The 72089-nt window shown below is 36.9% G+C and overlaps 1 protein-coding gene across 2 annotated transcripts; it reads right to left on the reverse strand.

Moving 5' to 3' along the window:
• Nucleotides 1–13633: 13633 nt before the first annotated feature.
• On the reverse strand, nucleotides 13634–53561 carry LOC149533443 (mediator of RNA polymerase II transcription subunit). 2 transcript variants are annotated; one of them, XM_089804287.1, is made up of 3 exons: nucleotides 53067–53561; nucleotides 51380–51478; nucleotides 13634–14023 (listed from the first exon to the last, which is right to left on the reverse strand). In XM_089804287.1, exons 1-3 carry the CDS (start codon nucleotides 53358–53360, stop codon nucleotides 13928–13930), a joined length of 489 nt encoding a protein of 162 aa, XP_089660413.1. In that variant the 5' UTR covers nucleotides 53361–53561; the 3' UTR covers nucleotides 13634–13927. The 2 variants fall into 2 exon arrangements, with proteins under 2 accessions (XP_089660413.1, XP_089660414.1); XM_089804288.1 differs by having other exon boundaries at nucleotides 13634–14103; nucleotides 53067–53522.
• Nucleotides 53562–72089: the final 18528 nt, after the last annotated feature.

Below are 72089 nucleotides of genomic sequence, written 5' to 3' on the forward strand. Positions count from 1 at the left end.
TGTGTGTTTACTCTGCTTGATGTGTCTTTGGATGAGGGGAGGCAATTGTAGTCACTTCTTCAGGGGATCTATAGAATGTCACACTCCTCTTTCCTGGTTTGTCATTGTGTATATATATCTTGTTGGTTTGTGTGTGCAGGTACCAAACATCGTCTCCACCTAGCTACACAAGTCTGAGTGTGCCTCAAAATCCTCAAACTAGTTGTTGTTATAAAGGAGATGGAACCATGATCCATATACGCCTCCTAATATCCTTAGAAATCTAATAGGAATTCAATCACCTAGTCTGGGGATTATGTTTTTATCATTTCTTTTTATGGTTTGATTGGTGGAGTTCTAGTGTTTATAGTTATGTGTTCATGATCTGGATATTTGTATTTTCATTTATATTTTCTTTGATATTTGTCTGATGTATGTTATAAATTGTTTGTGAGTGATTTATGTGTTCATGATATGGATATTTGTATTTTCATTTATATTTTCTATGATATTTGTTTGGTATATTTATATAAGCATACATGGGTGCATACACATATACCTATATAAATATACATTGTGACATAGTTAATGTATTTAAGTATTTGTGTATGTTATAAATTGTTTGTGAGTGATTTATTTATAAACTTAGATATAAAGAAAAATTTATTAGAATATAAAAATAAAGAAATTAAAAGGGGTAAAATAAAAAGCATAAGTATTTAGAAGAGGAGTAATAACGTGCATTCAAGAGAAAAAGGTAATAGGTGTTAACCATGTGGAACAATATGAGACCAAAACATAAATACAATGATGGACATAAAAAAATGGATTATAAAGCACTAGAGAGGGTATTTACATCATTTTTGGACCATTTATTCATTATACACCCCTAAAATAGCCTTAATTACAGTTAATATGCCTAAACAACTACTAAAATGGTGTTTAATTTCATAAACTATGACAATTTCAGATTTTGGAATTATGTTTATTTTAAAGGGCGGTGTCTTTTTACCTAAAGGGGTACGAAAGTTATTCAAGAACATATATATGCGGTTTAAAACGTAAATATGAAGGGGGAGGATGGTTGAAAGTTAGAAGAGAGATTGGTTGTATTTTTTATGAATATTTTCATGGAGAAAATTTAATGATATGCGAGGAAGAGTGTGACTATAATTCTTTAAGGATTTATAAATTTCTTTCCTTCTTGGAAGAGAGATTTATATATGAGAATTTAAAGGGTTGAGAGAGGGATTTATTATTGTTTTATTGCTTTTTCTTCCATGGATATTTGTGAAAGTGGAGAGGGTTTGAACAAGTATGACATATAGCCCCAATACTCCAACAGGACATGTATGGCTCAATATCACTTATCTTTATTAATGTGTTAACCCAAACCCCCAATAACCCATTTATTTAATTAATGTTTTCACTTGATTACAAACTCACATGTACAACTAGCTTACTCAAGGCTATGGTCTCTACTACATAGGATCATCCAATGACCACTTTTTGGGTCCCAACACCTATGGTGAGCCACTCGCTTAGGGCCTCTACCCTACTAAAAAATCAAAAATTGAAATCATAGAAAATTGAAGGGCACAACATTCTCATGGTTCCATACCCCTAGTTTAAACAAAACTTAACACATTATATAAGCATCACAATGCATAAACAATAAAAAAGGTATAAAGACTATAAGCATATGTCTTTACAAGCATTTTTAATGGTAAACATAGATGGTACACATCATATAACAATTCGACATGCCTCTGGTGTCTTAAACAACAATTGGGGGATCCCATCATTTAAACATATACACTAAGCAATCAATGCAACACATGTAAATAGATTGTGATTAACTTGTAATTTGTACCCATCTAATCCCAATTTGTCTTGAAACAAACAATGCATTAGGTGAAGGACAAAACTAGACATCATTTACTTAAAACCACCACATAATAAGATCATCCAAATTTTCAGCACGAGCCTCAAAGTGGAGGGCAACTTACAATGATGACAACCCAAGTATTTAAGGTCCTTGATAGTAAAGATGGCTCGCACTATTACTGAGAGTTGCAAGAGTTAGGCTAGTGAATAACATTTGTCTCTAACAGGGTATAGGTCTAGGATGGATACGTCCATTAGGATGAAGTTTGGCCTCAAAGAAATGGCCTTCTGGGGGGGAATCATGACCCTCGGGATTAGTAAGATAGTCAAAACTAAGGATAGATTAGTTCATCGAGATATTAAGATCGTCTTGGGGTATGAATTCTCTGACCTAGCTGACCGACCCAAGCATAAATCTGAAATTGTAGCTATGTTTATCGCTACCATTTTGCATGTGGATAGGGTCAAACCAACCATTAGGGACTTCTGTAAGACCATTTTCAAAGTGTCAGTTATTAAGGAGCTAGATGTAGTTTTAGGGAACATTGACGATGACCTTTGCATTCCCAAAAGGAGTGAGTACAATATATGGGACACTTCGGTTGAAGTGTTTCCAATTATGATCATGAAAGATAAGAGGGTCTTAATGCAAAGAATAGAGTGTATTGCCCACAATTGGATGTTCCTACTAGCGGCCACAAATACACACATATGTGTTGACTGGAGGGGTATGGAATGGTACAGTCAGGTGGAAGACCTCCTGGAAGACTAAAGGCAGAATTTTAGTGTAAATTTTTGTTCCGTATGGTTTAAGCTCGATACCACATATATGGTTTTGACTTAGCTCGTAGGGTCTATTTTTCCACTTTATGGTAACTCTGGAAGGAAGGCCACCATTATAGCATAGGCCATTTTGTTTCTTTGCTATAAAGATTGGATATTAGCCAATAAGATATGTAAATTTGGGAAATATAAATATATCAGTAGAATGGTAGTCGCTCCCTCAAATAGAATGGAACATTTTTGAGATTGTATAAAATTTGGTTCTAATTATAATAATATTTGGTATTAATACTTAAATTTAAGGTCTTCATTTAAGCAATATCCTATATTCGATGTTGTTTTTTTCTTTCTTAGGTTGTTCCTTCTCCCCTTTTGGTTTCCTCCCTCCTTTATTACTTTAGCTATGTTTCATACTAGGAATTTGCAACTTAACTACATATTTGATTCCAATGGTCGTTGGCATTTTTCACACGACTCAAAGTTAGCACTAAATGTTGGGCAATCTTTAATGTATATGTCTCTGAATCTAATCTTATCTAAGTTTGGCTAACTTTTATATTTTTCTTTATTATATCAATCTAATAATGCTTCTAATAATAAGGTGAAAAAGGGGATAAGACTTTAAACAGGAGTTAGTATGACAAACTGGACCCAGGATCACTTAATATCATGCATTTGATTGACAATCAAGTAGGGTATATGAGGGTAGTTCTCTATATAATATAACATTATCACCTTAGAAGACAAATAGCTAGCAAGTAATAACATATAAAATAATTATAGAAAAGGAGGCAAAAAAGTTATTATATCTTAAAATTTCTAAGCAGACAAACAATCTTATGAGTTTGAAGTATATCCTTCAAGATTGTACCTTCTAGAGGGATGTTCATCCTTTCCGTTCTCACACTTATTTAGAGTCTGAGACATCATTTTTATCACTTCAGAAATGGAAGAAGGGAAAATTGTGTTATAGCATCCAAATTAAGCCTTGGACTAGGATATCATTACTTTTTGTAAAAATGGGGTATGCCCATTTTAATTTGTAAAACTGTATAGGATGAAAGTCCTAAGCAAGAATAGAGGTTTTCTTCTATGTTCTTTCCTACTAGTGCCCGTTTGAATAGAGAATTTGTAAAAAAATATTAATTATATAATTAAATGGCCTCGACCTTTTACCGATATTTTTTTTAAAACTGTGACAATGTATATTTATATAGGTATATATGTGTGCACCCATATATGCTTATCTAAATATACCAAAAAAATATCACAGAAAATATAAATGAAAATACAAATATCCAAATAATGAACACATAACTATAAACACTAGAATTCCACCAATCAAGCCATAAAAAGAAATGATAAAAAATAATCCCCAGACTAGGTAACTGAATTCCTATTAGATTTCTAAGGATATAAGGAGGCCTATATGGATCATGGTTACATATCCTTTTTAACAACAACTGGTTCGAGGATTTTGAGGTATACTTAGACTTGTGTAGCCAAGTGGAGTTGATGTCTGGTACCTGCACACACCAACCAACCACACCAAGTAGAGTAAACACACACAAATATATAAGACATCATGAGTTAGCTTAAGAACAACTAATAATTAGAATATTATAAACAAGGTATTGAAATCTTAAATAATAAATTTAGAAAAACATGTAAAACACGATAAAATTCAATCATATACCCAATCTCCTAATGACATTATATACAACATGATCAACTGTCTAATGCAAAAAAAACCTAACATCATAAGAAAGACATGATGTGTATGATATTGACCTAGCTAGCCGATTACCAATTTTCGAGTAGATATGTACCATTCTTTTGTGTTAAGAATATGAGAGGTTATCTTATAGTTTTACCTATCCATGAATTTGTTAAGTTATGAAATAAAGGAGTTCCAGAAGTAGTCTCATCTCCCAACCTAGTCCAAGTGTACTTATACTATCTTTAAAACCCTACTAATACTTGTTAAGATAAGAGGGGTGTTACACACAACCTTGACACCAAAGTTCCCCAAAACAATATGAATCATGGGGACCTCACCCCACTGCTTGCCCTTTTTAATTCTTACCATAGCCAAGTTATTTTTGATCAACACTTTCCAAGGTTGATCGCCATTAAAAGCTCTAACAATCCATTTATAAGCAAGGACAAGGCCTTGTTTTCTGAGGTCTCTCATGCCAAGGCCATCAAGATCCTTCGGGTAACAATACCTCTCCAATTTAACACTATGTTTTTTCTTGTTCCCAATACCATCTGACCATGGGAACTCCCTCAAGATTTTTCAAAATTTATTATGTTGATAATTAGCAAACATCCAAGTTGATGCATAATATATTGCATTAGAGGAAAGCAACTTTTGGACAACCTGTGCTCTCCCAACCAAGGAGAGCATATGAGTTTTCTATTTTATATGTTTTCTCTCAATCTTGTTATAAATCTAGTTTCACGTATCTTTAAAGAAGGATCCACAGAAAATGGAATGCTAAGATACCTCACAATCTTATTGGGTCCTAACAACTGTCAATTCTTATTCATAACCCGATTAGGAGGATTTTCAACCTAGCCAAGGATAGATGACTTCATCTGGGAAATCTTGGCTCTTGAGGCTTCACAAAAAAAAAAAAGAAGAAGTCTACAAACCATATTGTCAAAGTTGACCTCAAATAGATCAATAAACAAGGATGTGTCATTTAGCAAATTGCTCTAAAATCAACTCTTCCTTGTTAGGCAATTCAATACCCTTAAGAGGAGGGCCCAAATCCTTAGCTTTAAGTACATAAAATAGAGCATATGTTGCCAAAACAAACAAGGAAAGGGCAAGGGGGCACCCTTGTCTAATGGATCTACTGAAAAAGATTTCCTCTGAGAGTTCACAATTAACTTCTATAACAATAGAAGAGTTCTTAAAGAGAATACTTACTTGTTTGCAGAAGAAAGGAGGAAATCTCATCTAGCTTGTAAAACTCCAATCACAAATTGCCATTCAATCCTATCATATGCCTTTTCAAAGTCAAATAGAATCATGCTAGCATTTTTCCCACTATCTTTGGCCCATTTCATGGCCTCCCAGTTTGTGATCAAGTTCTCTAGGATTTAACTCCCTTTGATAAAGCCAATCTAGGTAACATAGATAATATTGTTGAGCATATTAGCAATTCTTCTAGCCAACAATTTAGCAATAATTTTGTAGGACAACTTCATCAAGGTAATTGGTCTCCAATTTTTGACTTGAGACTTATCTCCACCTTTAGGTAGCAATTTGATAACACCCCTTAATATTCTCTCTAAGGGTCCCAAGCTCAAAAGCCTCTTCATAAACCTAGAGAGGCTCTTATGAGATCCACTCCTCGTTCTTCTTATAGAATATTGTAGGTATTCCATCAATGTCGGGGGATTTCCCATTAGCTAAGGAACTAATAGTGTCTTCAATCTCTTGAATATCTATTATTTGACAAAGAGCACTGGCCTACCTTTTGGACACTATATGAGGAATGAGCTTAAGACACTTTTTAAGAGCTTCATTATTCTCCTAATCAACCTTTGAGGTAAACAACCTTTATAGTACTAATGAAAAGCACCAATCATTTCCTCATTTTCTAGATCCACACCGTTTTCTTTATCCTGCAATATATCTTCAATTTCATTGAGCCTCTTCTGATAAACATTCTCTTTAAACCTTTTATCCTTGACCCCTTTAGTCCCACAATCTGAAAATTAGTTATACAATATTCTATTAATAATAAATAACATTTTTAAATTCAACTACTAGAGATTTTTAGATTAAGTTTTGGTCTAATCTTTATAAAAGTCTTTTGTTGGACACATTGCACTAGGCGTGCTATTTTAACAAGTTGGGTGATGGGTCACGCCTTCAAATCTTAGTTGTAGACAACTAAGTATCCATTTTACATTTCTATAAAAATGAAGGTCCTACAATGTTCCATGCAACTTCTACATGTTGACGAAGTTGCCCCTCACAACTATTGGTCCCTCTCTCATACTACAAAATGCAAAAGATAACATTGATAACAATGATAAGAGAAAGGGGAAGAAGTAATATACGAAAATCCATCTTATGCTTTAAATAATAAAAAACTATGGATCAATGTCACTACTACACAATGCAAAAGATAACATTCATAAGAGTGATAAGAGGAGAAAACGTAATGTACGAAAACCTATCTTACACTTTACGACTTACAACATTATGAAGAAAGTTTGAAACTTAAGGTAATACAAAATCAACGTATGCTACTAGAGAATTTGATTTGAATTGTACTTCAAATTCCCATTTGACAATGAATTAGCAGTAAATACAATGCATGGTAGTTACTTAAGTAATCAAAGAAAGTAGAAATTTAAAAAGTTGTATACTCTTATTCAAAATGTTACAATTTGTGTTGTTGATTGAGCTTAAATTTGACTATGCAACTATATGAGAGCATGTTATGGTATTCATAAACATGTCCACCTATACATCACTATCAGCTACACCATTGCACCCCATCTAGTGCAACTACTAGCTTTTAACTATTAAAAATATTTTATACAAAGCATAGATAGATAAAAGAGTCTATTATTCATCCTAACTTACAATATTGATTCGCAAGGAAGTTGTATACCTCCATAAGGTTAAATATTTTTAACTATATTTTGGTGAACTTGATGTTCTCAATTGTAAAATTTTATATTTTTGTCAAGCAAAATACAAAATTTGAAAAATTTCCAAAAATATCTTCTTCCTCTTGTTTTATGAATGACTTATAGTACTCTTATAATATTTATATTAAAAATATGGGCAAAGGTAGAAGCTAGAATAATAAACAAGTAATATGTGCTTCTTCACTTCTCATTCAAGACAGATAACATATATATTTTATAGGGACAACCTCCCTATTTAGTTGTGATTGTTACGTGACAATACACACTTCATACCATAAGAGTTGCTGAAGCAACTCAAACCATAATATTATAATAATAATAATATTACAAACATTTATATTAGTCTAACAAGAGCTCTCGTGCCTTGTGCAAGGGTTAAAGGCATAGTAGACATGTGGATTTAAATTTGTTCAGATAATTGAATTGTAGAAATCAGATTTAATAGTTTCTTTCGATTTTTAATTTCTTAAATATGTTATTTAAATGATTACAAAAAGTCATAAAGATTGATTTTTTAAATAATTTTATCATTTGTAATATCTTTAAGTAGAAATAATTTAAAACAGTTTTTTTTTTGTCTACGTAACTAGAAATAATCTGAAGTAAAATTTCCTCAAATCTTAAATAATTTATCTCTATGTTTTAAGTTTAGATTCACAAATGTTAAAAACATTCATAAATCAAAATACATTTAGTAATTAAAAATATGTTTAAATGATGAAATTTTTTAATTAATACCGTTATATTAAAAATATTAGTTTAAATATATGTCCAACTAATGGAAAGAATTATATATGATGTCAAATTTTAAAATTAGAAATGAAAAACTAGTCAAAAAATCAAATCAAATCCTTCCAAAGGTGTGGAGAATAAGTTGTAAATAGATAATCTATCTCCCTGAATAATTTTGTTCCAGGAAACAAATATGCATAACTATAATTGAATAAAATTGATCTAATGTCATAAAATTTTGATAAAACATAATATTTTTACCAATAAATATCAAAAAGACCGCCTCAAATTTTAATTGAGAAACTCTCAAACTTTATAATGTAATTCATAATCAAATTGAATGTATTCAAAATAATATTGTAATAGAGTAAACAAAAGTATGGTGTCTCAGCCATAACCGAAATAGTTGACATGCTTTGTTTGCTTGAAAAGGATTTGATAAACGCAAGGTCTTTTCTGTTTTTATATAAGAGAGAGCTGAAAATGATTATTGCATTGCAGACTCTTTGACAATGAAGCTCCAGAATTATAAGGCAGCTCAAATGTTTCCTTTTTCCATTTTAGAATTATGTACATGAAATTTGTGTTGATACTCTTATGTGATTGGACCTTTCTTTTGGGAGATTCATGTGCAGAGAAAACTTAATTGAAAAATTAGAACTCAGCATTAGATTATTAAAAATTAAAATAAAATATTTGCATCCATAGAGCAAAGGGATGTGCCCGAAAGGGAAACATCCTTGCACCTCGCAGTGAGGCTGAAAGATGTTTTTGTGGCTAATGTATGCAAGACTGTCCAAGTGAACTTGTGCAAAATTGCATCTTGAGGAATTGGGATTTTCTGATGCCATCATTAAGCTCTCTAGCTGCTAATGACAAGCGTATCCCAGCAGTGAGAAGACTGCCAACAGTGATGGATAGAAACCCCAACCAAATACTACTGCTCTACTGACTCAAAAGGAATACACCTCTACGACAATCAGCGTGGACAAGAAACTCTTCTGGTAATGGAATACGCTGGCAAAGCAGATCTATGAAAATGGCTGGAAAGTAACACGAGTATTTGGCTCAAAAATATTTCCAGCAGTTAATTAGCACCATGGATTACTGTCACAGCAGGGGTTTTTACCGAGATCTCAGGGTGGAGAATTTGTTACTTGATGGAGACGGCAAATTTTGGGCTCTGCGCTTTGCCATCAGAGGTGGATGGAAAGCGTCTAGTGAAAATCAGGTGTTTTGGCAGGCGTCTGCAATATACTGCACCTGAACTGCTCGTTCCCAAAGATGTTTCGTTTCTAAAGAGACATAGAGACCCCTTCAACACAACTGTCTCAAACATTTGAAAGCTTCTGCTCAAATGTGACAAGGGATACAGTGTTCATAGGGCGTCAATGATGGTGCTTTTACCCATTTTTTAGTGGTTTCAAGCCGTACGCATGGGCTGATAGTCAGATGGAGATTGGCAGGGCAGACAGGGTTGTTTATCTCAGATCAATGTTGTGTTCAGTTGTTAACTTGTCAATGGTCTATATTTTTCTACCGTTCTCTGATCCTCTGGCTATTGATCTTAGATATGTGTGGAAGACATTGCAGACATTTTCATAACAACCAGTGGAAGATTGTAGAAGATTTGAGAAGTTTAGATTTTTAATATTTTTTGAGACAATTCTAAAGAACATTCTGGAGATTGATATTTTTCTCTAATTTTTGTGTAATAAAATGAAATTTTACCCTGGCAAAATCACAATTGACCAATCACAAATCATAAATTGCTGTTTGAAAATTAATCAAAAAATAAACTGATTTTAAAACTTTAGAAACTCAATAAGAACTATTGCAAAAATTAACTATCACCACCATTGAAAACATTAGTTCGATAGGCAGGGACTAACAATTTAATATCTAAATACTAATTTGAACACTAATTTCCAACATTTCCCCACTTAATGGGAACAAGGTAGAAATCACACCCTTCATTTGCAGTGTGCTCATCCCTTTGGCATGTCCAACTGACCCATGACCCTAATCTAAATTAAGGCTCTCTCCTCCCATGGCTTTAAACAAGCTCACCACAAACCTTGAAATGAACAGGAACCTCCATCATCTGTCCACCTCGTGCGGTTTTCGGGATCCTTCCACAAAACCCTTTCAAGATCCATGAACTGCATTACACGCGTGTTTTTCTTCACCACTATGCGTGTACAAAAGAAATGTCAAATCTGAAAAACCCACACTGGAAAAAGTTTCAAATTACATTCCATAAGAACACAATGTTCTTAATTGTAGTCATTATTATCAATTGTTGCCACTCAATCTCAAACAGCATAGACAACTGCCACTGGAAGCTGCCTTTGACTTTAGCCATTTTGGTGCGAAATTCCTCCTCACAATGCGAAATTCCATATATTTACACAAACAGGAATACTGAAAAGAAAATCATTCCATACTGCATAATATTATCTGGATCTTGTTGTACATGGCCATTATTGTCAGTGAACATATTCACCAGTCAGCCGTCTTCCAATGAAGTATGACACTTAGAGGATCTTTGCAGTCTCTGCTCTCAAATATAATTGTTTTTTGCAGTATCCATAAATGACACAGAGAATCTGGAAAACTAAGAACCACACCAAAAATTGAAAACACACTGCACATTCGTCACCAAATCAGTTGTGTGCCCCCGTCATTAGTGACTGATGAGAGCTCTTGGTTGTCCTCCGACCTCCAGAGCATCCATTGTCCAGGAAGTTTGCTACTTGATCAAAAAAATTGTCTTTGAAGTTCAATTATTCAATTAGAGAATATCGCCTTATTAGTGTGAAGTTGACCACATTGCTAAGTCACAAGCACTGAGGCACTGTTATGAACACTTGATGTGGTGGCATAGATCTATTTTGAGCTTGAGAGTTGGAACTTATTTCTAAAAACATTGAATCTGCATAAGCCTAATCAGCTACTGATCAAAGAGCATGAGCCAATCACTGAATATACTAGGCTATGAATACAACTTCAGCCAGCCACCAAAATGTGCTGCCAATATCCTAGCAAATGCATCTCAATGTTGGCTCAAATGTGCAATCACTATGTAGAGAAAAGCCATTCCAATGAACAAAAACATGGGCTTTGATTCAGCAAAACATGGCATGGGAAGATCACAAAATGAAGCTTGCCTCAATCTCCTCAAAGTAGCAAGATATACAATACCACTAGATAGGCACGGAATTCTGCCTAACAATACTGAATGTTCTGTAGTCAACTCCTAATTGCAGGTGCATAATGGCAACAACAATATCACTTTCATCACCAGATATTATGGATGATCAAAATCACATACCCGAGATCGCGTAGTGACCATGAGAATTGCCTGAATAATAGCGATACAAATAAATAAGTTACCCAGCCAAGATGATGTGGTCTTGACAAGAAGGCGAGGAATCTATTGGGTGATTGGTGATTACAGTTGAGATCTGCATATGCACACCCCAAAAAAGAAGTGAGGATCACCAGAAAGAAAAAGGCATGGCCAGTCTAGAGTAAGTGTTGATCATCTGCCAACAGATCAATGAAGCCACAGCCAAACCAATAAATTATTGGCTAAAGTGATAATCTGAACTCTTCTGACCTAGCATGATCACGATCTGGTTCAACATGGGTCAAGTCTCGATCAGACAAGAGAGGTTTCAGGTCACAAAGATTGGGAAGCAAGCAGAATCGCACAGATATTGAACCAACAATGAATGAAAGCTAATATAAATCATGACTCGTACCAAGTTAAAACACAGGGCCGAGTCAACAATATGGGCTTGCTAAAAAAAGGCATCTCTGAGAAAAATCCGCCTTCAATACAAAATTTTCAATCAATAAAACATTGATCTAACAGCCATACATCAATGAATTCTGCCTATTGTATACAGTGTTCAAGATAGAACTCTGTGATTGACCCAAATGGGCTTTTCAACAAACAAAATAAACCATAAACCAGTAGTAAAGGAGAGACCAAAAAATTGGAGTGTCAATGCTACAGACATAAGGAGCTATCCTAACAAAAATATAATCCCAAAGAATTCGCATCTATGTGTGCACACTTTACTACTTCCCTTATTGCCGGCTCTGATACCATATTGAAAATATGGGCAGAAGTAGAAGCTACAATAATAAACAAATAATACAAGCTTCTTCACTTTTCGTTCAAGACAGATTACATATATATAGGATTTACTAATACTATTTTATAGGAAACAACCTCTCTATTTAGTTGTGAAGGTTAATCATGTAATAATACACAATTCATACCATAAAAAGTTGTTGAAACAACTCAAAACATAATATTAGTCTAACAACTTTATATCCAAATACTAATGTGCACACTAATTTCCAACAATTTATGATTAGTGCAAAATGAGAGGCAGAGATCATAGATGTGAGGCCAAGTGACTTTTTAATGTTGTAGTCTTTATACCTCAAACTTGATCCTATTCAAGAAACAAGAACATACACAGCATTTGAGACTCGGAAGTATGTGTATTATTGTATTCATTCAGTACATCATACATATAACTCCATATATATACATTCCTTATATCTATCTTTCTACATCTTTCCTTATAAGTTCCTTTCATGTCTCCTCCAAGTCCTTATGAAGTGTGGATGGATAAGAAACCTTCAATGTCATGTTGAAAGGTATTAAAATCCAGAGAAGTGTACACAAAATGACTTCACTTAAAATATCTTCAGATTGTATATAATAAGTCTTAATTGATTACTGGCATGTTGGAGTAAGGTCTTAAAACAAATTTGGAAGGAAATCAGATAAAAAGTGTCTTGTTGATAGTTTGTACCAGTCTTAATGCTTTTCGTTTTTCATGTTTGTAGTACCGAATGCCTATTTCACTGGCAATGTAGCAGGTACTGTTGGTGATTCAGCTGAGATGCACATACAGCAAAGAGGAAAGTAAATTTAATTATTTTTCTGTGATGTTTCAGCCATAAAGTATTATTTATGGAATTACTCTGAAACCAATTATATATGAATAGTTCAGCTTTTGCTCAAGTGTAATCAAGTTATGCATATATAACATGATGAATTAATTTGCAGCATAAAAACTAGTATGGCAATATCCTATGTTCAGTTAAACATCATGGGACTCAAAACTTTGAGCAACATGTATATTAAATAGTTGGGTGAGCAAAAAAGTAGTAGAATATTCTCTGCTAATATGCTCGCACCGAAGAGAAATTGTGTCAAATGCTTCATGTTGTAATTGTCACATAAATGTATAACAAATGCAGTTTCCATGCATAAGAGAGAGATTTGTCAGATAAAATAATACTTTATCTTATGGTAGCTGGACATATTTTCACACACTATTGGAGCTAGTAACATACAACCAAAAAAGACATTCGCGTACAGGTGTGCCAAATATTTGGTTTTAAATATATGCCTGATATTGGGTGAAAATAAATCCAGAAGCAAAGAAATGGCATATTACGTATTTAAACCGAATATTTTGGTTTTAAGTATAATATGCTGATATGATATATTGGGTAAAACGCTGAAAATGAATCCAGAAGCTTAGAAACAAGATCTTAAGTATTTAATCCGAATATACTTGTGTTATTCAAAACAAAATATATATAGATTTCCGAGGATACCACATAAAACGCTTCTCTGCGTGTGATTCTACAATTATTCTTAGAAGCAATCAGATGCAAACCATATCATGTCCCAAATTTGCTGAGGAATAAATCCATCAAAAATCTCCTGGACGAGGAGAAACAGGATCACAGTGATTGGTTGAACTTGATCCCAAGTTTTCTAGCACTGTTGAGCCAGTTTTGTTCAATGAAATTCATCATTCAGACAAAATCATAAGGTCGGACTCTGCCACATGGAAATATCACTGATAAGATCTCGAAGTTGGTCTATAAGAACTTTCAAGTGATGATTCTTTTTCGTAACCTCCTGCAAAGAACCCAAATAGCATCATTCAGAAACTGTCAATGAACAAAGCACTTGAGTAATGTAGTCCTTTTTGTAACCTCCTGCAAAGAACCCAAATAGCATCATTAAGAAATTGCCAATGAAAAAAACACTTGATTAATGTAGTCCACAAATCACAAAATAACAACTCAATCCTTTTCAAGTCTAAAAGCTTTGATTTATTAAATGCAGCATTTCACCAAATAGCAACTTTCAACGTTCGGTATAAAACTAAAAGGCTGCCTATTTCTCGTGTGCAGCTGGCTCCATTACAGAATTTCGAAGTCTTTTTAGTTTCCATAGATAATTTCAATAGAACTTACGCCAAATAAAAGGACTGTGATGGTCAGCTTGTTAGGAAAAAAAATTGATATCTTAGTCTGCACAGCCTGAAAGATATAAACAGACAACTGAATGCTTTGTGTTTCAGAAGACCAATTTGCTGCTTACAGTTTGTCTCTTGAACTTTTCCTGTGAACCACTGCATAAGAAATGGAGGTATATGCACACGTCATGTATTAGATTAAAATTGAAGTGTTAAGCTTCGTTATCGGGCTTGCACCCTGGACCCTCGAACTGGGTCCAGGTGCGAACCGGATTTCGGTTCGTCATATGGTCCCTGCTGGGTCTTCGCAGGATCTGCATTTGGATCGGTGAGTCCATCCGGATCTGAACAACCACAGATCCTGCATGGATCCAGGGGTACCCAGGGCAGACCACCTGAGACCCGTGGCTCCATAGTGAAAAATGGGGCCAAAACAGTATTAAAATAATATTTTATTATTATTTTGTTTCCCTCCAAAACCTAAAATGACCCTATTAAGGAGCCTCCAAACACAATTTCACAAAGCCTAACCTATGCGGAAAAGGCCGTACAGGATGAACAAGAATTATGCTGCAAGGGTAGAAGCCGAAATTGAATGGATGTTGGAGGCAGCTATTATCTTTTGGGTGGAGACAAGTGAGTGGGTTTCACCCATTGTGATCTCCTTAAAGAAGGAAGCAAACCAGATTCGCATTTGTGTAGATTTCCAATGTCTTAATGCAGTAACTGTTAAAGACCCATTACCCATTCTGTTCATTGATAACGTCCTGAAGGAAGTAGCAGGCCATGAGATTTATTCGTTTATGGATGTATTTTCTGGATATAACCAGATATCCATTGCGAAGGAAGACAAATTGAAAACGACCTTTGTCTTGGAGGATGGTGCATATGCATACAATAGGATGCCCTTTGGCCTTTGTAATGTGTCAGCGACCTTCCAACATATCATCTTATAGATTTTTGACAAGATGTCCACGGGAAACTATAAAGCATTCTTGGACGACTGGTCCATATTTAGCAGAGAGGACAAGCATATTGTCGCCTTAGGAGAGTACATGGAACGGTGTCGGCAAGCTCGTTTGGTACTTAACCCAAAGAAGTCTCTGTTTATGGTAGCACAAGGGAAGTTGTTTGGGCACATAGTATGCCAGACAGGACTGAAAACAGATCCCGATAAAGTGCAGGTGATAGAAGAGATGGAGGCTCCTTCGGATGTGACTGTTGTCAAATCCTTCCTCAGCTACATCGGATAATACCACCAGTTCATCAAGAATTTCGCAAAAATTTCATTTCCGTTAGATAGGCTCACAAGGAATGTACGTTTGGGAGAAGGAACACGGAGAGGCCTTCGAGGAACTAAAATCAAGGTTGTTGGGTGCTCTTATTCTAGCATTCCCTAAATGGGATAAAGAATTTCATGTGCACGTGGATGCGTCAATATATTTTGCAAGTAGGTTGTTGTCAAATGCTAAGAAGAATTATAGCACCACAGAACGGGAGGCCCTTGGAATGGTCCATTTTGTATAGAAATTCAAGCACTACTTATTGGCGACATCATTCACTTTTTATGTGGACCACCAAGCCCTCATGTACCTGGTCAATAAACCCATTATTCAGGTAAGGGTGAGCCGATAGCTTCTCTTACTTCAAGAGTTCACATTCAAGATCATTGTACAACCAAGATGTAGTCATGCAATCGCCGACCAAATATCACGTATTAAGTCTAGTGAGCCACCTGTTAGAATAAATGACGACTTCCCAGACGTGCATCTATTTCATATTGCTGTAACCCCTAATTGGTATAAGTATAAGAGAGCATTTGTCTACAACCCATTTTCCCCGCGACATGGCTCAAGGGGAACGAAGAAAGTTGGTCCCCACAAGTAGGATTTTCTAGCTAATAAATGGACTGTTATATAAAATGGGTCCAAACCAAGTGCTAAGGCGATGCATGATGGAGGAAGAAGTACCAAGTGTGCTTTGAGAAGCCCACGAAGGACTGGCTAGAGGGCATATGGGTCTCAATACGACAGCAGGGAAGGTACTCTTAGCCGGCTTATGGGGCCAACATTATACAATGAAACCAGAGAATGGGTGGTAGGATGTCATACTTGTCAACAAGTAGGAAAACCTCTAAAGCGGGACTTTACGCTCCTCAATCCCTCCCATGCCTAAGAGTTATTCGAATGATGGGGGAAGACTTTGTCGGATCTCTAAAGACTAGTCGTGCTCGACAGTGTCACTATATTATAGTTGCCACTGAATACTTAACAAAATGGGTTGAAGCACGCACATTGCTAGATAACTCAAAGTTGAGCACTGCAAAATTTATTTACGAATAGATTATAATGATGTATGGCATTCCAATTCACTTGATGAGTGACAAGGGTGGTCATTTTGTCAATCATGTCATTAGGCTCCTAACCATTGCATTCAAAATTTTCCATACGTTGTCGAGTCCATATTATCCCAGGGCAACTGCCAAGCTGAAGCAACTAATAAAATCTTGGTGGAAGTTATTTATAAGTCTTGTGGAGTTGAAGGTGAAGACTGGGAATAGAAATTTCCTTCAGTGTTGTGGGCCTACTGTACTTCCTATAAGGTGACCATGGCGCAGACGCCCTTCTAGCTCATGTACGGACAAGAAGTAGTGCTCCCTGCAGAATTCATGGTTCCTAGCTTGTGAATAGCTATTGATAACAAACTTGGTACATGTAGAGTCTAAGGGAGAGACTTTATGCCCTGAACAAGATGGACGAGAAAAGGGCGATGGCTCAAAAGGCCATGGATGTGACACAACAATAGAGGAAACTCTGGCACGACAAACACCTCTGACGGATGAAGTTTACACCGAGTCAATTGGTATTGAAGTTTAATGAGCAAAATGAAATTAAGCCTAGCAAATTTAAAGTGAAACAGCTAGCTCCATTTTAAGTTCGATAAGTTGCATCTAATGGGGCCGTGAAGTTATGGACACTCGATGGCAGAGAAATCCCTAACGCAGTTAATGGCTCAAAGTTAAAAGTCTACCATCAAATGAAAGGAAGCCAAGATTGCCTAGAAATGCAGGGGTAATTTCGTTTTATAAAAATTAAAAATTAAATAAATTATTTTAAAAAATTGAGAAAAAAATAGATAAATAAATAAAAATGATACTAAATAAGTTTGGAAAAGCCATAGTGACGAGAGAAAAGAAAAGCCAAGACCATAGATAAGAACCTTGTCTCATAGGTAACAATAAATTCAACCCTGCTGAAATCAAATGGTCATGGAGGAACAAAAGACACCTACGGAAGGGTAGGATCCGCGGACATGTGCCCTTTGGAAAGCAAGGCTCATGGGTATGTGACCCTACGGACAATAGTCAACACTGCCACAAACAACACACCCACCCTACAGCAAGGAGAACAAACATATTTCAAAGCTGAGGAAAGATATAAATGTCCAATGGAGGGGACAAAGTTCCATGCAAAAGGATAACGGGCAATGGACAAAAGCACGAGCTCCGGTGGAAAATCATCAAACACGTGCAGAAATATTGTCCCCCACGAAAGACATAGAAGGTCATGGATGGTAGAGAAAACCCGTAGAGAAGAGTGGAACCTTCCCGCAGAAAAGTTAGAAGCTATGGAAACGATTGAAGCGGGTTGGCGGACAAGATTGAAGTCGCACAACATATGTCAAGCCACGCCCACGGAAAGCATTGGAATTAAACAAGGGAAACATCACACTCTTCCCCCAGACACCATTCATTCCTTCATAGATAACACAATCATTTCCTTGCAGAAAACATAGAGAAGGCCATGGAAACATCGAGCAAGCCACAGATGTAAAGTAGAAGAGACCCCAAACAAGTTAAAATCCCCACGAAAGACACGAGGACTCGCCAAAGGGAACCAAAAGCTCCCCACAGAAAACACTAACTCTCCGCAGTGAAAACAAGTTGGGACATGCAAGTGAAGGAACCCTGCGGATTGACATGATTGCAAGGTGAGAACCTGTAAAAAACATGGGTAAATAAAAGCCACCAGGAAAAGAAGCATCGAGGAAAAGACAAAGGACCTGACTTCTTGTGGAAGAAAAAGCAAACTCGCAGAGAAGCCAAGTCGCAGATAAAAGAGTTATCGGGAGAGTTGGTTGTAATGGAAAGTTGAGGAATTACAAGCATGGACAAGGAAACCTCGTGGAAATAAAGTGCAAATTCCGCCCCTTGGCGACTTTAGGTAGACATATTCAGCAACCAATTAGTAAGAAAGGAGGAATGATCAAGTCACCATCTGCCACAACATTCACATTATTGATATAGGAAGTTGTGGGGACAATTGCATCCATGTAAGGCAAGGAGATTTGGAGTAAACAATCAAGCCCTAAACGTTTTTTTTGCATAACGCTAAAACAAGAAACTGTTACAATATGCATTTGGCAGGTAAGATAAGGCATTGGAAGGATCAATTGGAAGCCGACAATTTGAGCATGGACAACAACGCAAGAGTTTTATCTTTAAGCATTCGACTTGCAAGACAAATGCAAGAAGCAACTTCCAGTAGTAAGAAGAAGAAGGTTTGACCCAAGATTTAGCAAACATCCCAAAAAGAAGAAATTACACCTCACAATTCACTTTGAAGGACATAACAGGCTTGAATATCAGCGATGGTGGCAAGAAACAGTTGACACAGACATGGTAAAACAGATTTTGTAACAGGCATAGATGCATTGGCCAATTCAGATGTTTGTATTTTCTATTGGTCTCTTTGAACATATCTTTCAAGTGATGATTGAAGCATACAATAGCCATAGCAGGAGCAGCTCATTTCAATATAGGAAGCATCCATTTTTTTGTTTCATTTTTTGCTCTTGCGTGAGCTTTAGCTGCCATGGAAAGGATAAGGGTTTGGGGGAGAAATAATGGAGGTCTGCTGGAGTTTTGCTTATATTTTCAGCTGCCTTTCTCCTCTGCATTTCATGTTTCAGACCTATTACATGCACATTTTGCAGCTACCATAAAAGAGAAAATAGTTTCGGTGAGGCCTTTTGGAGCTTTTGGTGGCCCGATTTTACTCTTGCTAGGCATTTTTTGTGTAGCTGCGCATTGTTTGGGCTCAATGGCAGATTTCTGGGCGCTTTTCTGGCCTTGATTTCACACTGGTTGCCATGAAAGGATATGGAGGGGTTTTGCTGAAGCTTTAAGCAAGGGGAAAAAAACATTTTCATGCATTTTTCTAAGTTTGAATAGCATATCTATCTCTGCGCCTTTGGGTGAAGATTATTGCACTTTCTTTTGTACTTTCATGCTTTGAGTATGAGCATTTTTACTGTCAAACTTGAAAATGCCGCCATAGAACGGAAATGAAGAGTTTCTAGGCAAATCTAGACCTCGAACTTAGCATTTTATGGGCACTTTTCGGCTCTCATTTACTGAAGATAATCATGGTATGGCACATTTACTCGTGTAAAATGTTGAAGATGTTTCACTACTTCAAGAAACAGATTATAACAAGGTATGGCATTCCAATTCACTTGACGAGTTACAAGGGTGTGGCCATTTTGTCAATCATGTCATTAGGCTCCTAAACACTAAATTCAAAATTTTCCATATGCTGTCAAGTCCATATTATCCTTAGGCCAACAGCCAGGCTGAAGCAACTAATAAAATCTTGGTGGGAATTATTTATAAGTCTTGTGGAGTTGAAGGTGAAGACTAGGAATAGAAATTGCCTTCGGCATTGTGGGCCTACCGTACTTCCTATAAGGTGACCATGGGGCAGACGCCCTTCCAGCTCGTGTACAGACAAGAAGCAGTGCTCCCTGCAAAATTCATGGTTCCTAGCTTTTGTGAATAGCTATTGATAACAAACTTGGTGACATGGAGAGTCTAAGGGAGCGACTTTATGCCCTAAACAAGTTGGATGAGGAAAGGGCAATGGCTTAGTAGGCCACGGATGTGGCGCAACAACGGAGGAGACTCTAGCATGACAAACACATTCCAACGGATGAAGTTTACACCAGGTCAGTTGGTATTGAAGTTTAATGGGCAAAATGAAATTAAGCCTAGCAAATTTAAAGTGAAACGGCTAGCTCCCTTTAAAGTTCGAGAAGTTGCATCTAATGGGGCTGTGAAGTTATGGACACTCGATGGTCGAGAAATCCTTGATGCGGTCAATGGATTGAAGTTAGTAGTCTATCATCAAACGAAAGGAAGCTAGGATTGCCTGGAAATGCAGGGATAATTTAGTTTTAAAAAATTATAAATTTATAAAATTTATAAAAAAATCAAATTGAATTGAGAAAAAAAATAGATAAATAAATAAAAAATGATAATAAGTTTGAAAAAGCCATAGAGATGAGAGAAGAGAAAAGTCAAGATCGTAGATAAGAACCTTGACTCGGAGGCAACATTAAATTCAAACCTGCTGAAATCGAATGGGCATGGAGGAACAAAAGACACATGCAGAAGGGTAGGATCCGCGGACATTTGCCCCGTGGAAAGCAAGGCTCGCAGGTATGTGACCCCACGAACAACAGTCAACACCGCCATGAACAACACACCCACCCTGCAGCAAGGAGAACTAACATATTTCAAAGCTGAGGAAAGATATAAATGTACGATGGAGGAAACAAAGTTCCATGCAAAAGGATAACGAGTAGTGGACAAAGCAGGACCTCCTGTGGAAAATCATCAACCACATGCGGATTTATTGTCCCCTGCAGAAGATGTAGAAGGTTGTGGATAATAGAGAAAGCCCATGTTGAAGAGTGGAACCTTCCCGCAGAAAAGCCATAAGCCGTGGAAACGATTGATGCAGGTTCGCAAACAAGATTGAAGTTGTGCAACATGTCACACCACGCCCGCAGAAAGCATTGACATTAGACGAAGGAAACATCACACTCTTCCCACAGACACCATTCATTCCTCCACAAACAACAATCATTTCCCTGTACAACACATAGAGAAGGCCACAGAAACATCGAGCAAGCCACAGAAGGAAAGTAGAAGAGACCCCAGACAAGTTAGACACGAGGACTCGCCAAAGGGAACCAAAAGCTCCCCACGGAAAACACAAACTCTCCACGGTGAAAACAAGTTGGGACGCATGGGTGAGGGAACCCTGCGGATTGACATGATTGCAAGGTGAGAACCCATAAAAAACATGGGTAAATAAAAGCCACCAGGAAAAGAAGCACCGAGGAAAAGATAAAGGACCGGACTTCTTGTGGAAGAAAAAGAAAACTCATAGAGTAGCCAAGTAGCGGATAAAAGAGGTATCGGGAGAGTTGGTTGTCATGGAAAGCTGAGGAACTACGGGCATGGATAAGGAAACCCCGTGCAAATAAAGTGCACATTCCGCCCCTTGGCAACTTTAGGCAGACATATTCAGCAACCAATTAGTAATAAAAGAGGAATGATCAAGTCACCATCCGCCGCAACATTCGCATTATTGATATTGGAAGTTGTGGGGACAATTGCATCCACATAAGGCAAGGAGATTTGGAGTAAACAATCAAGCCCTAAACGTTTTTTGCATAATGCCAAAACAAGAAATTGTTACAATATGCATTTAGCAGGTAAGAAAAGGCATTGGAAGGATCAATTGGAAGCCGACAGTTTGAGCATGGACAAGAACGCAAGAGTTTTATCTTTAAGCATTCGAGCTGCAGGACAAATGCAAGAAGCAACTTCCAGTAGTAAGAAGAAGAAGGTTTGTCCCAAGATTCAGCAAGCGTCCCAAAAAGAAGAAATTACACCTCATAGTTCACTTTGGAGGACTTAACAGGCTTGAATATCAGCGATGGTGGCAAGAAACACCTGACACAAACATGGTAAAACAGATTTTGTAACGGGCACAGGGGCATTGGGCAATTCAGATGTTGGTATTTTTTATTCGTCTTTTTGGACATATTTTTCGAGCAATGATTGAAGTATACAATAGCCATAGCAGAAGCAATTCATTTCAATATAGGAAGCATCCATTTTTTCATTTCATTTTTTGCTCTTGCATGAGCTTTAGCTGCCATGGAAAGGATGAGGGTTTGGAGGAGAAATAATGGAGGTCTGCTAGAGTTTTGCTTGTATTTTCAGCTGCCTTTCTCCTCTGCATTTCATGTTTCAGACCTATTACATGCACATTTTGCAGATACCATAAAAGAGAAAATGGTTTCAGTGAGGCCTTTTGGAGCTTTTGGTGGCCTGATTTTACTCTTGTTGGGCATTTTTTGTGTAGCTGGGCATTGTTTGGGCTCAATGGCAGATTTTTGGGTGCTTTTCTGGCCTTGTTTCCTCTTGTTTTCACACTGGTTGCCATGGAAGGATATGGAGGGGTTCTTGCTGAAGCTTTAAGCGGGGGGGAAAAAACCATTTTCATGCATTTTTCTAAGTTTGAATAAATATCTATCTCTGCACTTTTGGGTGAAGATTATTACACTTTCTTCTGTACTTTCATGCTTTGAGTATGAGCATTTTTACTGTCAAACTTGAACATGCCGCCATAGAATGGAAATGACGAGTTTTTGGGCAAATCTAGAGCTCGAACTTAGCATTTTCTGGGCACTTTTCGGCTCTCATTTACTGAAGATAATCATGGTATGGCACATTTACTCATGTAAAATGTTGAAGATGTTTCACTACTTAAGAAATATTACCTCCAAATTTGCTTATCTTTTTCTTGAATATTTTGATAACAGCTGCTCTCTATAGACATATAGGAACATGTTAACCATACTCAGAAATTAAGACTTTTGATCTTTTAAACACGTCTGCTTCTTGTGCACTTATATTGCTTGCATTTCATAACCATTTGAAACTCCCTGTCATACTTTCAGGAAAATAAAGAGTTTTAATGTTGCTATCACAAAAATGCTCCCAACAGTATGCATTCTTTCCATTTTTCTGTTTAAAGTGTTCCTTCAACAGTCCCTTAAAATTGGTACCTTGGTATGATGAATAACTTGATTGCGTTTTTCTGTTTTGCATGATCACCTGTATATCTACACTCGGCATGTTACTTTTATGAGAATGCTTAAAAATGTCTGAGAGCCCTGTTGTATTCTTGATTCAATGATTAGCTCATCTGATATTGCCTCTATTGTTGCGTATTGATGTGGTACATTTTGCTGATAATAGCACTTTGAAGAACCAAATAAGTTGTGCAAGTGTATTTCTCTGTTTGCTTTGATGCTTTAAAAACATGAACATGACCTTTGGAAACATGTTGCTGATGTTGATATGTTTATATATATGCTTTACTGCACCTATCCTTGTGCTCCTATCGTACTTATTTTTAAATTTGTTCCTTGTTGCTCTTATATGTCCTTTGTTCATGCACTTGATCTTTACCTTCAGTCTGACTTTTACTGTTAATCCTGCTATCTCTTTTGATTTCATGCAATGTTATCCATGTATATTGTATATCCAACATCATTGGATACTTCATTATAAAGATGAAACATATAGATGCTTGCTTGCTGATGTTGATCTCTAGTGCTTGATCATTTCAAAATGTATTTCTGTCTCTTTTAAACAAGCTAAGATATCTGTTACTGCACAAGACAAATTAGTTAGTGAGCAAATCAAGGTTTGTGTTTGGAAATGTGGAAGCATGTGTGAGGTATAATGATGAGATAGGCTCGTCATTGCTTAGATCCATCGGATCTAATTCCATCTTTTCATGTGATTGCAGGAGTTGGCACTGGAACGCGGGAAAACAGGAGCAACAAAACATCCAAAGAATGCATGGTCAAAGCAAGCAGCAACATCGCCAGTCATTCAGGCAATGACTGGCTGTGATGTCCCCAATTTTAATAAAATAATTTAAATAATTAACGGTAAGAAAATTTAAATAATATTATTTGGACTTTTAATTATTTAATAATGGAGCCCAATTTTTATTAATTATTCATAGGTGTTTGTCGTGTCGGTACTCATAAACCCTCGAGAGTTCTCTCCAGAGGTATTTACATGCAGTATGTAGGTAGTTGTTAGTATGTGATTTGGATTATTTTCTTTGTACCACTAATTCCAATTGGGATTCTCTGTTGTTTGCCATTTCGGAAGTGAAAGATCTTCCCTACTTGGTTTTCCAGTTTCGGTGGGATTCAACCCTCACCCTATTCCGTCTCTGTGATACTTTGCTCAGATCTGGCAAATAGAAGCACTATTAGATTTGCAAATTGGAGGAATAATTGAGTCTAAATTGATCATCTTTCTTTGTGTTTGAGCAGTTCAATCCTTGGCAACAATTCTTGTGTGTTTGCATTAAATCTAACTTCGGCAATATTGGCGTACTGTCTGTACGACCTACTCTACCATTCCTCTACACACTAGCTCAACCATATGCACCCAAACCAAGCAAATCACCACCATACAACCTTCCATTATGTTTTGTACGACATCTCCCCCCCAACCCGACCGTACAGCATTCCACCCTCCTTAACTATGCAACCCTTGCATCGTCACCCCGTCTACCTCCACCATGGACACCTTCATTGTACAGACAGCTTCCACCTTGCCTACTGTATAATTTGTTTAGTCTCACAACCGTACAGGGAGGCTCAACATTCTCTTGTTCAGCATCAAAGTTGCTCGATTGACTACTCTAATGATTTGGTATCTGACTGGTGTGCGGAGGTCAGGACCATTATACTGATATCAAAGCTGGTGAATCTGCCAGCCTGTTGGGAGAGTTGAGAGATTAGTCTTGTATCATATATTCTCTATCTCATGTTTCAGCTGATTGGAAGGCACATTTGTTAGTAAAGTACTGCAAGGATACTTTTGCATACCTACTGTTGGATGGTCAAGTGCAGGATGACAGATACAAGGTGGTTGGCAATATCATTTACCACGAAGATAGAATCTATTTGGTACCCGAGTCAAAGATGAAGGAATTGATTCTAGAGGAAGATACTTGCACAAATATTGTCAAACCAACACCCAATGATCATTTTGATGGAAATTTGGGTTCTATCATTGGCCCTCCGAATGAGAAGGTTCTATCAATGGTTGTTCAACTTCATGGAGATGCTATGGATGATTCCTTGCAAGAGCAACCACAGTTGGTTGAATATGGAGTTCCTTCAGTTGTGCCTAATTGTACATGATCACAATTTTTCCATATGAAGGGCTTCCTCATAAAAATAATAGGATCTACATGTGTTGTGAAGTTCCTAAGGAGATTGATGATTACATGAAGATTATGGATCTGGACATTAATGTGTTAATGATTGGCTCCCTTGGGATCTTGGTGGTTTTGGATATACCAATGTTTATATCAGAGTGGCCCAGCGTTGCTTGAATGTCGGTTTACTCATCTCAAATGAATTCAATAATGCACATGTGATCCTGAAGAAGCATGGAGTTTTCAGTGGATATAGCAATTTGCATCCACGCATGGTTTGGGATCTTGGAGTTTGCACATTGCTCGAGAATAAGCAATCTTTGGCCGGTGAAGATGTATAATGTCCCCCATTTTAATAAAATACTTTAAATAATTAACAGTCCCAAAATTGAAATAATATTCTTTGGACCTTTAATTATTTAATAATGGGGCCCAATTTTCATTAATTATCCATAGGTGTTTGTTGTATCAGCACTCTTTTGTAAACCCTTGAGAATTTTCTCCAGAGGGGTATTTATGTGCGGCATGTAAGTAGTTGTTAGTATGCGGTTTGGATTATTTTCTTTGTATTGCGAATTCCAGTTGGGATTCTCTATTGTTCACCATTTCGGAAGTGAAAGATCTTCCCTACTTGGTTTACCGGTTTCAGTGGGATTCAACTCTCACCCTATTCTGTCTCTATAATACTTTGCTCAGATCTGGCAAATCGGAGTACCATTAGATTTCAAATTGGAGGAATAACTGTGTCGAAATTGATCATCTCTCTTTGTGTTTGGGCAATTCAATCCTTGGCAACGATTCTTGTGTGTTCCCATTAAATCTAACTTTGGCAATATTGGCATACTGTCTATACGGCCTCCTCTACCATTCATCTGAACACTAGCTCAACTGTACGCACCCAAGCCAAGCAAATCACCATCATATGGCCCTCCATCATGTACCGTATGGCCTCTTTCCTTCCCCTACCGTAAGGCCTTCCACCTACCTTAACCGTACGGCCCTTGCATCGTCACCCCATCTACCTCCACCGTACGGCCAGCTTTCACCTTGCCTCGTGTACGGTCTGTTCAGATAATGTCACAACCGTACAGGGAGGCTCAACATTCTCCTGTTCAGCATCAGAGTTGCTCAATTGACCGGTCTAACACTTGGTGTATGACTGGAACATTACACTAGCCCCTATGAATCTTTATGCCCTTCTCTTTTTTTACATATGTATTCATGTTTACTTAAAAGGAGCAGATCCAGGTGCACTGTACATCTGCTAAAAAGGTTTTTTTTTTAAAGATGCCCAAGCCCTTTGTTACGATAGCCATGCACAGCATGTTTTATATGAGGTTTTTAAACTGTTCAAGGAAATTGATCTATTGGTACAGTCTCACAGAGTGATCAGTGATGGACAATGCCCAAATGTGTCTGTCAATAAAGTAGCTTAGATGAAGAACTAAAACTGATTGCTGCAAGAAACTTCGTGTGGGATATCTCTTATTTTCATTGCATTAAACTAGAGGTATTGGTCTAGGTCATTATCAGCAGCTTCTAGGTCTGCATGTCAGTCTCTGAATGATTTTTGTTGCATAAGGAGCAGCATTTCTCATCAGCTTTCTCGTGTATTTGCTGACTGGAATGGCAATTAAAGTGCAGGATGTATAGTTGCATCATATTGCTTTTTCACCATATGTTCCAATAATTCATTATTAATACTGGCTGAAGGCTGGAGGTAGCATGTCACTCCAAAGTAGAAAATTTGAAAACAAATATTCGTAAACTTCAACCTTACTATGGTAGTGCTATTAATGATAGGGCTGGCTGTTGTTTTGTTTAATATTGCAGCATCTTTCTGCATCCATAAAAGTTTATAGAACTCCAAAAAGAGTTACAAAAGGGAACTAAAACAAAATATCATGTCTTTATATAGTTAAGCTTTAAGGAAACGACTTCTACACTTGTGTGGATTTAATTTGCTGTAAAGATGACCATGCAATTAATAGAAACCAGTGATCAAGATAAATGAAAATGCAACTACTGTCATCACATTTGAAAATCACCATAGATTGCCACATCTTCAGCATTGATCAAATAGTTCTATTTCATTTCAGCCTGTTTAAACTTGGTCATGAGGATCAAAACATGTGTTGAAGGTTTATTTATAGAGATAACCCATATTTTCTTCAGTTTTAAGTAAAATTTCTGATAGACAAGTGGGAAGTATTTTCTGCAGTGTGTCAATTTATTATATTTATATCACGAATCAACTGTAAAGTTGTTCAGTCAAGCTCATTTAACCATATTTCATTAGCTATTCACACAAACATGTCTCTCATAAGAATGAATGGTCTGCTTAGCACATAATGCATCTACGTGATACTCACGTGGGTAAAGTGTCAAGATTTACTCGAAGGTCATCCATCTCAATACTTCTCCTACTCAAGCACACTTAACTTGTCATCCCATTTGCAAAAATTTCAGAAAGTGTTGTGCCTTATAAACCATTCACTGCAAAGTTCCTTTAGCTCATCCATTGACAAGAAGGATGCCTCTTTCCGCATACTCTAAATATGGACAGTGAAGAAGGTAGAATGGAAAGAACAGAACTAAGTACAGCCAGAATAAGTGTTTAAAAGCTAAACTGATTATTTTTATTCGAAGCTTTCCATACACTGATTGAACTTCATAAGGTAAAAAACATAGAGCAATAGGGCAATATAGTTGTGTTGATGATAGTAGAAGAAGAAACAACCCTCCAGAGGAGGTATGCAAAGCTATGGACAGGGAGGACATAATGTTGTGAACGTGGAAGATTTGAAGAGCTCCAATTATGATTGAATACAAAATCTGAATGATGAGGATGTTGAGTGGATGATAGTCAACCAGAGCTTATTTTTAGTTAGGTCTCTGTTACAAAGATTTCTGGACTACTGGAATGATTTGTAACAAAAAAAATCCCTTGAATAAGAAAAAAGAGAATCAGAGAAACTAATGGATGAGGTAAGGGAGCTCTATGTTGAATGGTACATCAAGCACAACACTTGCTGCAAGCCTAGAAAGAAAATTGGGTAGCAAGCTACATGTGCTTCATCTTGAGGAGAACTCCATGGTCAAAAGCACAAGTAGCACTAGGATGGGTAAACTCCCAAGAAGTAACATTACTTCCCCCCTGCAAGCGTCACCTAGATGCTATGTTATTGGTTCTTCAAAAAAAAATCCTTAGATTTAGTTAGAATCCTCTCCCATATCAAATATGGGTGCAGTGTGATCACAAATCTGGCAAGAATTCTATCTTTTGTCTATGGGTTCTACTTTGACAAACCAACATAAACCCAATTTAAATCCAACCAAATTTTTAAGATTCCTGGTGAATTCAACAAAAACATTAATAATTTTTGGAGGAAAATTGGATTGTTCTTAACTTTCTTTTCCTCTTCTGTACAATAAACTCTAGAGCTTTCCCTTATTAGCTCGCAATTTAATTCAATGCAGCAAGAGATGTGTACATGTTGGAGATCCTAAGTGTTTGTACATACCATCGACAAAGATATGTCATGGGTGGGCAACTGCCAATGAAGCATCCAAGCCACTCCTATGCTTGGCCAAGGAATTTGATTAGAAGTAGTTGGTGAAGTTGTGGAGGACAGCACCTACTAATAGTAAATAATTCACCAACATCTATCTCAATATCTGCTGCTGAATTGTTGGTGGAGGATGCAAGCCTCCTAGTCAACAGATTTCGTGTTGAATCAAGCCCAAGATAGAATTATATTATAATAGTATCATATAATATTTATATTATAAGATTATAAGATTAGATTTACATATTATGTTATTAATTTATATATATTAAAATGCTTATAAGCCACGAGTGAAGTTGTAATTATAAATAACTTAAGTAAAACAAGCGGGTAAGATTGGTCAAAATAGAAATATTATGAATACAAATTAAAATTATAAATGATTAATTTTATTAAATTTTTAAATATATTAATACAAATACAAATATTATGAATACTAAGTTATAATTATATTAGTATTGATATATTTATATATTATTTTATTAGTGTTCCAAAACAGCTTCTGCTATGGAAAAACCTTTAAAATTTAGCAAATATGCAGCACTTTACCATTATTTACAGCCAACAGCATTCCCTGTAAAACTATTATTTACTATAGACACCAATAATTTGATATAATTTGATATTGGACCACAAGTGAAGGGAATCAACATTGTTAACCCTTCTGCTCCCAATTCATATTAGCTCTGTTATCAATGATCATCTTGCACATCCTCCCACACAGATCATTAACAAGATACTGCTTTTGCTCAAACTAATCATCTAACTTTGTATGTTTGGGTGGGTTTTTATACCTATAATTACTTGTTCATGATGTCAGTCTCTATATTCGAGGGATAACATAAATGTTTGATGAGAACAGCTTCCCAAATTAAAATCCAACTCAGCATTGGAATCCAGAAGAATCACAACACATAAAGTTCATGTTCAGTCTTTGATGTCATTTTTTTAATGCACAATCCTTATAGAATTCAAAAATATTATCTACTTAAACAAAATTCTTCAGCAAGACACACTCAAAAACTGTATCACTTTGTTGAAACATTTTAATAATAAATATGCCTAAAATACGGGACTCGTAATAATTCAGGTGAAGAAATGTATACATAGTAAAGATCTTACATTTGAATCAGAAGGTTTTGTACTTTGCCAGACAATACATAAGGTAAAAGGAAAAACAATTGTCTAGTAACACACTTATACAAGGGTTTCTCAGACAACAAATTGGCATCTTGCATGGCAAAGAACTAAGATATTATATTTTGCCATTTATATAGACAGTAATATTGCACATAAGATTCATCAATGTTGGGCTTAGATATGACAAAGTTGTAATAAAGAAGGCAAAATGGAACTCCCTCATTCAGATTTTACAAAATGGCTAGGATGGGGCTTGAATGGGTAATCTGTGAATGACTGGATCCCGCTTCCTTATAAGAAATCAGCAATGCATCTTCATCGGTGCATGTTTGGCATTTATTTCAAAGGTGGAATCTATCACACGTGTGGAAGGTTTCTCTTGGCTCAGTATGGGATGCGAAAGAATAAAGATGGAAGGAGACTCCAAAATAATCATTCAAGCCACGAAAAGAGAAAACACCCCCAGCTGGAAAATTGAAAATATCTCAAATCAACGCTAGGGAGGTAATCTATTCATTCAAAGTGATTTCCTTTCCAGCACCTCTACTGAGAATCCAAACCCCTAGTGGTCTTCCTTGCTAATGAAAGGATTGGTCCACTTGCCCTTGAAGCAACTTAGAAGAAGAGATAGGATGACAAGGTGGAGTTATCTAATTCATTATCCATGGATAATATGTTGAGTTCATCACGTATCTTAAAACTTGGAAAGTTGGACCTCGATCATTAATAAGCTGGGTGTTGTTTTTCTCGTGTCTTTTGACAACTCTTCAATTGCCCCACATATTAATGAGACTGTTACATCGCATGATCATAAATTAGTGTATAATCTCACAACTGATGAGCATTGCCATTGCAATCACCACCATCAAATCACTTTGTTAGATGGCCATCGGCATGCATTTTTTACCTGCATTTTTCATTTACTCTGAATTTTTATGCACTCTGAGCTGTGGCATCTTGCAATTACAATTTGGCCCATTTGATCTCTGCTAAGACTCGAGAAAAGGATGAAGAAGAAAGATCTCAAAGACTCTTCTTACAACACCAGTCTCTGATATCAGGAAATAAAATACATTTAGGATTAAAAACAGGGATACCCTAAATATTATCAAATTTATCCTTGCAGAAGAGCACAAGACCCAATATTGAACAAAACTTCCAACTCAAACTGGCCTACTTGGTTATATACAGAGAAATTTATAATCATTGATTGATAAAAGTTTACTCCATCCATTATTACTCAGTGTAAACAAAAAATATAAACAGAATACAAGAACATGTCAATTCAGACAGAGCGCATGACACAGTGAATAGGCATAGAGATGTATCTTTTCATTCCATGTAATGTTTGTAAAATGCTACTTGTGCTCTCGGTACCAACTCATAATATAAAGCGCCCGACAGTTGGTTAGAGTGTCAACCGTCAATTCCCTACAACCACCCGAGAACGTATCTATTCATTACATTGCCTTATAAATAACAACGCATAATTTATTCAAACTGGCAAAACTATCACCAACATCACCCCCACCCCCCCCCCCCAAAAAAAAATGTAGCCTGTAGACATCAATGCAGAAAAAGGCTAATGCAGTACAATAGAACGACTACTGGGAGGGAGAGTGAGAGGACACCCCTCGAGTGGTAGATGACATCGGTCTAGAAAGTTGTTGTCGAATGAGTCGCAAATAACGCTCTACTCTCAGTTGTTTCCCCCAAGCAACTCTCACGAGTGTGACCACATCCATCAAGTCTCTCTTCATCTTCTTCAGCTCCTTCTACAGTAGCTCCCAACTGCCCCTCAACTTCTTTAAGTTGAGTTGCCTTCCTTTACTACACCATTCTTTCATGAACCAACCGTGCCCCCAAGGTACTGAGCTTCTCCTCGGTGGCATCCTCTCGCTGCTACCAACATGATTTTTTATTTTGCCTTATGGCATCCCTCTTTTGCCTCTTTTCCACATTGAGTAGCTCTTTGGAGCTGGAGAAAAGTATCTCTAATTGCATGCTCCGTGCTATGGAGAATGCCCATCATACCACTCTTCTCTTTTGCAATATATTGTCCATACCATGTCTCCACCATCTCAGCATCTTTGTGAGTGGCAATCCCTGAGCTATAAAGTGATCTGCAAATGTCTATTGGCAGTGGCACCCTCCTGTCATAAACTCCAAAAGTCGTATACCTTAGCTGAGATGAGACCCATGTCTATTTGTTTGGTAGGATCAGCCATATTGCATACCATTGCAACCACACCTAGCTCTACAAAGTACCTCTACAGTGATGACATCCCATGGGTTGGGTTTAGAAACCCGAATTTACTCAACATCTTACATAACTCTTGCACCTGTAGCTTGTTGTAAAGAGAGGTCATCCTTGTGCACACTCTCTTCTTCAAATTCTCTTGTTGTTGGTACCACATCCTAATCTCTAAGAGATTCCCCACCTATGGCCTCCGCTCATACTACGAGTTTGTTTGATAAGAAAGTTGAACCATCAACAAACTAGTGGGACAAGGGTGGGATTTGAGCAATGACCATCTCGAATTTCTACGAGGGCTTCCATAACTACCCTTCACCATTGTGTCTTTATCCCCCTCAACTATACAGTCTACTCCAAACCTTGTCTTTTCTCAGCCTTCTTCTTTACGGAATGCATACACCTCCATACGGCTTTGGTTGTACGATGTATGTTCTACCTCTTATCGTACCAATCTTGGGGCTACGATGTATATTATGTACATGCCAGTGTTGTACAATGGTGCATGTTTATATCGTGCAATCCTGCTTCATATGGTTACATCCTTAAGAAGTATGGTGGGAGATGTTGGGCATAAAGGCCATACAGTGACCTTGTGTGTGGTGAGGATTGTTTGTCCCAACAATTGTACGATACAGTTTGTATCGTCACAGTATCTCCCTACATGATGGATGTTTGAGTGTGGCTTCTCCTCACTTCTCTATCCCTTTGTATGATTCATATGGTCTCAATTGGGTGACTTCTCCTTGATTCGCCCTCCCTTCGTGCAGATTTACCTCTACACTATACGGTTTATATGGTTCCTCCTTCCTTCATATGGCTCCACCTCTATTCGTACAACTCCCCTTCATGCTTCCGCTTCTTCGTTTAGCTGCAGTGGTTTTTGTGGACTAAGGATCTTTCTTAATGGTAATTTATAAGGGCACTTTTTCCTTTCTAGGGTTAGGGATTTGAGAAAACACTTTTATTTTACAACTAGAATTACTTTTTACACTTGTATTCTTTTTCCATTTCTTTTATTTTCTCCTCATTGGCATGCTCTTTTTTATAATATTTTTCAATCCTAACCTTTCAAGTAAAAAAAAAAATATCCTTCTTACTTTTCCATTTTTTATTTTTCATTTTAATATTCTCACTCCCCATTATTTATATTTCATATCTTTTATGTTTTTCACCTTCAACCTTACCAACTTGCTTTCTTGTTTCCTACTCCACTTCCCATTAAATCCTCTATTGTTTTGACTTCGTTTGCCTTGTTTTCCTTCATCTTGCATCTCTGCTTTCTTCGAAATTCTTCATCTTCATTGTTCATTCTCCGCTCCATTCCCTTTATCTCACCACTATGAATCTTCACTTCAAATGTGTACTACCACATGCAGGTTCCTAGAGGAGTTTTGTAGCAATCATTTTCACCAGAAGGCTCCAAAGTACTCAAGTTTAAATATTTTACTACCCGAAAACTTAGTTATTCATTACATTGCCTTATACATAACAAAATATAATTTGTTTAGATTGGCAAAAGTACCACCAACAATAAAGTATCAAAATTTGAAGACATCATCTCATGAATTTGGGCCAACGATGTGAGGAGACCAAAGAGGAAGGGGAATTGGCTGCACAAGAAGATGACCTTTAAGAAGTGGGAATGGCTTAAGAGATAGCTTGTCTTTCATAAGCTACAGTTGACCTATTACCAATAGTTGGTCGTCAAAATATTTTATGAAAGAGTAAGGTCATGTCAAAGATGTATTTTATGAAGAGCAAGACATCATGTCAAAGATTTCAAGATGGTCAACAAAAAAGGTGTGTCAAAAGTGGCTAGTTTAGAATCTCTCTGAAATCAGAGGGGGAGGATATACGCCATCAAAGAAAAATATGAATATGTTGTTATTAGGGTCCATGTACCTCCAAAGATGTAGTAAGTGTTTATCCTCTGGGATAACAGGAACTAATGCATAAAGACAAAACAAGATATTCAACATAGGAATTGAAGAGAACTCAGAAGCAACTTATGTGTTTATTAACCATCGAATGTAAGATTACATTAGCAATGCACAACATGCCCTTTCACATCAAGAGGATTCATACTATAATATAGTACCTGAGGGGGTGCGAGGTGAACCGCCACACGTGTATAACTTCCCTCGATTACGCCAAACTACCTAACTACCCAATTTCCCGATAACATCATACCCCCCAAAAAGAAAGTCGTCTCTCGGAATGGAAACACAAACTAGGAATGATGTTTTACATTCATATATCAAAGAAAATAATTAAGATAAAGTAGAGGTGGTGTCCCTAGAACTATGTTGCAAGGCTCACCCTCGTCCAAAGTTGGTACACCTGTTGTGTGCAAACGTGCAAGTTTGCTCGTAGCTTTGAGTTCTCCTCCATTGCCCCTTTCAACATAATTGCAACATATTTTACTTCAGCCTCCTTCTGCTTACATGATCCTCAAGCCTCAGCTAACTGTGCCTCTACAACAGCCTTCTCCTGCCTTTCTCCTGCCTGAGCTCAACCAATTGTGTCTCTATTGCAATCTTATCCTGTGTGACTACATCCAACTAAGCCATCAATGCCTCTCGTTCCTTTGTCCAATCCTTGTGTTCCCTTGCCCACTCTGCCTACTGAGTGGTGAGCTGGGTAGCAATCTCCTCCCAAGATCTCTCTACAGCTGCCCTATCTACCTTCAAGCATAGCAAGTGTCCTTATACACTTCCACTATCTTTTGTGTGATCCTCTCAATGCAGCTACTTGCTCCCACCAAATCAGCCTCAATAGTCCATTCCGCCATCATTTTTGGTGTCCTAATTGTGGGTCATCCTCATACCTCGAAGCAAGTATGGAAGGTTGAGGGGCATCCCATTTGCACATATGACAGAACCTTCCTCGACTCATTCATTCCTCATACCTCGAAGCAAGTATGGAAGGTTGAGGGGCATCCCATTTGCACATATGACAGAACCTTCCTCAACTCATTCATTCTAGATTGTGCCCTAGATGCAATCCGTCGGCCTCGCTCAATCACATCAATAAGAGAATCAATATATGAGAAAACTTCCACATCATCTAAATCGTATGGTTGCTTCTCCACTGTGGGTGCTACTACCTGTCGTTGCTCCTCAACGATTTGCATCATGGCCTCTACAATCTATCTGGAGGGACATCCTTCGGCTACATCGTATGTCACGACAGTCTTCTCCCCTCCTTCGTATCACCCAACTCCGATACAGCTACCTCTCCCGGTGCGCCACTATCCACTGTTGTCACCTGAGAATGGGGACCCTCCCTCATAGGAGACTGACTAGAGGATCTGAATGTCATATGTGTGAGTTGGAACTGCCGCCTTAGGTATTCGCTAGCATGGCTCATTTCTTGACTTGGTTCACCAGAATGCTCTCCAATAGAGGCACCTAGTAGTGCATCATCAATGGTCACCATGACATTGGAGTCAATTTCTTCAAGCCGAACATGTGGCTCCTGCAGTTTGTTGCTTTCTATCTCTCGATTGTCTATCTCCCCAACCTCCTGAGCCATATCGGTAGATGCTCCTCCCATCAAAACTATGTCAATTGAAACTCTATTAGCCAGAACTGTAGGCAGCTCATGCTCTCAATCCAGAACTACCACCTAGGCTTCCTCTCCTATAGTCTCTATCTTGGCTACCTCTATGGGAACTATCTCGACTCTCACCATCATCTCAGTCTCGGCTACCATGGAAACTTTCTGTTGTTACAACTGGTGGCGTCATAATCACTGGTGTCCAATTTTGGTCAAACGTTAGGATGGGGAGCGTGTTTGTAGTAGACACTACGTGTGCTAAAAGAGGTAACACATAGGGCGTGAATAATGACCAAGGCACGGACATTGCTTCCGTCTCATCCTCCTCCTTAGGCTGGGTGTGGTCCTCCTATGAGGCACTCTCACTCTCTATGGTATCCTATCGTCCACTATCTGTGTCTCCATGTCTATCCATCTCCTGTTTAACCTCTTTTGACCAGTCAACTTTTGGCCGCCTAGGTAATCCAAATGCCTCCATCTCACAATGGGGGGCTCACTAGGTGCCAGCAGTCCCCCTCTAATTTCCTTGGACAACTTGTCATTCGGTATGTGTTTCATTATAGTATGAAGAAGCAATCCAATAGCATAATACGGCATGTAAAATGTTTTATGTTGAAGTATCATAAACTCATACATGCACTTAGGCAACAATGCAACCCCAATCATATATCATGCCTCCCATCAAATTATTCATTAGGGTTACTTGTGGCAAAGAGATGTTGGAGGCACAGCTAGAGCCTGTCAATTGACTCTTCACCACATCCATGAGACACCTCCAATGTCCCTCACAGATAAATGTTTTCTTAATTCCTCTGTGGTGTGGTGAGTTACAGAGAGATGCCTTCTCTGCATCTGTAAAGTCCTCTCGATAAATCATCTTAATATGAACATCCTTCTTCTCCTGCGGCATCTTCTAAGGCTTTAACTCAATCTTATGTCCCTTTTTTGGAAACCCGAATACCCTACAAAACTCTAGTGCTGTGAAGGAGATCACTACCTTATGGTGTAGATTAGTGACTGCACTTTGTCTTGAAACTATGTCAATTGATTCTATCATCTTCCTTAAGGAGTCTTTGAATTCTTTGATGCAAAAGATTTGCATGTGTATCACCCAGTGAATCTGAGCTCTTCGTAAGTGCTCTTTGATCAATCGATTATCTAGAGTGTTGGGACAATCAAACTACTATTACCTACAGTGAAGGTCGTTCAGCCCTTCGAAAGTGAATGTTTGAACTGTCATAGGGTCTTTTGAAGCATTTGTCAATGCCATCTTTATTCGTGGTCTCACCTTCTTATTTGAACTCATGCCTCCTACAACTCTCACACTAGAGAACAAGGTTTGGGCATGCTTACTTGCATTCATACTTTGGCTACTTGAATTGCCTACCTACAATTGTGCTTTCCAACTCCTTTTCCCAGGAGACTGTATAGAAATTGTTTCTTGTTTTGTCCTTCAGAAAAACTGTTAGGGCTTGGTTTTTTCTCCTTCCAAGTATGGTTGCAAAAAACTATTAGGGCTTCTATGGTGTCCACAACTCTCAACCCTATTGTATCATCAAGCCCGCTTATGCTTTCAGCTGATATGTCCCATACTACAAAAACCCTCGCATTTGTATGCTCTTGGTCCTTAATCACCTCTATATGGCTTTCTATCCAAGCACTTTCTTCTCTCCTATTGCTTTCTTGTTTACCCTACAACAACTATGCCTTTGATTTACCTTCTAACACCTATTCCTGCTTCCAACTCTACCATAAGTGCACCCCACGTATTTTCCAATGGCCTTGCTTTCCTGTATTCATATCGTTCTAAATGCCCTCCGTATTAATCTTGTGTGTTTACTATAGGAGGAGTTGCTTATTATAGTGATATACCTCACTTCCTCCTCGCTCTATCTATATCCCAATTGTGGAATGATTGTGTAGGCTTCAATTGTGTATTGCATGACACCATACGGAGCATATGCGTATTACATATGATTTGATACTCACCCCTGGATCACAATTCACCCTGTACCAAATGTACGGCTCTTGAAGTCAATGCCATGGGTGATTGTCGTACAGCGAATGACAAAAACACTCTATACTCCTTAATTCGTGCTAGCCATACGGTGTCCAAAGTTGGTATGTTTCCTAGTTAACTGGTTGTATGGGAAGCCGTATAGTTGATGACGCACAGTAAACCTTTGTTTGTCTTGCTGTCATACGATGTGGCTATTAACCCCCGCCTTGCATTGCTCGATGATTAGCTTGGTGTTGTACCGTGACTATGTAGCTTATTCCTCCTTGATGTTGTCGTACAGTGACTCTTTCCTTCCCTTTGTTCATCATTCTATGCGACCATACGATGCTTTTACAATCCGTACAATCTCTAACTTTATTTTTTTCATTTTTAAAATAAAAAAAAAAAAATTGTCCCAAATCTAAGTTATTCAGCCTTCTTGGGTCCTCGTGTCTCTAATGGTAAATCTTCAACTTCGAAACATTAACTTGGTCTGCGATCTCACGTCCATCGGAAGTCCACAACTTGATCGACCCATTATCACCAACTTCCTTTACTTTGTATGGTCCCAACCATTTCACTTTGAACTTACCAAGTTTAATCTCATTGCAGGCATTGTACTTGAACACTAACTGTCCTGATTGAAACCTTGCTTGCTTAAAATGTTTATCGTGCCATGCTTTATGGCGAGTTTGTGCTACTTTTGTTGCCCATTGCGCCATTAGTCTTCGTTCATCCATCTTGTTCAATCTATATAACCTTTTGAGAAGGCTTTCTATATCACCAAGTCTATTCTCAATTGCTATTTGGAGGCTCGGGACCATAAACTCTGTCAGTACCACAGCTTCTTGCCCGAACATTAATTGGAATGGTGACTGTTGGTTGTCACCTTGTACATCGTGCGGTAAGCCCATAATGCTAACGGCAACTTCTCCTCCTAGTCGGCTTACTATACCCTACATGACTTGTAAATTATGGATACAAGAATCTTATTTGTTGCCTCCACCTGGCCATTTGCTCTTGGGTAGTACGGACTCGAGAGGGAGTGAAAGATTTTAAACTCGATTGTACGCAGTCAGATGACATGATTGCCAAAGTGACCCCCCCTTATCACTAGTCAACTAGATAGGGATGCCATACCATTTGATGATTTTCTTGTAAATAAATTTTGTCGTACTTATGGCGGAGTTGTCTAGTAATGCTCGTGCTTCAACCCATTTAGTGAGATACTCTATTGCTACCACCACATACTGACATCTCTAAGTCTTGCTTACCTTGAGTGGTCCAACAAAGTCCAAACCCATCATTCAAACAGTTATTGGGCTTGTGAGGGTTTAAGCGACATAAAATTTCATTTCAGGGGTTTTCCCGTTTGTTGGCAAGTGTCAAAGTTGATTACCCATTCCCTGGCATCATTGTATAGTATAGGCCGCCATAATCCTGATAGGAAGATGTCCCCTTGTCGAACCTTCATGTGCTTCCTGCAAGACACTATGCACTTCCTCTTCCATTACGCACCTTCACAATACTTGGTCTAGGCCCATTTTGTATAGGAATTCATTAATCAGTTGGAATGTTCTGCTGTGTAGCACAAGCTTTCATCACTCTCCTAGCGACATCTCCCTCGAAAACTGTAAAGTCGATAGATATTCCCCAATACTTTTGTACCACTCCGGAAGGATGGCAATACGAAATAGATGTGCATCAGGAAAGTCATCATTGATACCTTCTGGTGGCTCTCCTGACTTGATTCAAGAAATTTGGTCTGCAAGAACATGGCTCTTCCCCGATCTTACGACAATGGTGAAAGTAAACTCTATAGCAGTAGCAACCATCTACTTACCCTGCCTTGTATAATAGGTTTGTTCACCAGGTATACAATGCCTAGTGGTTTATGTAGAATGTGAACAGCGTGGCCAACAGATAGTGTTTGAAATTTTGTACCGTGTATACCATTTCTAGGACTTCTCACTTCGTCGTGTTGTAGTTCTCAGCCCTGGACAATAGTCGGCTTGCAAAATAGACAGGATGATCCAGGGCATGATCACCTATTTGTGCAAGAGTTGCACCTATTGCAAAATTGGACGCATCCACATGCACATGAAATCCTTATCCCAATTTGAATATGCCAAGATCGGTGCCCCTAGAAATCGGGTCTTCTACTCTGTAAAAGAAGTCTCTCTTTGTACCCCAAACATAGGGTTCCCCTTGTCAATCTATCGAGAGGAAAGGACACCTGGGCAAAATTCTTTATGAATCATCTATAATAGCCGATACGCCCTAGGAATGATTTGACTTCGTTCACATCGGTTGGAGCCTTTATTTCAACTATCACGCGTTCCTTATCTAGATCGGTCGATAGTCCCATCTTACACACAATGTGTCCCAACAGCTTGCCTTAAGGGACCATAAATCTAAATCTGCACTTCTTCGAGTTAATTGCTATCCTGGCCCATCGACACCTTTCCATACGCTACCCTAGTTCCACTAAGTGTGTCTTGTCACTAAAAATAAACCAATCATCTAGAAATGCTCGAAAGTTCCCCTCAGACATTTTGTCAAAGATATGGAGAATTATTCTCTGGAAGGTTGTTGGTGCATTGCACAATTTGAAGGACATCCGGTTATGTGCATAGACTATGTCTTCTACCACAAATGTAGTTTTCAATTTGTCTTCATCTGCAACCAAAATCTGGTCATGACAGGAAAAACCATCCATACATTAATACATTTTGTGCCTAGCCACCTCTTCCAATATTGTGTCTGTGAACAAGATTGAAACGGGATCTTCTATAGTGACTGCGTTCAAGCACCGGAAATCAACACAGATTCGGATTTGGTCCATGTCTTTTTTCAATCATATTACGATGGGCGAGACTCATTCAGTTGTCTGGACCTTGAATATGATCCCTGCCTTGAGCATACGTTGGATCTCTTCATCAACCTTGGCAGCATAATTCTTATTCACTCTGTACGGTCTTTTCCGCGAAGATACGGCCGAGTACCAAAGGTATGCGGTGTACACACATCTCTAGGGGTACGCCCTTTAGATCCTTATAAGTCCAAGTGAACATATCTTTATATTTTGTGAAGATTTTAAACGTTGCCACTTTTAGTACAAGATCCCAATCACCACCAGCCAATATATTGTGTGGCTTCTTTGCATCACCAAGATTAGTAACCCATATGGATGGTTCCTCGTACTTGATTGGCCTTCCGACATCAAAATTGTGGGCGGGACTTTCATTGACCTGGGCTTCACCTTTATATTCTCCAAACTCTGGTGGAAACACATCCTTCTCAGTACCTTGGTAAAATTCCTCCAGCCCCTTTCATATAGCTATGAAAAAGTTCATAGTCCTCCATCTGCCAATGGAAGAGTCTGTTCATTGAGCTTACATCATCCTCTAAGCACTCTTCCAGTTCCAATATGCCCTCATCATTAGGTTCCATCAAATTTCTTCCTTTGTATATCTAGCCATGCTCTCCATCTGACTTGGACTCCCAAAGACGAGGCAATCTCCTCACTCACCATTTGTGTACAGAGGTCAATAATGGACTTCCATCCACCACTTTCCATCGGAAATGAGTTCTTCTTCCAGTTTTGGTTCGCCTTCGTTGTCAGCAACCATTCCCTGTTGAGAATGGTGTCACATCCCTTCTTTAGTGAGATCACGACCAAGTCTAGTACAAATGGTTGTGTCCCGATGGTTATTTATTGAGCCATGAGTGTCCCGAGGGGGTTTATTCCTCGTTGATTTGCACCAAGTAGATTAAAGGTGGGTGACCAAAGGGTCGTCTTTCCAAGCTTTTTCCATGACTCCTCCAGCAGGACAGTTACTCTTGATCCTCCGTCAACTATAGTGTTTGTCAGAAATGTTCCTAGAATCCCCATTTCAACTACAGTCGAGTCTTGTCCATTGTTTACTACTAGTCGTATGGGGTCCATTGCGGACCCTCCAAGGACGTAGGTCTATTGTACAAGACCTGTTTGGGAAGTGGTGCTCATTGTGTGGTGCAGGTATTCAATAGTGTCATCTTTAATGGAGGCACAGTATGGTGGTCTTGGATTTTGACTGGTACCTTTGTTTGTCACATCTATCATAGTATGTTGTTTTCGGCCTCTGTCCGTTCGGAGGTACTTGCAGCCTTGTGTGTATCCTTTTTTCCCTTCATGGCCTTCTCTATTTCTTGTTTTGCTTCGCGTACCCTTTGCTTCTTCATACGGGGATCTAGGTGCACGGCTTGTTTCGCCTAATTCTGGGTGACCACAAGTACCTTCTCTTCCTGATAGTTGGCATCTTCATGGTCTCTAGGACCGCACCATCAACACAATTTCTAAGGCGTGTTGCTCTTTGTACAATCTTTGGCAAAATGGCCCCACTGGCTACATATCCACAACTAAATCACAAGTCGACCCTTCGAATCATACTATATTCAGCGTCTATTCTCATTCCCTCCTCTGACTCCCCAAGGGTTGTTACAGTATCTGTTGGATGAAGCATTGTTGGTTTATTGGGTCGGGTTGGTCGTCCCAGGGGTAGACGGTTGCCTTCTAGGCAAAGGGCACTTGCTGACTACGAGGCTCCATGTTGTATGGGCATTCCTTAGTAGAATGGTGCATCACCTAGCAGATGTCCCACATTAACTTTTTCGAGCAACAGGAATGGCCCATCACCTAGCAAATGTTGCACATTAACTTTTTTGAGCATGACTCCATGTGCCTATTTTCTTTGCACTTCATGCACCGCATCTCCCCTTTGTCATTGCGGCCTACACTCCCCTTCATCATTTTGAACTCCTTTAACATTCTCTCCATGTCCCTTTGGAGTGCCTGGACCTTATTATTTGGTTTGTCCTCACTCTCACTATTGCTCCCCTCTCCAGATGATTCATCACTTCCTAACGAAGACTTTCTCTGTTTCTACTTTTTCTTTGATGTTTTCCCCTCACTCTCCAGGTTCGTGGCTCAGTCATAGGCATCAAAGTAGAATGTTGGCGGTGCTATCTTCAATTTCCTCCGTAGGGAGGCAATCAATCCTTTGACGAACCATCTCTTCTTTAGTTCATCCATCGGCTGAGTGGCCAATCTCCCAAGTAATTCTGAGCCTTTGATTATAGGCTTGTACGGTCTCCTTCTTACCTTGCTTCAAACCATAGATCTTTGCTACTACTTTGTTGTCATCTCAAAGCAATCTGAACTCCACCTGGAACTCTTTTCTAAGATCGTCCCACGAACTTATTTAGCTTTTATCCATGTCCAAGTACCAATCCACAGCAACCCCTCACAGAGTAACCGGAAACTGTTGTACCCATCTGTCCTTGTCCGTGACTACATTGGCCATCCATATTGTTTCACATGTGCGGCAACGTTTGACGGGATCCTCCTTCCCGTCTCCAATAAATTTTGGTAAATTTTGTTTCTGGGACATGTTTCTTCTTGTTGGTTGATGTGGACCAGTTGATTCTGTACCAATTGATTAGATTCCCAAACTGATAGGATTAGATCCCGACGGGTTGCTTTGACCACCATGTTGCTGTGTCGCTCTGACACTTGTCCTTGCCTCGATGTCTTGAACTTCCCTCGCCTCTTCTCCTCCTTCATCTCAAGTTTCCTTCCTGCATAGTGTGCAAGATAAATTTATGAATTGTTCTCGCATCTCTTCAATCATATTCAGCCTCTGTCATGTCTTCTCAAGCAATTCTTCGTTGCTTCTCACTCACCAATGTTTCGGCAAACCGTGGCCTTCACCTTCAATGGTTCCTTCGCCTCTCGCGGCACCCCCTTGGTCACCCTGTATGACACCTCTGAGGTCCTCTTCGGACAACCTTTCAACTGGTTGTCCCTCAGCGAGTTGCCTTCCACCTTCATTCCGCTTGCTACACAAGAATTAGAGCTTTGTGTGTGGCTTGCAAATCATCCATTTTCTCCTTTCTATTTTTATTTTTACTTAGTAAATTGGGCATTAATTTAACCAACCATCACAAGCAGTAAATAGAACACTTTTTATTTATTTATATATCCATACACATGGGTTGACTGTGCGACCATTACAATTTTACAAGTGTTCTTTTCATTTGCCATTCCCAAAGCTTAAAGCTCATGGGCTAGTCCTCTGTCAGGTATCATCACGTTCCTCCTCCTAGTGGTTGTTTCCAGCAAAGTTCCTCAAGATCTGTTGGCAGCGTTGCTCCCTCTTTGTTTCCTCCCTTTGCCTCGCCTGTGCGAGAAATGCTTGCGCAAACAGGCACGGAAACTAATGCAAGAGCATGTTTTCTGTGGGGTTCATGTTTAAGACATCCCAGACAGTGTCCTCAAGAACTTTTGCATGTACGACCTCTCTCCTTATGAAAGTTTCGATAGTTTCTCGAAATAGAATGTGAAAGTTCTCTGTTAAAGCATGTTCGCCTTCAAAAAGCTTCGTCTCTCCATCATCATTGGTTCTGACATTCTTAGGAACAGGTATTCCCATTTATCCGTTGAGTTCCATTCGCTGCGTTGTTCCCAAATTCAAGCAGCAATGGTGCCAAATGTTTACCCTCCGTGGTAACAGGAACTAATGCATAAAGATAAAACAAGATATTGAACACAAGAGTTGTACAGAACTCAGAAGCAACTTATGTATTCATTAACCATCGAACGCAAGATTACATTTGCAATGCACAACATGCCCTTTCACATGAAGAGGATTCATACATATAGTACCTGAGGGGGTGCGAGGCGAACTGTCGCACCTGTATAACTTCCCTCAGTTACACCAAACTGCCTAACTACTCAATTTCCCGATAACAGTAAGCACATTCTGCACTCAAAAAAACTGATCCTAAAACTAGCCAGCTTTGACACGGAAGTCTCAATCTAAGCAGCAATCTCTAAAAACTGCTAGTCTAACTCATCAATCAACTTAGTCTAAGTTAAATTGACAAATCAATCCAGACTGAAATGCATAAGAAAGTCACGTAATTATCAATTTTGCATGAAAATTATTTTGCATTTACATTAAATCTTACATGAACTCACACTAAGAACTGAAATGCATCAAGTATCACATTGTTTATTATTTTGCATGAAAAGAAAAAGGGTTAAATTTTATTAGACATAGGCATGTATTTGTCCTCGTTAAGCACAGCAGTTTTCTTCCTTTATGTGAATTGGGTTTACTCTTCCAAGACAGGTGTTGAATATAGGCTATCAGATAGAGTAGATCTTCTTCTCAGGAACTAACTACCAATATACAGTTTAAAGTGCTTTAGCCAAAGCCATGTGTTTCATTGAAATGGATGAATGTTTAAATTTTTAATCATCATATTATTTGCTTTGTCATATTCTAATAGTAAGACATAGCATATTCATAGGTGAAATGCATGTAGATATATTATGTTGCACCAGATTCCATTTTGCCTGTTGTTTCCAGCTTGCTAGGCTTCTCGTGCATGGTTGGGTATTCTTCAAGTATGAAGAATTATGGAGAAATCTAAGCTTTGTAGTTGGGCAGAAAAGCACCTGAACCATGTTTGTGTGACTTGAATTTACAAGTGACTGTTGGGTAATTGATAGCCACAGATTCCAGTATTTATGTTTCTTATATCATTACTTCTATTCGTACATCATTATTTGTATGCTAGTAACTACATGGGCATGAAAGCCTAAGTTGTACTCCTAGTATATCATATTTCATGTACTTACATTATGGGTTTAGACACTTTTACGAGTGGGATGTAATATGTCATTTTATATATTGAAGATATTTCATTTCACTTCCATATTAATGTGAAATTGAACATTTATTTAATTTGTGAGATACTTAAGGGATGAGAACCTTACATTTTGGTGCTTATTTCTAGACACTCACACTCTTTGAGACTAGTATTAATATTAGGGGTTGGTCAATTCCATGGTTGGTTAGAAAAGCACCTGAACCATGTTCCTGTCACTTGGAGTTACAGATGACTGTTAGGTAACTGATGGCCAAAGCCTCCACTGATTATTATTCTTATATCATTATTTGTATCTGTACATCATTATTTGAATGAGGGTAACTGCATGGTCATGAGAGCCTAAGTTGTATTCTCTGTATATCATATTTCATGTACTTATATTCTGGATTTGGACGCTTTCACAAGTGGGATGTAATATGTCATTTTATATATTGAAGATACTTCCTTTGATTTTCATATTTATGTGAAATTGAGCATTTATTTCATTTTGTGAGATAGTTGAGGGGTAAGAACCCTACATTTTTTGTACTTATTTCTAGACACACACTCTTAGAGACCAATATTACTATTAGTCACACCTGCAGCTCCTACAACACACTAAAAATAAACAAATCAACCAGAAATAACTCCGATCAACTTCATTCCATCAGTTTAAACAATCTAATTCTTCTTCATTGCTCTTCTGATTCTCTTATGCTCCTAGTGAAAACAGTCTCTAGTTTGACCCCTCTAATCATCCCAAAGATATTTAGAAATGGGAAGCTCCTCATGAGCATAGACACCCCAAACTCCCAAACATGAGAGAACCCATTTACAATCATGGGTATCAACTTGTCACCTACCACGTTTACCCTAACAGCAAAGAGTTGATCTCAAAGCTCAGTGATCTCCACTAGGTAACTATCCACCATATCTGCATCGCCTATACATCTAGCACTAAGCTTGCTCTTAACCAGCATATAGCAACAAAAGTTCACAATCCAGTAGAAAGCAATCAAGGCATCATGCATTTTCTTCATTTCTTCTTTGTATTGATGTGAGGGATCAAATCTTCCTCTTCTAAATCTAGGATGATTCTCTTCACTTTGCATAATTATGTTATGTTTGAGGAGCTAAACAAGGTTAGGACTAATAGCCTTCTCCAAAAAACTCCGAATATCAACCTAGTCTAGTAGCATCTACAATCTACACTTCCAAGATGTAAAGTGGAAAGTACCCTCTAGACACTAACACTCTTTGAGACTAGGATTAGTCATATCTATAGCTCCTAGAACCTAGAACACACTACAAATAAAGAAATTAACCAGAAATAACAGAAATAGATATGCGGTGAGAACCTTACATTTATTTAATTCTGTGAGATAGTTATGGGATGAGAACCTTTCAATGAAAATCAAGGGGCTTTCATCCTTTGATTTCAAATCTTGAGGGGTTTCATCCTCGAGTTGTTTAAGCACAGTTCACACTGCACTTGAAGTAATAATATAAAATATCTTCACAAAACAATGGAGTCTACTTTTCCTTGATTATCTTACATACCTTTATTCTTTAGTAGACAGAACTCCTCACAGATCTTTTGACTTTTATTGACGTCAATTTTATTATTAGTAATCCTTCCTTAGAGAAATCACAAGCACCCTTAAACTTCAGCACTGCATGCTAAGTACATTTAAATTATTTTAGGGCTGTCACCATGCAGCATTACCAAATAGTATTTGTTTAATTGTTACATCCACCCTTCCCAAGATTGCTTAAACTCAAGCAATCAGAAATTAGGATGCTAAAGGATTTTTTTACTGTCACATGTTGCATCTTTTCTGGAAAATATTTCAATCAAATTGGATATTTCATTCATTGTTTTATTTCTTAACTTCTCTCTAAAATTTATACCTCGGTAATCATAATTAGTGTTCATCATCAAGTAGGGCTATTTTTTAATGAAGGAATAATTAGAATTTCTTAAGGCTATCTTTCTTTTAGTGGTTGTAGATGTATATAAACATTGTGTTGCACATGCTATTTGTCCATTCCTAAAATATCCTTCCATTCCTTTTGCTATTATAACTCTGCAAGCTATTTACCCTCTCATTTGATCTTTAATTCTGTTATCAGAAAATTTTGGGTCAACTCTTCCAAAACAGTGTAGCCATTGAGCTCCTAAAACTACACTGGTTTCTCCTATGCACACGACACAGAAGTCCTTGCATCTTGATCTTACAAGTGTATCCTGCAATTGCTGAATTTTCTTAGTGTATGGGAAGGTAAACCATCTGTCACTATAACACTAAATCCATTGAAATCTTATGCTTGTGACCCTCTTCTAGCAACTAATCCTTCATCAACGAAATTGTCTATTATTCCACTATCAATAAAGATCAAACTTTGTACCCTTGTAAAACCACTCAAACTAGAAAAGTATGCTATTTAGAAGCACCTAACAAGGTTGCCAGTGTGCCCTTTGAATTTCTCTTCTTCAGTTTGACATTTAACAACTTTGAGTTTTAATTCTTCCTCATCAAACACTACTTCTATCTAATGTACTTGATCTATTCCTAAACAACAATGTCCAAGTACCCATGGTTTTCTACAAGAAAAACATAACTTGTTTCCATGCAACTCATTTTAGGTTACTTCAGCAAAATTACTCTTTGATGTTAACACCTCTTGTTGAGATAAAAACCTTTTGAAAAGGTTCCAAATTCAACCCTATAATTAGGGTTTTCTTGAAACAACTTCTTCTTGGGTACAAAAGTTTCTAAATTAAATAGTTTCATGAAGGGTTAATAGATCAAATGCCTTAATTAAACTGATAAGAGGTTCAGTTAGTCCTCCTTTTGAAACATTAAAAACCATTACTAATAACACTGGGAATTATTCTACATCTCTCTCCACTATCCCTTCTTGTTTTAAATGTGCCAATTATCAAAATTGGACTTGTGGATCCTTCCTATTGAAACTCTCAATCAACCTTTTGCAAAATTCATCATATGTTCTATTGATCTACAATCTTGGTTAACCAACACATAGTACCACCATTCATGAGCTGATCCTTCCAAGTGTAAGGTTGCATCTTTGATAGCATCACTGTTAAGCAGCCCATGCAAAAGCAATACTCTTATTAGAACCATTAAATGTAGATAATATTAACTTGACCAAAGCCCGATGGTGTTCGTTTTGTCTTGGTTGGGTTCTAGGCTCCATTCTTGATCCATTTCTTCCTCTCTTCGTATTTATGTAATTTGTGAGAGACATTGCTTCCTATATTTTTCTAGAGAGATTTCTATATTCTATATAACAAGTGGTGATATCATCTTGCACTGAATTTTGTATTTTTTTAATGACCCTTATGTATTCCCAATTTATCACTTCTAACATGTGACTGTAATTTGTTCAGCACATACACATACATCCATATCATTCTGCCTGCTACACCATTTTATTCTCTCTTATTGGTCATCTTTTCTTTATTCGCTGCTCTGTTGTACTTTTCCAGTGTTTGTATATTTGCCATTTGAAATCTGAAAACTATCAAATCTTTCACAGCTTTAAGAGAAGGACGTCTGGCCGTTGATATTATTACATACTTTATGGAGCTAATGACAACTCCAATCTACATCCAAGATTGTGACATTCACAATAGAGATCCTCTTGGCTAATCTCCATAAGTAATCTATTACTCTACAATGACAACACAAGCTTAGCAAATGAATATTTAGTCTCCAACCAATAATCCACCACCTGTAAAAATTATTTGAATCAGTTTGTGCAATATAAAATTCATCTCCAATAATATTTGCTCAATCAAATATTTAATTCATCAAATGTTATAAGGGTCACTGATGATTGCAGATATAGTTAGACCTCTTGAAACATCAATAATAACTATTCAATGAACCTGCACTATCGCCTCTTCAGATCTACTGCCAAATTTTAACTCAAGAAAATGAATTGACTACAATCAATATCCACATGTTTATATGACTTATGCCCAACCAATGTCTAGGTGATGTCCAGTATTGCCATAAAAAAGAATATTTGTCTGCAAATATCTTCTTGCCCACTCTATTATTTGATGACCTCCCCATAATCGTTCCTTACATTCAAAATTCTTGCGTGTTTGATCAATGTTTTCGATATATATTCTAAAAACAAATACTTTCTTTTATTGTTGTCTTCCATTCTCCCTCTTTAGATCGCTGTGTGTTCTGTTTGGTTCCTTTTATTATGAATATCGCTAGTAACAATAATTTTAGATTTTCCCAGGGAGAATTTAAACTCAGTTTTGTTTCTGTGACTTAAGAGCCCAGTCACATGGACCATCACCATCCACATGCATATTTCAATATGCCTACTTCAATAGATAAATCGCATACCATGATTGATAGCAATAATTTTGAGAAGCTTCATTGTATTCTTTCGTTGTCACTTTCTCTATATGCCAAATCTATATCTTTCATCACAGACAAAAATCTTTCTACCATGTATTTGATCGCTTGATTACATTTGCAGTCTAGCTCTCATACCATGGTGAGTAACATGGATCGTTTTCTGCAAATATACTAACATTGCCAATGTAATTGATGTGTTCCAAATGCAGATTTTGATCTCATATAAATATGAGAGAAGACATGTCTCTTCATGATACATGTCTTTAGGGTTTAATCATCATTTAATTTATATATTTAATAATAATAATTTGTATTATATATATATATATATACACACATTATTATTACATGAATATGTATATATAGGAAATGATGATTTACCAATAACAAAATGTATCTCAGATCGAATTAATCTGACTGAAGCTACAACTTTAACAACAATTACAACCTAGATATGACCAACTATCCATGTCCACTATTGATATTGATACTAAGCCCTATTTCCACAAAAACTGCTGGCAGCTCTCCCCACAGCTTTGTCTCATCAAGGAAAGGAGCAACCTAAGGCCTCTTCTCTATTCCAACATTTGGCTGAAGTCCATGTAATTGCTCATAACACGTTATTCAATATATGAGCAAAACAGAAACAGCTTAATGATTGGCATCAAATACCTCCAAGTTTCTAATAGGTGAAAATTTTCACCGTACTCAGATATACAAATATCTTAATGACTCAACATTCTAAGCCTAAACGTCTTTGATATGTGCCTCATACATTTTACATCATACTGGCAAAAAAATCTTTCAAATTGGATCTTCCTTCTCAGCTTCTTATAATAATGTTGAATGGTAAATCAATTTAAGACTAAATATTTTGTGAGTGACCATGTTTGGAACAAAACTTTTCAATTCCTAAAGAAATTGCTTAAGGCTCCATGAATCCCAACATACCTCCATTGACACATTAAAAAGCTGTGACATCGTGGACAATCCATATAATTCTTGTCTAGCTGAGTTTTGAGCATGAAAGTAAATCAGCATTTGTAGCAACAGTACTCAATGAAGAAAAAGAGTGGACATTTGAGGATTCTGGAAAAATAATGTACTAATGCACGAGTCATACTAATCACAAATAATGATAGAAAAATGAAAAATACAAAAAGCATTGTTCTGACAAAGAACACAATGAAAGCCCTAAACATTCCCACAATTTTTTTTTGACAACGAAAAGAATGAATTGGCATAAAACTGTGTTCTTAAATTAGACAATACCTCTCTGAGCTCTGAAGCCCGTTGTTCTAGTATTTGTATCTCATCTTGATCTCTGTTATTCTCTGTACCCATTATAGTGTCTCCCTCAGGTAGTTTAGTCTGAATTAAAGAAATAAAAATATTACTTGATCAACATCCAGAAAGTGTAATCTAAAAGAGAAGGTATTTCAGAGCAAAAGCTCAACATAAACTTCCCCATTGTTAATTTCTCAAAAAATAAGCCAGATTATTGCATACGTAAGCCATACTTTAATTTACAGGTATTGCATTTCCCCAACTTTAAAAAAAAAAAGTTAACCGCATGAATATTTCCCATATACTTTACATCCCAGCACAAAGCGGATCAGAAACTAAAATTTTCAAATGACCCATTTCTAAAATGTAACAGTCAGATATTTTTAACATAATAGCATTAAACCAAAATTAACAAACTATTACAGAGAATTAGAAATCAGATGATCCCAAATCGACTCAAGGAGAAAAAACACTTAGGAAAACATTCAAAACAATAAGCAATATTTCTTAGGATAGGAATCTTTTTGTGGCCGAAGCCAAAATTGATTGACGGTTGATCTCTGTGAACTGGTCTTTCCTGGGAATTGAATCCTTCAAAAGATGATGTTGCAGATAATGACACCAAACTACTAGGTTGTGAAACTTACTTCCCACAGCATTTTCAAGATCACGTGCTAACAATTTATCCCTCTTCCCAACTAAATTGTTCAAGACGCTAATGACATTTGACGGCAGATTGATCACACTGGAAATCCTTGAGAATCAGTCTCAAGATTAACTTATCAACATATACTGTAAGATGGACACTACAAACTTGAGGCACTCTAGAAAAGATTCACGTGCAATTACACGGTCTCAAACCTTTTCATCGGTTTCATGAACAGCCCAAGCAGGCTAGATGGTCAAGTCAAGTGAACTTCCTAAAGAAAGCACAAACTCAAATTAGAGGGGAGTTGTACCTAAAAGCACAGTACAATGGTAGGGCAACGTCTAAACAGATAACTAAAACGCATATCTTACCGAGGACACTTCGGTTTTTTTTTCAAATCCTATTTATATGTAATACGTTTTAGTTAAATATATAGCCACTACCCTATGGTAGCACAATTTGCCACCTTGCTCCCTACTCATCCAAAACATATTCAACGCGGGCATTCAAAATGACTGCAGACCTTAATGTTATTTAACTGCGACATTTTGCTTTTCGGACACAACTGTTGATTGGGTTTGTCGTGCATCCAGAAACACGCAACAGTTTTATTTATAAACAATAATTTTACTCAAACCTACGGAACGTAGGCAAGACAAAATTTCAGTAGTTGATTCCGGCATATAAGTCGATTGAGTTTATCTTGCATCAGAATCGCGCAGTGCTTTTATTTAAAAATACTCCTAATGACAGAAACTATACAGTCTACAGATTGTTGGCAAGACAGAATTTGAGTTGTTAATTCCAGACATATACTCCAGTTGTGTTTTCTCTTGAGTCAGAAAACACACAGTACTTTTATTGATGAATGATACTTCTATAAAGCAGCTTCTATTCCAAACCGCAGATTGTGAACAGGGCACAATTTCACTTTGATGACTGAAACCCAACAGAAAAAGTGAAATTGAAAAGCTCAATAAGTGATTAAGAAGAGTGAAAAAACAGCGGAGAGCTGTGAAACACCTGAAATGAGGAGATGAGTGAAATGACATCCCTAAGGGAATCAACAGATTTTTTGTAGCGTAGCCTTGCATCATCCAATGCACCGCCTCCACCTCCGCTTCCACCGGCAGCAAGGGAGGGATCGTGATCTCTGCTGTTGGGGGGTATCCAGAGAGAGGGGTCGCACAGCTCTTGGTTCATGGAAGCAAGAATCTGATGCGCTGCTTCAACGGTGCCTTCTAGATGCCTCTGCCCCTCCACGGCCAATTCTTCGCTCCTCTTCTGCTTGTTATTATTTACCCTCTCTTCTCTCATTGTCTCTTTTCTTCACTTTTTTCTGCTGATAGTCGAAGTCGCTGCTGATACTCCTGGTTCAAAATAGTGTATCGCGATCTTCTATTGAAATTATGCCAGAGAATTTGACCTGAAACGTAACCATCCAAAGCAAAGAAATATTATGTACGAGCACTTGTACCTAAAAGGTCCAAGGGTTAGCCCATCAGTAAGACCACATTCTTTTAATTTAATACAATAATTAATTTTATAATAAGTCTATAACTAGGTCAATGTGGACATTGAACCCTAACATAATAAGATAAACAATGTGTACTAGTAAAAGGGCTTGTCGAGAGAGAAGAGTGCTTCTTCCATTGCCCACTTCATAAAATCAATCAGAAGAGTGCTTCTTCCATTGCCCACTTCATAAAATCAATCTCTGCAATCTCAAAAATCGCACACTAAGCCTCGAGCAACCACACCAATATGTGGTTCCATTAATCCCACACACTGGATTTGTCCAGAAACAACTCACATGACATGAAACAAATGAGTGCTAAGTGTTCCATGATCCAATGAGTGCTAAGTGTTCCATTTATTCTCATGAGAGATGGATTCATGTTAACATGGGTCAATGAGTTTGACTCAAAAATCACACAGTTAAATCCTGATAGCAATATCACAACAATGAAACAAAGTCACTATATTTTCCATTACATGTTATGGTTTCTTCTACATCTTGTGAATTGGGTAAAGTGATAACAATGTTCTCACTTGCAATTGCCAAGATAGGTGTTAAAAAGAGGAAAGACAGTAAGATTACAACCAGGTGGGTACGTACAGAATTGCATCCAATTTCCATGTCTCTTCTCCACATCATTTCCTATCCCCTTTGTTTATAAAAATAATTGTATAAATCATTTTCAGCATCCCAGTTTACTGTGTTTATAACTATTGTTAAATGATTTATGAGACCTACAAAGTTACTCAGTGCCTTCAACAAGGTGTGGGCTTGTTGGAGTAACATTACCATTTACACACAAGTTGTTCAAGTGTAAACTTTCTCTGTGTGAACAAAAGTTCATTAACTCTTTCTACTCTTGACTCCTCCCTGAAATTATTTTCCAAATATAGAATTTCTATCATATATTGGATGCATACAAGAAAACAAAAGAATTTGTTAAAAAGGTTTTTAAGAAATAAATAGTTGAAACGAAATATGCTTAGCAGTCTAGTTGCTTTCTTATTGCGTAGAAAGACTAGCTTAAATTGAGTAAATCAATTAGACTCACGAAAATTTGTATTCGCAACAAATATTAGTATTTGTGCACTTTATTATCCAACTCTTTAGGAAAATCAATTGTCCATAGTAAAAAAATAAATTTATAATTTAAGCAAATAAATAAATGCACACATAATAACAATTCACTGTTAATGGCTACATCTACAGGAAAAGAAGGGCAATCTTTGTTCTATGTTTTATGCTTCGTTATAGCACCATATATAGAGATACATATTATACATCCATTTTAACTAAAAAGATGTAAACTAAAGTCTTAGGATAAATGAAGAGATGAGTAACCATTTGGTAATGTCTATGAAAATATATGTTCTATTTATGCCTATATAGTTGTTGCCCTAGAAATCATGAACACACCACCTTGAACTTCAATCTATAGCACTCAAAAATGAGATATCCCACTATAAGTCTAACAGAAATTGCCTACTCAAACACTTTACTAATCTTGGGTCTGGTTGAAGGGTTTGAAACAAGCAACATTAGCCCACATGTGTTGAACCCATTGATAAGAAATGGCAAATCAGACACCATAAAATGTGACCCTTTTGTTTGCATAAATTCCCAACAACCTCCTTGTTTCTTATCTTCTTCTAGTTCCTGCCTCTACTTAGTTTCCTCCAACCTCATGACATTATATGAACTATTATCTACTTCAAAGAAAATTAAAATCATTAGCACGCATTTTATCCATACATTTAGTCTTCTATCCATGTCTTCTTCTCTTAGTTGTTAGGCTCTGTAAGTTTGATTTTATACATTCATTTTTTATCAGAGTTTTTTCATTAGAGTGAGCCTTATATAAAATATAAGAGCAAGATTGTGAACGAGACTTCAATTCTAAGAAAAGGAGGTCACTTGCAAATGGATGAAGGGTAGACTAAACAAGAAGAGGAACAAATTTGAAAAAGTTGTGATAAATACCATGTTGCTTTTCCAAGATTTCACATTGGATCTTTTCTTAATCCCTAAACTAACCAAAAGGCACTTTTCCATGTATAAAGACATTTCGAATGAACTAAAAGCAGAGTAAATGAACAATTTCTTAAAAAGTCAAAAAAAATCTTAAAGATTCACTTCACTTCAATTTGTGTATGAGTTTCGGCCCTACTACCTTGTCATCCCTTAGTTGTCTTGCCACACCTACACACAAGACTACATAATAGTTACACCTAATTCAAATTTTCCTTACTCAAAACAATTGAAAATCTGGATTTCTACACCTTTGAAGTAAAAAAAAGTCAATAAATTTGGGAATCCTGCCAGGGCTTCTGTTTTGCTAGGTGTATCATTGGTGGAACATGGTCAACAAGAATTCAGTCTACCTATTATTGTGTGTGTGTCTATATATATATATATATATATATATATATATATATATATATATATATATATATATATATATATATATATATATATATATATATATAGAGAGAGAGAGAGAGAGAGAGAGAGAGAGAGAGAGAATTGGTTGAATTTCCCCATTTGATTTTGATCATAATAATGTTAAATGGTTCATCGTATACATAGCTTTGAAGGTGGAAAAGGTACTACCAGAGGAGTAGATTTGAAAAGGAACAACAACGAGTTGCATTTACAAGTCTCTCCATTTCAATCCCTATTTTTAGACACCACAGGCATGACTACAATAGTTTCTTTACAAAAAATAAATGATATTTCTATTCAAAGTGTTCTATTCCATGTATTACGTAAGGTGACATATTTCTTTCCAACTTAATTCTATATCCGGTAGAACCTAACCTTAAAGTAATTGCTAAAGTCAAATCAATTATGGGAGAGCAACTTTTAGAACTATCGAACTACAATACAGACTAGAGGTAATCTTAGAAATGGTAGTTGAAGAATATATTGAGAAAAGAAATGTTGAACGCCCTAGGCAAGGAAAAAATCCTTTGGATGGTACCAACTGTTGTTGGTGGGTCATAAAACACCTATTGGCAAAGACTGATGGATTTTGTGTCATCTTCAATAGTCATCAATAACTCTACACTCCTTTATCATATTTTTTGTGCTTCTCTTGCTCTTCATCCTGATGATGGATCACGTAGTGTGATTCGAAACGTTGATGGTAAAAATCTTAACACAATCGAATCCAGAAACATACCAGTACAATATAATGGATTGTGGAAATTTGTTCTCTTTAAACTCTACACTCCTTTATGTAAACTCACTTTGAGTTGTGGGCAAAGACTAAATTGTGTTCCCATCTTGCACAAACTATATTTAATGGCTATTGTTAACTATTCTTTTAATTTCATTGTGATAATGCATTTACATTTTTAAGATAAATTGCTTTCTTCTTTTTTAAATTTTTTAAGTCATTCAGGAATTTTTTGTGGAAGTTAATACTTTTATTGTCTCTTTCTTATATAATTATTGTTGGTCCCCTCTACCCTCCACTTCTCAAAAACACAAAACACAAAATAATTGGAGAGATTCTATGCTCCAAGATAATTAGATTGCAGCAAGAAATGTAGCTTTCAATCTCATTAACTTATGAACACCTCTCTCAAAACTATGGTCTTACCACACATCTCACATGCTCAAACTCACACATGGAATCTATGTTGCTCATTTGTAGTCTCACCCCTATATGCATGTATGCACTTGACTGGATGTCTATTTGAATTTCTCTCTATAATTTTTTGCCATTCATTTTGATCAATTCATTTTCTTCTTGGCCATTTGTATTAACTTTTACATTCTCTTTTTACCTAGATCTATAGATTAGTAACTTTTAAATTCCTAAACATTTATCCTTGGGCTCTAATACTTCAACTTTCCCTTGTCTATATGTCATAGCCTCTTATCTTCTAGTGCATTATACTCTCTTCCTACTATGTTTATTTTCCTTTCTAGTTCCTCCAATGTTTCATTCCCTATATCTATAGTTTTCTCTGCTTGGAGTTGAATCCATTGGTTGGTAACATGCTTAATTGTTTGAAAGATACTAGAGAAAGCCATTTTCATTATGCCTTGACATATGCTTAAAATTTATTTCCAAAACTTTCGTAGCACTGGTGAAGGTTTTGGAGTTTACCTATAGGATCTATCTTTTTCACTCTCTCTGTCTATTGCAAAGAATGAGAAATGTCATTCTTGAAGGTAGGAAAAATTGAGATCAACACATTCTAAGTGATGAGATCTATTTGAGGCATTATATCAAATAGTTCAAGGGCGATGCCTATGCTTCTACACTATGCATATACAACTCTATGAGGACATTTAGAACAAACATTTGATGGATGATCATATACTGTTACGTAACTCTCATTTTACCAAATCAAACAAGATGAAGTCTGAGGTTGGTGAACATGACTTTAAACCTACCAATTATGGTTACATAACAATTACATGAAATGATCTCATGTTTCAATGTTTTGCTTCTACATGGAATGTAATAATTTTCCTAACCATATCCAAAATTTTGGCACATGGGCAAAGAGATGCTAGACAAATCCAACACAACCCGAAAACAAAGCAATCAAATATTTTTTGGTCAATCCAAATTGATTATCGACTCGCGCGTGCCTCTACACTGGACATGTCAAATAGGAAAAAAATTGTGGGTAGGACTTATTGCATCATTTTTAACATCGCTCATCCAAGAGCACCCTTATCTTTTTCTCACTTGGCCTCTTTGTGCTTGCGATCCCAGTAGTTCTTAGCTCTCCCTAATTTTCTTCTAAGAAGTGGTAATTTTTTGTATCCTACCATTCAAGAGCTGAATTTTAAAAAGCTTTATGTTTTTGGGTTTTGAATTCGACCTGAAATTGACTACAGAGTGTTATTTACCATAAATGTCAAAGATTTAGCAAATCCTTTCAAATTTGTTGACGACAATTTGCAGTCAGTGGTAACACCATTTAAACAAAGTGGATCTATATAAATACAAAGAAATGTGTATGTTGAAATGTACTAAACGAGAAAATATTGAAACAAAGTAGTCATAAGGAAATTCTAGAATTCATAGAAGACTCACGATGGCAAAGTGATGCCCAACCATAGGACTATTGGGTGAAATGCAATTTGTTTTATAAAGGTTTTACTAATTCCATGTTTTCTTCTCTTTCTAGGGGCACACAGAGTAGAATTTTCTCACTGCAACCAATTTTGAAACATAATTTACAGTTACCAAATTGACCTCATTCTAAATGTTACTTATGAAAGCCAACTACAGGGCATTCCATAGCTTCCACAAGAACTTCCATGATGTGCACTCTTCAACACCAATGTTGTCCTAGAGGAACTATCCCATGAAGCTCTATCTCTCACCCAACTTTGACGTTCTCATTAAACTCCCATTTATTTTCCCAACCGGAATGAGAAATTTCCTAGTGGAGGATCCTCAAATAATTAGCCTATCAGCTTATAATTTAAACTAAATATAAAATTTTAAAAGATAAATATCCCCAACGAACCCTTCTCAAAAAAATAATTTGAATATTGGGAAGATTAATTAGTTGATAGGCTAGTTATGTGTCTCATGTGGAAGTTGGAAATAACAGTTGCCAGGGATTCTTTCGGAGTGAATTTTATAGTAGTGTTCAGATCGATCCTCACTTCCCCAGAATTGACAACCTCAAACTCATCCTGCTGATGTAGGAGCATCTTGGGTTGCATTGTTATCCTAGATATTTTCCTAGTTTCTTAGTTGTTGTCAAGTTGCAATGCCTTGCATTGTTGAGTTCTCTTTGGTTGTTGAGTTTGGAGTGATTGTTGAGTTCCTTTGGTTGTCAAGTTCATCGAGTTACAATATTTTGTTTGGTCCTTTGTTAATCGAGTTGTTTGTGTGCACTTTCTAGTTGGAGATGACCTTTGCATTTAATTTTGTGATAGGTATTTGCTGAGAGCCAACTTGTGGCTTGTTTGGCATTTAATGTAAGGCTTTAATTAGTTGGTATTTGCAATAGGTTGACTTGTGGTCGTGTATATATTTAAAAGGGTCTTAAATAGAGTCTTAGGGCATGAAAGTAGAGAAGGAAGAGCAAAAGTAAAGTTGGAATGTGAAATTTATCATTAAGGATTGAAGTCGGATTGTAAAGTTGGTGGTAACCCAAAAGGCCTTACAGCTAAGCATGTATTTGATATTTTGATGAATCTATAAAGAATATTGGCTCGTCTATATCCTCTAGTTGTTGTTATTTGTGTTGTTTTCCACTGTGTTTACTCTCGCAGGCAACTTGAATAGTTGGGTGTATCTTTGGCACTAGTTATCTCATCCCTCCTTGCATCACCTACTCGATAACTTGAACGATTCTTGTGTAAATAAATTGTAAAGAAAAGATTCTTGTGCCATCAAAAATTTAAAATATGCCAACAAATAATTGTGTAGACATTTGCAACCACCATAAATTGAAATTGTTGTCTTCCACACTAGTAGAGATTTAAACTAACTTTTATTTATACATACACACACACACACACACACACACACATAAATATATATATATACGTACATATACATATATATCTACATACATCTATATATATATATATATATATATATATATATATATATACATGTATATGTATGTATGTATATGTATGCATGTATGCATATATATATATATGTGTGTGTGTGTGTGTGTGTGTGTGTGTGTGTGTACGTACGTATATGTATGTATGCATGTGTGTATATATATATATATATATATATATACACACACATGCATACATACATATACACACATGCATACATACATATACATGTACATATATATATGTACATGTATATGTATGTATGCATGTGTGTATATATATGTATATATATATATATATATATATATATGTATGTATGTATGTATGTACGTATATGTATGTATGTATGTGTATATACACACACACATGCATACATACATATACATGTATATACACACACATGCATACATACATATACATACATACATATACATGTACATATATGTATGTACATATATATATATATATATATATACATACATATATGTACATGTATATGTATGTGTATATGTATGTATGTATATATAAGCTAGTTTAAATCTCTCTATATATATGTATGTATATATGTGTATATATATATATATATATATATATATTAGCTTATATATATATGTATATATATATATGTATATGTATGTATATATATATAAGCTAGTTTAAATCTCTCTCTCTCTCTCTCTCTCTATATATATATATATATATATGTATGTATGTATGTATGTATGTATATGTGTGTATGTATGTATGTATGTATACATATATATTTATACATACATATATATGTATATATATACATATATATTTATACATACATATATATGTATATATATATATGTATATGTATATATATACATATACACATATATATACACATACATATATATGTATATATATACATATACACATATATATACACATACATATACATACATACATATATATTATATATATATATATATACATACATACATACATACATACATACATAAAGAGAGAGAGAAAGAGATTTTAATAACATTTACAAGGTCAAAGTAGTCTATGGGACCATCTAGAAAGACACGCCACCCAAAAAAGGTAAGAGGACCCAAAGCCTTTTGAAACTGCTTCTTTAGGTTCGTTCTTCTACAATGATCATCAAATTTGATGTCATATCTAGTTGTGTTTCCTCAAAAATAGAATTTGAATTTTCGATTGCAAGGATATCCCCATAGCTAGAGCGGATGTCAATGTATATTGGGCACTCCATGATAAAATGTTGCTCTGTCTCCACCACTCCCATGTTACAAAATAAACATATTATTTTCTCCCATTCTTTCTTTGGTAGGGTCCATCTACCTATTTCACACCTCAAGTGATGAGAGTGTGAGCATGAATGTTGATGGTATTTCTTTGGGGGAGTATCATCGACATTGGAGAGCTCATTAGCCTGATTGACATGTTGCATTCATGGTTGTGTTTGTCATTGATGTCAACATAGTATTATTTCTACAAAGACTGACAAATTAGCAGACAGAGAACGAGGTTGTATGGACTGTGTATCAATGATAAGGTCAAGCATAGTTGATGATATGTTCTACATTGTGTCTTGATGAAGTGGATAAGTGTGTGTGTAGAGAGTCGAAGACATGCAAGAGTTATTCAAGGATTACAAAGGATAGTGTACAAATAGAGTACCTGATAAGTTGCTTCCGATGTTTGGATTGTATCTCTTAATAGGGATAGAATTGTGATGAGTGAAGTTACGTAATGACTAGTAGACAACTTGATGATGACTATAACAAGTGACAAGGTCAGAGGTCACATGTGTGAGAAGTTGTATTTATTATGAGCCGACAATGATTTATAATTGTGAAAAGATGTAATGAATTGTAATATTCTAATGAGGTCTTATTATAATTAATTGGGAAAGCCTCAAGATTGACTCAAGGAATTATTTTTGAGGATATTGTATAAAAGGAAAGTTATTTTCCTTGTGATGAAATGTGCAAGTAATGCAAGCAAGTGAACTTGTATTGGATACGTGAATTTGGTAAATGTGTATGAGTGATCCAAGGGATTATTGGATGCAAGTTGGAACATTTGGTATTGAGATCAGAAGGGGTTTGGTTTGGTTAAGAGGATAGATAAGGAGTTTAAATTATTTCATTTTGTTGATGCAAATAAGTATTTACTTATTACACTTACTTAAGTTTAATTAGGTTAATGCATTATTTAATTATTTTATATTATTTTATTATTTATTTAGGTGAGACACTTAGGAGTTTGTGTACTCTCACAGAAGTACACACCTCTAATTATGCACATGGTGTCTATAACACAAGAGTTTGCTTCATTCACTGAGTTGTCATGTTGACAACACAATTATCCACACTCCTAATTTAACACATGTTGTCTACACCACTAATTTGTGTGCTACACCATTGTAGGCTTATCCTCACATCATCACACTTAATTATGTGCTTAATGGAGGATAACCCATATCTGGTGGACATGTGTCTGGTTGTATGACTTATCATGATGCTGACTTCTATGCATTCTAGAAGCTCTCTCGAGGCCTTTATATACAAGCACTCCTAGTGTACTCTCAAGCTGGCATATTGAATGAATATCGTCATTCTGATCATACTCTCTCTATTGGTCTACTGTTGTGCTTGTGTCTGAGTTCCTTAGTCTTGGGTAAATTCTAGTCTAAGCCAAATTCTTACATGGTATCAGAGTTGAAGGAGATTCTCTACGCATAGTCGTTCGAGATTGTTCATGCTTCAACACCTTGACTTGAATCCAGAGGATTTGCAAAAATTGGGAGCGTCTAAAGCTAGATCTGACCTCACTGTTGCGTCTAGAGCATCGATTCGATGAAAGTTGATGGTGAGGCAAAAAAAATTTGCAAATCAGAATCTGAAGGCCTCGATTTGCAGTTCAGGTATGATCTAATTCGATCTAATTATTCGCATTTTTGGATCTATTAATTCTTTGTATTTTTTGAATTTGGTATTTTTAGATTTATTACACAAGCAGAGAAAAAAAAAAGCCGAATCAGGTAGTGACACCCCAGCTCGGCTCTATATTTTTGGTGGAATATTTTTATCTATTTCGCAGGGGCCTTTTATTAGTTCTACGAGCCATACTACAAATTTCGACATGCTTATTGCATAATCAGTTCTGCACAATCCGACTTCAAATACCGACAAGGTCACATTCACATTCCACCGCCGAAAGTAAGCTTCCGCACAGGCCCTCACTACCCATGGCTATTTTAAAATATGTGCGCTCATACTTTTAAACAACAAAGTGTGTGCACATTTTATAAATGTGGGACTATTCCCAAAATGTCGATGTTCGCTATGGGAAATCTGATGATTGTTGAAATAAACTTCGGCGATAATGACTATTCAAATTTTGGCACGCACTAAAATTTTTGGCAATGGAAAATAGAATCACCAATGCTTGTGCCTCATTCCTCTCCAAAAGACACGCGTCGCCCGCATAGCAATTTGTGGCAAATGCCATGTCTTCCCTCCTCCACATAGGCAAATCCGCTCTTGCCAGCGACAACATTGCAGCAGTTAGTGCTAGCATAGCAGTGACTAGATCGCCACCTTAACAAATTGATAAGACACGTCAGTCGCTAAATAACTACCACTTGGCAGTACATTCATTGCATAGTTAGATCCATGTGGATGCCATGTCACAAACCAATTTTGTATAGTGATGACATCATCATGATGTCATGCTAATGTCACCGTAGGCCAAGGGGATGCTGACATCATTTGATCAGTGGCCTAAATTTGAAAGCCGATTAACTGTCATTCCTAGCCAAAATTAAACTACTGAGATGGTTGTATAACCATCAATTTTAACCCCGTGTTTCACTGATGCAACCCCTCTCCAGATTGATTTTGGATTTTGCAGTCTGACTTTGGGAGGCCATAACTTGGACATCCGAACTCCAAATCAGGTGTAATTTTTTTGAAATTGGGTAGAATATTCTAAATTTTTCAATGGTGTAGCTCTTTTCTAGTTTTGGTGCATGGATTGTACCTGCATAATCTTAGATATTGCAACTTCAAATGCTCCGTATGGGCACATCTAGAGTCGAAAATAGGTTCCATTTTTTTGAAGGTGCATTATTTTTTGTCTACTTTCCAGATCTACTATCAGATTGTAGGGTTGTGTGGACCAAAATGTCACTTTCAACAATAGGGCCTTTCTTTGCTTTGTAATGCTTCAGAATCGTAGCACATTGTAAAGTTTCAGATTTGTAATCCATTAAGAGGTTGTAACAAGCAAATCAGAAGTCCAAGAAGGCCAAAATTGGCAAGTGGCCCATTGTAATCGCACTACTAATAAAGTGCACAAAGCATATATTTTGGGGGGGTTTCTTGATTTAGTGAAAGGGGGGGGGGGGGGTGTTCTTGGTGTTGTGTTCTCTCTTTTCTACACTTTTCTTTCATTTTTTGCATTATGGGCAACTTTAAGTTTCCAAAATTAACTCCTCATAACTATGTTATGTGGTCAATCAAAATGTGGTATCACTTAATGCATAATGGAGTTTCACAATATGTAGATGATACTCTTCCTAAACCAGTAGGTGATAAAGTATTAGAAAGTGATATTTCAACTTGGGTAGCAATGGATAGGAAAGTCGTAGGTGATATATGCTTGGGGGTTGATGATAAGATAATGTATCAAATCAAGAAGTGTTCTACATCCAAGGAAGCTTGAGATACCCTCGAAAACCTTTGTGGTAAAGTGTCTGAAGAGGATGTGTTCAAAATTGAAGATAAGCTTGTTTCCTTAGATCTTAAGTCATATGATTCAATACTGGATTTCATCATTGAGGTGAATGAAATAAGGACAAAGCTTACTGATTGTGGGAGTTCTATGAAAGATGACAGATTGATCTATCTCATACATAACAAGCTACCATCGGAGTATTCCACATTTGTATCTTCTTTTAACACCTCAAAGACTACCTTAGGGTCTACCTATAACAAAGTCACTTTTGATGAATATGCTGATTTGTTGGATACTGAAGAAAAGAATTTGAAATCAATGAGGATTCTTAAATCACCTCAGTCTAAAGCATTGGTTACCAATGATGATTCTCAACATTCAGCTGGATTGTCTTCAAATAAAGGAAAGGGTAAGAAGAAATGGAAGAGCGAATCTGAGGATGCAGAAATGACAACACCACAATCCATTCAACAAGGCAAGTCCTCAAATTCCAACAAGAAAGGGGACAATAATAAGGAGAAGAAGTGTGCTTATTGCAAGAAATTAGGTCATGAAGAGTATGAGTGTTATCTTAAAAAGATTGATGAGTTGACCAACATCATGAAGAAACATAATGTTCCATTGCCTAATGCTTATAAAGATAAAGGGTCTTCTTTAGATTCGAAGGGAAAAGGGCAAGCACTCATGGCTAATTCAAACTCTTCAAAGGAATGGATATTTGACTCAGGTGTCTCATATCATATGGGTTCTTCAAAGGAGGATTTTTCTTCATTGAAGTAGTCTAAGGTACCCCACATCTTCATGGGAGATGATAGTAAAATGGAAGTTGGAGGGAAAGGAAACGTGGAGATGGCAAATGGAGACTTTCAAAATGTTCTCTATGTTCCAAACCTAAGTTCAAATCTCCTATAAACCTACCAAATCACTCACCTCGGAGATGGACATAGAGTTGAATTCCTTCCATACTCAGTAAAGGTGCATAGTCTTAAAGACGACTCATTGGTTGCAGTGGGGAAAGTGAATCATAACAAGAGGTTGTACTCTTTCTCCCATTTTGTGCCCAAGTCTCCTTCAAAGGCCTTGTTAACACAATCAAATTCAAACATGCAATTATGGCATCAACGGTATGGTCATCTTGACTTCTGCTATCTTCAACAACTTTGCACAAACTGAATGGTCAAAGGTCTACCTCAAATCAACTTTTCTAAAGGTGAATGTTCAACAGATTCAATGGATATGCATCTAGAGGGAAAGTTATAGAGAGGGAAGTCTTCAAGAGCAATAGGTCTTCTACAGATGGTTCACATGGTATTAGCAGGTCCTTTTGCATTCAGCCAAGGTCGCTACATACTGACTTTCGTTGATGACTTTTCAAGGTATACTTGGGTCTATTTTCTTCACAATAAGAATGAAGTGTTGGACAAGTTTCTAGACTTCAAGACTCATGTAAAAAGGAGATCTAGAAAGGCCATCAAAGTACTCTGAATGGACAATGGAAGCATGTATGTGAACAGAAGACTTATAGACTTTTGCAGACTCAAGGGAATTGATCTTTAGACTTCGTCAGCATTTAGTCCGCATAAGACAGATGTTGCAACTTTGAGAATTCAAACTCTTAAGTCTATGGCAAGTTGCGTGATAAAAGCCAAGTCTCTAGATCCATCATTAGAAGTCGAAGAAATCTCTAGTACCACTCACATTCTTAATCGATCTCCTCATCTAGCCTTAGATGGCAAGACTCCTTTTGAGGCATGGTGTGGAAGAAAACCTATTGTGACAAACTTTAGAGTCTTTGGTTGTCCTGCATGGGCAAACACATCTTCCAAGGGATACAAGGCACAGTCACCTCGGCCTTTTACTTTTCTTGATTATGAAGATAGTGTGAAGGCATACAAACTTCTAGATCTATAGACACATTAGATTTTTGTGGAGAAGGATGTACACTTTGAAGAAAGTTCACCTAGCTTGTCCTCTACTCCTCTCTACACATCATACAATGTGGAAACTGATAGTGACACCAGCGACAATGCTTCAATAGATTCAAACACGTGGGGTTCTATTGATAGTTGCAGTGAGAGGTCACTACATTAGTTTAGTCCACATGCATACATAGCCACAGTGATAGGTCCAAAATAGCAGGGTCATCCAGTCTTCCAGGTACAGGTTTAGTGATAGATTTGGGAGATAGTATTGATGATCTGCCTCTTCTTCTTGATGCAGAAGTACCTTCTTTAGTTGTCATGAGGGCTCCATCTAACTCTCTTGTTCATTCTCTATATGATCGATCCTCATAGGTTGAAGTGGTTGTGGATACTTATGATCAACAGTTGCAGCAAGGTTCTTCATCAGTAGTAGAGATAGACAGTTCTTTGAGACAGGTTCTTCAGCCAGTTGAGCAAGTTTCAGAGACATCACTTATCCATGGGATTCTTTCCACACATAGTGGAAGTGTCACATTTGTACCTTTGGCATTGTTTCTTCCTAATGGGAGGACCACCATTCTACAGTCTTGGATCAACTTCTTCATCGGAGCAGTCACTGTTCGACATTCTTCTTTTGGGAGGGGAGGGGGGGGTGGGAGCCTATCCTATCTCTCTTCCTCTTCTCATCATTCTCTTATGTATATACTGGATGTATGTTGTAATGGGGGGTCTTGATTACTCCATCCATCCATGCATCCCTATTCATCTCTCTTTTTAGGGGAGGGTTTTTCCCATGAGGTTTTCCCTCTATCTCCACTTTATGAGAGATTGCATTTGCATTATGTACATGGGTACCTATCATGGCCTAGTAGTTGGGACCCATCATTCACTTCATCCTAGTTTCGTAAGCTTAAGGGCATTCCCCTAAGTTGCACTTAAGAGGGGGTGTTGGTGTAAATAAGTATTTACTTATTACATTTACTTAAGTTTACTTAGGTTAATGCGTTATTTAATTATTTTGCATTATTTTATTATTTATTTAGGTGAGACACTTAGGAATTTGTGTGCTCTCACAGAAGTTCACAACTCTAATGATGCACATGGTGTCTACAACATAGGAGTTTGCTTCATTCATTGAGTTCTCATGTTGACAACACAGTTATCTGCACTCCTAATTTAGAACATGTTGTCTACACCACTGATTTGCGTGCTACACCATTGTAGGCTTATCCTCACATCATCACACTAAATTCTGTGCTTAATGGAGGATAACCCATATCTGGTGGACATGTGTTTTATGACTTATCATGATGCTGACTTCTATGCATTCTAGAAGCTCTCCTGAGGCCTTTATATATAGACACTCCTAGTGTACTCTCAAGCTGGCATATTGAATGAATATCATCATTCTGATCATACACTCTCTATTGGTCTACTGTTGTGCTTGTGTTTGAGTTCCTTGGTCATGGGTGAATTTTGGCCTAAGCCAAATTCTTACAAATTTCTATTATTCTACAAGGAATAGTACAAAGATCAATTAGATAGTGTGTTCGATGGTCTTTCCCTGAAGTTGTTTGGACAGTGGGTCCTTATGTTGGAATTACTCTAGAATAATTGAGTGTGGCATAGGGGTGAATTAGTTATCCAAGGTCTATATGTATAAATAAAACTTTTCACAATTCAGTGAACCCATAAAGCATTCATACCCATGCATGCATCCATTGTATATTTACTAAAACTTGTATGTTACTGTCAAATCAATTTGCAAAAGTGTAAAGCATGAAACACAACACATTCATCAGCACACTTGACAAAATGATTTATGTGGAAACCCAATTTGGGAAAAAACACCAGTAACATGCTACTCCTTTTCACTCTTCTGAAATGATGCCCTATGAAAGGCCAACCCTGTTAAAGGTTACAATACACACTATTAAATGTGACCTAGTTAAGGAATTTCAATCACCTTGTTAGAAGTGAGCCTTATTAGAGGACTTTAGGTCATTCAATTGGAATGCCACCCAGTTAAAAGATTTACTAATGACTGTTAGGTCAACCTTAATCCAAAGGATTTACCCTAAACTGATACAACGGTTAGAGAGTAACAATAGAGCTTTGATCTTTGATCTGATACAACTTACAACTTCTCTTGCAGATTACAGATCTCTATTGAGTCCTTAATTCTGCTTGGCTTTCATACTTTGCAGCTTTGACAACTTGTTCACCCTTCAAGCATTCATCTTCTTAAGCCTTCTTGCTTAACATGCCATTGCAAACTCTTCTCTTGGGTCACTTGATGAAGCAAAACCCTTAATTCCTTCTCCTCCTTAGGTTCTCACACATGACACCAGCCTCATTTGCTTCATGACCATACAGTCCTATAAATAGGAAATTAGAAAATTTTCTTGCTCATTATCATCCTCCAGATTAGGGTTTTGGATGTATTACATAGGATACAAGGTATCTACCTAATATCTTGTCTTTTCTAGAAACTTCTCCTAGAATCCATTTGAATTCACCTAAAAATGGTTTACATTTGTGCCACCAACTCATCATCCTTATCTTCCTTCTAGTTCACAAGTTTTAAGAAAATAAACTTATCGACTTAGATTCGACAAATCTTCAATCTTTAACATAATGCAATAGCTCAACATTATCAACCTTCTGATACTTGACACATACTACATTGCTCGGCATCAACTGTGAAATCACTCAACATCAACTAAAGTTTATTGGTGCTTGGCATCAACTAAACTCTACTCGACATCAACTGTTTTGCTTGGAATCCACTAGAATTTTCTTTTACTCAACTCCAACTGACTTTTTGCTTGGCTTGCACTAAATTTTCTCGACACCTACTATCCACTCGGTCAAGCTTGGCAGATAAACTTTGTTTAACTTATTCTTCTAAACTTTCTAAGTATAGCTAGCCATTTTGTAACCTTAAGTAGATCATCAATACATCATGTCATCACTGTCTTAACTAATCCTTGTACTTCATTATATAATCATAACTCAACATTTTCTCTAGGTGCTATTGTTACCTCTTATTGATAAAATCATCTTCATCAATCAACTAAGTGATAGTACTTGAATCTTATAAGCAGTTGTCTTACCAACAAATAGCAGGTTTGACATCAATGACAAAACAATGATTGAAACACATAGTCTTCTTCAACAATCTCCCTCTTACCAATTTCTCTTATCAATGATTTTTTCAATTAAATTTCAACAATGTCCCTCTTTGGCATTGATGGCAAACCAAATTGATCAACCAAGTCAATTAAATGTTGATAATCTTGTTCAACCAATTTGACTACGTTAAAACAATAAGGCAATACCAAAGAGAAAATTTGTATTGAAATTTCTCCCTTTATCAACAACTTCCATCTTTTGATTAGGTTACAAAAACTCTTTCTTATAACTTCCTCTGAGTTCCTTCTTATATCTCCCTCTTACTAGGTAGATTAGGATTTCTCCCTCTTTCTTTTATACTAGATTGATTAGTAGAGTACCTCCCTTCGATGATGATCTTTCTAGCTCTCTGATCAATAGATTAGTTTAGGAATTTCTCCCTCTAATCTCTTACACTTGATTAGTAAAACTCTTCTTCTAATGATGATCAATTTAATGTACTTTCTCCCTCTTTGACAAAAATGCCAAAGACATATACCAAAAATTTGTCATCTTAAAGAATGTAGATATAAGCGTTTATAGTTTCTTCAATTTCTCCCTTTGTCACCTTGCTTGTGACTAATTTGAATTTTCAACTCTGTGATTACTTTAGACAGTTCTTAAAGTAAGATCCATTGCATCAATTTGTATTATATGAACATTGGTTTGTTTGATGCAGGGCACTCCTATTTTTTAAATAGCCTTTGATAGGGGTATCACCCCTAGTTTACCTCTTAGATACTCATGAGCATCCTTAGGTAATGGTTTTGTGAAGATATTAGGAATTTTCTCCTTTGAGTTAACATATTCCATCTTCACCTCTTTGTCTTGATCTAATTCCCTTACATAATGATACTTGATTGCAATGTGCTTTGTCTTTGTGTGCATCACTGGATTCTTTGATATATTAATAACACTTGTATTATCATAATAAAGTATCACTGGTTCTGTGATTTCTTCCTTCATTCCTTTGAGTAGTTGTTTGATCCATACAATGTTTGTGTAGTTTATAGCAACAATAACATATTCTGCTTCAGCAATAGATTGTGAAGTACAATTTTGTTTCTTGCTTGTCCATGTAACTAGTCTCTTGCCTAAGAAAAATGCTCCTCCACTAGTGCTCTTTCTGTCATCAATGTTTCTAGCCCAGTCAACATCAGTGTAGGCTCTTAACTCAAACCTTTCATTCTTCTTGTAGTATAGAACAAACTCTTCTATTCCTTTCAGATATCTCATTATTCTTTTCACCACCATTAAATGATTATCCCTGGGGTTTGCAGAGAATCTTGCAACTATCCCTATAGATAATGTAATATCAGGTCTACTATGTACTACATATTGTAATTTGCCAATCATAGACCTATACAATGTTTGATTCACCTTAGCTAAATCATCATTCTTTGGCAACTTGTGTCCTATCACCATAGGTGTACTTATTGGTTTAGAATCCTCTAATCTAAATGTCTTCAATATCTCTTTGACATACTTTGACTAAGTGATGTATATACCTTATTTCATTTTATATACTTGTAATCCCACAAAAAAATTTATATCTCCAAACATAGATATTTCAAATTCTTGCTTCATCTGATTTGCAAAGTCCTTATATAAAGCATCTTGTCCTCCAAATATGATATCATCAACAAATATTTCAGATAGCAAAATACCTTTGCAATTTTGTATCTTTATGTGCAGATTATTGTTATCATTAGTCCTTTCAAATCCAATCTTCACAAGATAAGTATGAAGTCTCTCATACCATGCTCTTGGTGCTTGCTTCAATCCATATAGGGCCTTGTCCAATCTACATACCATGTTCTTATTGTTATCATCAACAAATCCTTTCGGCTGTTCTATGTAGACTTCTTCTAGTATGCCATTCAAAAATGCAGATTTAACATCCATCTGATAAACTTTGAAACCTTTGTATGTAGCATAAGCAACTAGAGTTCTTACTCCTTCCATTCTTACAACAGGAGCAAATGTCTCCCCATAGTCAATTCATTCTTCTTGTGTATATCCCTTGCAAACTAATCTTGCTTTGTTTCTTATGACTTCACCATTCTCATCTAACTTATTTTTGAATACCCACTTGGTGCCAGTCACATTTTTGTCTTCTGGTCTAGGAACTAGACT

The sequence above is a fragment of the Cupressus sempervirens genome, chromosome 10, assembly GCF_028749045.1.
Source record: "Cupressus sempervirens isolate cs-2001-9-10 chromosome 10, ASM2874904v1, whole genome shotgun sequence".
NCBI lineage: Eukaryota > Viridiplantae > Streptophyta > Pinopsida > Cupressales > Cupressaceae > Cupressus > Cupressus sempervirens.

What these genes read in the sequence shown, in the direction of transcription:
- LOC149533443 (XM_089804287.1), bottom strand. Translation starts at nt 53,360, where the DNA reads ATGAGAGAAGAGAGGGTAAATAATAACAAGCAGAAGAGGAGCGAAGAA. An exon ending in CACTCATCTCCTCATTTCAG is followed by an intron (nt 51,479 to 53,066) that starts GTGTTTCACAGC and finishes TCTTTAATTCAG; the next exon opens with ACTAAACTACCTGAGGGAGA. An exon ending in GGGCTTCAGAGCTCAGAGAG is followed by an intron (nt 14,024 to 51,379) that starts GTATTGTCTAAT and finishes GGTTCTTTGCAG; the next exon opens with GAGGTTACGAAAAAGAATCA.